The sequence below is a fragment of the Lactuca sativa genome, chromosome 3 (genome assembly GCF_002870075.4).
Source record: "Lactuca sativa cultivar Salinas chromosome 3, Lsat_Salinas_v11, whole genome shotgun sequence".
Taxonomy (NCBI): domain Eukaryota; kingdom Viridiplantae; phylum Streptophyta; class Magnoliopsida; order Asterales; family Asteraceae; genus Lactuca; species Lactuca sativa.
The window spans coordinates 97002786-97074874 of record NC_056625.2 but is presented as its reverse complement, the minus strand read 5'-3'; the positions used below and the strand labels follow the sequence as shown (position 1 = coordinate 97074874).

At 37.8% G+C, this 72089-nt stretch overlaps 2 protein-coding genes across 2 annotated transcripts; one reads left to right on the top strand and one right to left on the bottom strand.

Annotated features, from left to right (window-relative positions):
- The first annotated feature begins 43666 nt into the window (after window positions 1-43666).
- On the top strand, window positions 43667-51105 carry LOC111895842 (probable metal-nicotianamine transporter YSL7). The gene is made up of 4 exons (XM_023891903.3): window positions 43667-44221; window positions 49053-49216; window positions 49321-49418; window positions 49515-51105. Exons 1-4 carry the CDS (start codon window positions 43807-43809, stop codon window positions 50947-50949), a joined length of 2112 nt encoding a protein of 703 aa, XP_023747671.1. The 5' UTR covers window positions 43667-43806; the 3' UTR covers window positions 50950-51105.
- Window positions 51106-62941: 11836 nt separating this feature from the next.
- Window positions 62942-66516, bottom strand: LOC111895825 (probable leucine-rich repeat receptor-like protein kinase At1g35710). Its single transcript, XM_023891885.3, has 2 exons — window positions 63561-66516; window positions 62942-63409 (listed from the first exon to the last, which is right to left on the bottom strand). Exons 1-2 carry the CDS (start codon window positions 66073-66075, stop codon window positions 63111-63113), a joined length of 2814 nt encoding a protein of 937 aa, XP_023747653.1. The 5' UTR covers window positions 66076-66516; the 3' UTR covers window positions 62942-63110.
- Window positions 66517-72089: the final 5573 nt, after the last annotated feature.

Below are 72089 nucleotides of genomic sequence, written 5' to 3'. Positions count from 1 at the left end.
GTTAGTTGTCTTAGGGACATAAAGTGAGAATAACGGGAATGGGTAATTGGGTTATTGTTGGTTGGTGGAAATTAAATATGATTATTTATTGTGGGTTGAAAACCCTATATGCTCACCAGGCTCCCAAGCCTGACCCACTCAGATTTATTTGTATTACAGGAAGTGGCACAAGGGCATAAGATGGATGGACCATCAAGTTGTTTTGTTTACAAGTCTGTATATGTATATATTTGTTGAATGACTTGTAATGTTATCGTTTATGCTTATTGGTCTGTATCGGAACATGACACCCCGAGTTTTGATTATATAATGAAAATACATTTCTTTTGTGAAATGCTTTGGTAAACATTGTTTTATCATGTTTTGTTTTTTTGGGAACAAATTCCGCAACTCTTTCAAATCAAAAGGATTTACTCTAAAAATGTTCAAAAAGTATAAATGAAAATCGGACTTTTCTGGCCGAGATTTTGGGGATGTCACAATAAACATGAGGAGCGGTACGATCACGCCTTTGCCTTGCCACGGTCTCCTGAAGAACCTGAAAAACATAAAACCACAACTGTAGGGTTTTAGAACTATGAGAGTACGCTGGGCGTACTCAACCTTGCACCCGCGTCCACTTATGCCTTATGCTGGGTGTAATCCCAGCTTACGCTGGGCGTACTCGACGAGTCCCCAAATTTCATACTTGGCCCTCATTATTCCAATTTTCCCACAAGATGATCAAAATACCACTTCTCTTAAATCCCGGGTACTCACAATTAGGTACTCTTAGGAACGGGGCGTTACAATTCTCCCCCACTTAAATTAGGCTTCGCCCTCAAAGCCTTCGGCATCTCTACTCCAGAACTTCTCCCGCCACGCACCACCTGGCATTAACCCAACCAGGTTCCTCAAGACACAACCATCAAAACCCGAAACTCACTTTCTCCTTTCTAGCGGTGTCCTGACTACCGCCTCAAGCCGGCCACCGGCTTCACCCTTTGATAACCACACTTATCAAATTCTACACTTATCAACCGAGTACCACTCCATGACACTTTTCTCGATCCTGATCACAACAATCACTTGGCTCTTACGAGCTAGATATAACCCTGAACCACTGGGTTCCCTTTCCGAGTCCAACTCTATCCATCCCATGCTGACAGAATGACACATTCTTCAGCCTCACAGCAACTCCCATGAGTTATCCTCTTGCAATCGCATGCACATACTGAACTAGCTCTAGCACCCTCGGTTGGGGAAACCCGTCACACTGACGACACCCCCAAACATCCCCCAGGATGAATCACCACTACATACACAATTCCTTGATCAGAATCAAACTGGGAATCTAAGACCCCATCCCTGCACCCCTTCCGAGCCTCTCGGCTCTACTCCCACGGAACCCCTTCCGCGACCTCAGCAGACATCCATTCCGGATGTGATCCCATACCACTGCCGCAATCATGCCGCTCAATGACCACAATTGGACCACTCTAAACATAACTCTGCGCTGTTGCTTTCACTTCCATGAACTTACACTCCCTCTCGGAACTACATTCCTCTCTCTTTCCTTACCAATGAGATCCACTTGGCCGCCTTGTCACTACGACAAGTGCCACGGTGCTCGCCCAACGCTACACCACTCCCTTATAGCATAACCGCTATCCATGCAACATACATGCTCTGAATCTGCTCGCAAGGACTCTCGAGTCCATGTACCATCTCCACTAATCAAGATCAATACCCGGGGCCAGACCCTCTAATGCTAACACACCGCAACATACTCAATCCATTTCCTCAAACCGATCTAACAATACCTGCAGAGTCTTCAGCATGATTGGACCGCCTTACCAGGCCTTCAGCCAATCTGGACCACTCTCAGAACCTTCAGCCAATCTGGACCGCCCTCTAGGGCCTTCAGCCTGGCTGGACCGTTCTCCGAGCCTTCGTCCTGACTGGTACGCCTACCGACCTTCAGTCTATCCGGACCGCTCAACTAGCATTCATCATTCCGAGTTATCTCTCTGGGAGATTCCTCCCATGCATACTGTTCTAGCCCTCTAGGGGTTCCGAACTCTATCTCCATCATACAAACTCAATCCCGGCCTGATCCCAGGCCCTCCACAATCAAGTACCCTTGGTCTGTATCCCGCCCCGCATGCCTGCCACTTACTCATACCAGCCTACGCTCTTGGTTGACGGAATATTGCTGAATCCCAAACAGCTAAACAACCTCACATGCTCATCGATCTTCCGGAGAATCTTCCAATTCTCCCCCACTTATAGCACTGACTATCAATCACCGGTCGCCATCATCGACCTCCCTCAACAACCTTACACAACACAATCACTTACACGCGAACTGTGTCCCGTAAGCGCAAACAACCTTCACAAAAACACATATCAACGCTGATCGACCCGAGCTCGAAAGAAACTCAATCTGCAGCTAACCACTCCTCAGAATGCAGATGCTACCCATCCCCCAAATCAGACGCCAGATTTCCACTAATAACCCCCATGAATGATAACCAACGAAATTCCCAACACTAACCCATAACCAAACCATAACCCTCAAAGAACAACGAATACCACACCGAAAACCACACAATGAGACTAGCAGATAAACAATACTCCACAATAACCACAAGATAAACAAGACATCAAGAAAGAAACATACCCGCAGCTGCATCCGACACTGCTCTGACCTCCTCTGTTGTAAGCTGAAAAGAACGACCCTGAGCCCTTGGGGGCTCTGCTACACCCTGACCTCCACCCGTGATCCTCAAAGTGGCCGGTGTTGGAGCCTGCACCAGTCCTGCAGCGAGTTGTGGACAGTTGACCCTCAAATGTCCAACCTGATGACAATGATAACAAATCCTCAAATCCCGAACTGGTGCTGACTGCCGACAATCCCTCGCATAGTGCCCCTCCTTTCTGCAGTTGCGGCATGCACCACCGGACCTACAAACTCCGGTGTGACCCCTCCCACACATCCCACAAGCGTGGCTGCTCTGATCTCCCACCCTAGAATCAACGGTCTTGGACCGTTTCGGCGCCGGCTGCGACTGCACCGGAGCCTGCCTCAGCTCACGTAACTGCATCTCAATCTCTAACTCATGCCACCTGGTGGCCTCCTGCAACTCCAACAAAGTCTCGCACCTCTGCGTAGACACAAACTGTCTGATATCCGTCTTGAACATGCTCAGATATCGAGACATCTGAGCCTGCTCTGAAGCGAACTCAGGGCAAAACATCGCCCTCTCAGTGAACATCCTGGTGATCTCAGTCACCGACTCCGAACCCTGCTTCAGCTCAAGGAACTCCTGAGCCAATCTCTCTCTCTCTCTCTCTCTCTCTCTCAACCCGCGGAACATAACGAGTGTTGAACATCTCTCTGAACTGATCCCATGAAATCGCAGCCCTCTGCGCATCCGAATATGACCCCGTGGTCAATCTCCACCAATCCTTCGCCCCGAGCCTCAACAGGTTCAGAGCACACCTCACCCTCTGATCAGCAGGGCATGAACACGTGAAGAAACACCCCTCCATGTCCGATAACCATCTCATAGCAACAATCGGGTCCTGAAGTCCATCAAAGGTGGGAGGCTTCGTATTATCGAAGTCCCGATACTGAAAACCCCGACCGGCTCCTCCCCCTGCCGCTGCTACAGCCGCTGTAGTCGCCGCGGCAGCCGTCTCTGTGAGAGCTGCATAACGCTCATCAAAATACTCAACCATGGCGGTCTTGATTGACCCAAACAGTTCCGGCAACTCAGCCCGGAACAACGCAGCAACCTCATCATGCAGGATCTCACGAATCCTCGCATCCAACTCGTACGTGCTCACCTGACCAAGTACCTCGGGCGGTACTGACCCGTCCGGAACTCCCTCTCCTGCTCCCGATCCTGACCCGGATCCACTCCCAGCATGCCTCGGAATCTCCATACTGAAAAACACCACAAAATCTCAAACACTTCCCACTAACCCGGGAACCAACTCTTAACCCAACCATAGAGGTCATGGTTTCCCTGATACGCGTATGGGTCCTGTGCTTTCAGTAGTACGGGCCCATACTACCTTCCACACCTACCCATATTTGTATGAAGTACTACCACAACACCCTAGTGAAAACATACAAATCAAGCGCTCAACCCTCACTACTAGAGGAACACTGGAAATCTCCCACAAGGAAACCCTAGGCTAACAGGCATCATAAATCAGGCAACATTATCATGAAATCCTGAAGATCCGTAGCCTAGCACTAGCATGCTGTTCTATCAATGCTCAAAACAAATATCATGTATGGTATTTTGGGGTTACTTACTGGCTCCGGCTGATCGTACCTCCGCGTCCTCCTTTACTCATTTTGAAAACCATTTTAAATTCTCTTTTGAAAACCCTCCTCGATTTGAGACTGGAGTCACACGAGTGTTCCTCCAATTCACTCAAACCAAGGCTCTGATACCAACTTGTAACGACCGAAAAATTCCAACCAATTTAAATTTTTCAAAAACAGCCCGATTTCATTAAATTATTACAAAAAGGTTTTCAATACAATTTATGTAGAGTATTCCCAGAATCACATCACAACATAAACATGAGGAGCGGTACGATCACGCCATCGCCTTGCCACGGTCTCCTGAAGAACCTGAAAAACATAAAACCACAACTGTAAGCCCGAAAGCTTAGTGAGATATCCCCAAAATACCAACCACATATACCATACACGCATAACATGCCATATCATATCCGATCACAGAACAGCCATGCACTTCGGGTCTACTGTGTGACTGGTCCGCCGCACCGGCCAACAGTCCACCTGGTCCACCCTCCGAGTCTAGCCATATACATCGAGTCTACAGTGTGATTGGTCCGCCTGCACCGGGCCTTCAATCCACCTGGTCCACTCTCTGAGTCTACAGTATGACTGGTCCGCCCGCACCGGGCCTTCAGTCGGCCTGGTCCACTCTCCGAGCCTGAGCACGTTTGGTCCGCCCTCTTGGGGCCTACAGCCTATCCGGACTGCTCGCTGGGCCTTCGGGACAACTGGTCCGCTGTGGGTATCTTGGCCTACAGCACAAAGCAGGACCCGCCTCAACCCAACTCCAGTCCAATCAACCATGTGCACATAAACATACAATCATATATCAATTCACAGTCAACAAGCCGATCAAACATATCACATAGCATATCATCATCCTAACCAGGATACCGACCTAACCGGTCACTAGCATAGCATCACCCTACATATCAGGATACCGACCTCAACCAGGTCTCTAACATACACCATCCTAACTACCAGGATGCAAACATATCAAAGCAATAACATAACAACAATACCCGGATCTCAATCCGATAAAGGGCCGGCCTTGGTGCCTTAGACCCTGTTGATATAGTGAGGATAACTCACATCGCACTGCCGAAACTCTGAACTGAAGAAGCAGATTCTCGAATCATCGACTCACCGAAAATCCCGAACTAGCCAACATAGCACAAATAAACATTAGGCCAAGCACAATACTCTTCCAAGGGTAAATTGACCATTTTACCCCTAACTCAATCCGACCCCAACACTAGGTAAGCTCCCAAGCCCACCAATGGCCCAAAGTCCAAAAGTCCGAAGCAAAGCCCACTATTGGCCCCATTTACTAAATTGGGCCCACCTCACCAAATGGGCCTAAACTCATGATCCATAACAACCAATGGGCCCACAATACTCTAACCATAATGTCCAGTCACGGCCCAAAATCCAGTAGCCCAAACCCTAAGGCCCAAAATGAAAACCCAATAGAGGGAGTACGCTGGGCGTACCCTCCTTGGTACGCTGGGCGTACACGCCATTTCGCAACAGGGGGTCGGGGCACTGACTCGCTATGCGGGGCATACTCACATGTTACGCGGAGCGTAATTTCGCTACTCATTAAGTCCCCATAACTTCTTAATGGCTTAAGCTCTTAAGCCCAAACTTCAAATCCCTAGGCCAAACATGCCTAAGATTCATAAAGTCTCAAACTTTATCACTTGGGACGTCCATAAAGCTCTTAATCCAAGGTCTTAATCCATTAAGACCCACATATCTCACACATGGAACAACCAAAGCCCTTGGGACCTTATTTTTCTCACTCAAGACCTCTCCAAAGGTATGAAAGGACAGATAATCTCGACCAACTCAAAACATGCATCAAAATGAGGACTTTTGGGACAAGAATGGTGTCAAAGCTTCACAACACATAGATCTACACAATATGAATGTCAAGCAAGAAGCTTTATACCTCAAATAGGCTCCAAAGGATTATGTCTTCCCAGATCTATAAGCTCCAGCCATTTCTCTCCTTCTTTGACAACTTCTCCTTTCTTCCTTTATGCTCTCCTTTGCAAATCCAAGCTTTCCAAGACCAAACACACCCAATCAAGGAGGTGGGACAGCTATCTTAGGGTTTTTGAGGTTAAGGGAGAGCTTATGGAGGCTAGGGTATGCACCAACATGTTCCTTATATAGTGGCTGACCCTAATTTTAGGGTTTTAGAACTCTGAGAGTACGTTGGGCGTACCTCTAGTATGCTGGGCATACTCAACCTTGCACCCACGTCCATTTACGCCTTACGCTGGGCGTACTCGGCGAGTCCCCAAATTTCATACTTGGCCCTCATTATTCCACTTTTCCCACAAGATGATCAAAATACCACTTCTCTTAAATCCCAGGGACTCACAATTAGGTACTCTTAGGAACGGGGCGTTAAAACTCTCTGACAAAACATTTTTTTTGTTTTACGCCTATGCCGCGTTTCTTTAAACGTAAAATGTTAGTTCATTTAAGTACAAATACATGCATACAACAACTTATTTTCATGATTATAGCTTTAAAACAAGTATTTAGACAAGTTGGACACTACGATTAAGACTCGATGTATGTAATCAGATATGGGACAAATATAGCGTGATCAACTATATTTTCCCGAGATCGGACCAATGTATATCGAGGAATGCTCGTAGTGAGCAACAAGTCAAAACTTACCAAAAACATCACAAGGATCAAACACAAGAATTTAAATGCTATAGGAGTATTTGGTACATAAAATAGCTTAACTTACATGTTTAGTCTTACATGTTCCAGATTTATTCAATTCCTATAACCCTATTCTCGTACAGTCAAATGGCTGGATTTCATCACCCCGGCGACCCCTACTATCCCAACCAAGGCAACGGGGGATGGATCGAAGAGGATCCCGAGGAGGACGAAGAACCCATAGAATTGGATGAAGAGGATGACTCCGGTACCGAATTAGAGCCAGAAGTGATCAACCCACCACCCGCACAACCTCCCGTCTTCGTAAGGAACTTTCAAGGACCGACTCCCATTTGGGGAAGTCACCTCCACCATTGGAGCCAACAAGAAAATCTACGCCCTCCCTACGGCATGTGCCGAGACTTCTACGATGTCCGCGGCGGAGGTTCAGCCGATCGAGCACTCCCAGTCATGGTGGGCAAGCTAGCCAACCAATCCTACCAATCCAGAGTTCAAGCTAGCCGCATTCAAAAAGTCAACGTGGAAGTACAGGTTCACACTTTTGACATCCGTAGGCTGGACAGAGCTCAGGACAATGCCCAACTCCAAACCGAGGCATTCCAAGCGCAAATGATTGCAGCCCTCACCGAATTGAGGGAACAACAAGCCGCCTTCGATAGGCGTCTAATGGAATCGAAGCAATCGGATGCGGAGTCAAGCTCCAAGCGCAACCTACATCGCAAGTAGTGCTTGCAAAAATCTCAAATTTTGTTATAAGTTAGGACCTCGGCTAAAAGTTTTTATTTTACCTTAAACTTTGTAACCGGAGACCCTTATAGGGGTCAAATTTTCGTGATCATTGTATCAACTATTATATTAATATAAGTGGCACTATTATTACTACGTTGAGTATTTCGTTCAATCCTTAAAATGTTATGGAGAAACCATATGCTTGTTTCGTATTTCAGTCTTATAAATAACTTTCATTCTTCTATCTTTGAGACTCATACTATCATCTATTGTTGAACTATAACAATTTAGTTCATGAGACACATTCATTTTTATGCTATGGGATTCTTATCTTTATCTTTTCAACCTATAGTTGAAGGATGCCTCCGCGTAGAAACCCGAGACGAAACAACGGTGGGGAAGCACCTATACCACCACCACCTCCACCTCCTCAATTTGATGCTGCCATGTTCCAAGCAGCAGTCACAGCAGCTGTGGCGGCTGCCATGTCACAACTCAATACCCCTGTTACTACTGGCTCGGGAATTGGCACTCTTCCTTCCAACCATGGCGAGAGTCATGGACAACCCCGAGAGTGCACCTATAAAAACTTTACGAATGCCAAACCCCGGATGTTTAATGGGACAGGTGGTGTGATGATTTTGAGGCAGTGGATAGAAAGAACAGAGTCAGTCTTTGAAATCTGCTCCTGTCCCGAGCATAGCAAAGTTAAGTTTGCCACCTTCACGCTTACTGATAGAGCCTTAACTTGGTGGAATGGTCACGTTAAGGTACTTACTCTGATGGTGGCAAATTCCATAAGCTGGGAGAGCTTAAAAATCATGCTGATGAGAGAATACTGTCCACGAGGAGAGATTCAAAAACTTGAACACGAACTCTGGACTCTTGGAATGATTGGTACCGACATAGCAACTTATACCAACATATTTTGCGATCTGGCAATCCTTTGCCCATATATGATTGCTCTTGAGAGCAAGAAAATAGAGAGATACATTTGGGGACTGTCGCCCCAAATTCAGTCAAGCGTGTTAGCTTCAAAACCTGACACTTTTGAAAGTGCCAAGGAACTGGCACAATCTCTTGTTGATTACGGAAGTCATCAGAACTCAACAATTTCTGCACCAGAACCACAAAAGGGAAACAACAACAACAATAACAGGAAGAGAGGATGGAATAAAGGGAAGGGTGGGTCTTCCCAAGAATCCGCGAAGAAACAACAACTGGTTTCAGTAAATGCTACTATTGTACCTACTACCATTCCTACAAATCCCTACCCAACAAAGCCTTATGGGGGTAACCTTCCAAAGTGCACCAAATGCACTTACCACCATCATGGACCTTGTCGGGAAATGCAGTGCTCCAACTGCAACAGAAAGGGACACACTGTCCGTTTCTGCAAGGCTCCCGCAAAGCCGATCACACAAGTTCCCAACGATGGTATAGGCCAAGCTTGCTACAGTTGTGGTGAGGTGGTCCACTACAAGAGAAACTGCCCAAAGGCAGCAAATACCAGCGGGGTGGGACGAGTTTTGGCTGTAGGCCACGATGAAGCCGCAGCTGATCCGACAGTAGTTGCTGGTAAGTTCCTTCTCGATAATTCATATGCATGCATACTATTTGATAGTGGAGTAGAGAGAAGCTTCGTGAGTCAAAACTTTATTCACTTACTTAAACATAAACCTAGCAAGTTAGAAAAATCATTTACTATAGAAATGGCAAACGGATTAACGGAAAACACTAACTGCATATACATGGGCTGTACATTAACTTTAGACGGTCATTCTTTCCCAATCAACCTCATGTCAGTCCAAATTAAAAGTTTCGACGTCATAGTCGGCATGGATTGGTTAAGTCTTCTTTACATCGACATCATGTGCTTTGAGAAAGCAGTTCGTCTTAATCTCCCTAACGACGAAACATTAGTGATTTACGGCGACAAATCAAGTACAAACCTTCGCATCATTTCGTGCATCCAAGCTCGAAAGTGTTTGCAGAAGGATTGTCAAGCATTTCTTGCACACATCGTCGATACGAATCAGGAATTAAAGGACATCAAGAACATTCCAGAAGTACGCGACTTTTCCGATATCTTTCCAGAAGAACTACCGGGATTACCACCACAACGTCAGGTCGAGTTCAGAATCGACTTAGTTCCAGGAGCTACCCCAGTAGCGAAATCGCCTTATCGCCTGGCACCAACAGAGATGCAAGAACTTTCTATTCAGCTTAACGAACTCCATCAAAAAGGATTCATTAGACCAAGTTTCTCACATTGGGGAGCACCGATCTTGTTTGTAAAGAAGAAAGACGAATCGTTCCGTATGTGCATTGACTACAGAGAACTGAACAAACTTACTGTCAAAAATCGTTATCCTCTGCCCCGCATTGACGACCTATTTGATCAACTTCAAGGAGCAAACTACTTCTTGAAGATAGATCTACGATCCGGATATCACCAATTACGAGTACTAGAGGAGGATATTCCCAAGACAGCCTTCCGAACCCGTTATGGACACTATGAATTTGTAGTGATGCCGTTCGGATTAACCAACACACTAGCAGTATTCATGGACCTAATGAATAGGGTGTGTCGTCCTTACTTGGATTAGTTCGTCATCGTCTTCATCGATGATATACTTATCTACTCCCGAAGTAAGGAAGAGCATAGTCAGCACCTACGAAAAGTCTTAGAAACACTACGATCGGAAAAGCTCTATGCGAAGTTCTCTAAATGCGAATTTTGGATTCAAAGAGTCGAATGTTTGGGCCACATTGTTAGCGAAAAGGGGATACACGTGGACCCCTAAAAAATTAAGGCCATTGAGAACTGGTCGGCACCAAAGACACCTATAGAGATTCGTCAATTCCTAGGTCTCGCTGGCTACTATCGCAGATTCATAAAGAACTTATCTAGCATTGAGAAACCTCTTACTACATTAACCCAGAAAGGCGTGGCCTTTGACTGGGAAGCAAAACTAGAGAAGTCGTTCCAACCACTGAAACAGGCTTTGTGCACCGCGCCGATACTATCCCTCCCCGAAGGGATAGAAGATTTTGTAGTGTATTGCGATGCATCAAACCAAGGAGTTGGTTGTGTTCTTATGCAAAGAGGGAAGGTTATTGCTTATGCCTCCCGTAAGCTGAAGACACATGAAGTAAACTATACAACACACGATCTTGAGTTAGGAGTAGTAGTATTTGCTCTAAAGATCTGGAGACTCTACTTGTACGGAACAAAGAGTACTATTTTCACTGATCACAAGAGCCTTCAACACATTTTCGATCAGAAGGAGCTCAACATGCGACAACGACGATGGGTCGAGTTACTCAATAACTACGAATGTGAAATTCGTTGTCATCCTGGCAAGGCCAATGTCGTAGCTGACGCCCTCAGTCGAAAAGAATACACTGGTCTGAGAGTCAAATCTCTGACTATGACTATCCATTCCCAGTTATCCACCCAAATTAAGGAGGCTCAACTGGAAGCTTTGCAACCTGAAAATGTGGCGAGTGAATCCCTGAGAGGAATGGAAAAGAATCTAGAAATCAAGGGTGGCGGAGCATATTATCTCATGGACCGTATCTGGACACCGAAACATGGTGGTTTCAGAGACGTAGTCATGGCCGAAGCACACAACACGAGATATTCCGTTCACCCAGGTTCAGATAAGATGTATCTGGATCTTAAGAAACTGTACTGGTGGCCTAACATGAAAGCAGAAATTGCTACCTTCATAAGTAAATGCCTTACTTGCGCTAAGGTTAAGGTCGAGTATCAGAAACCGTCAGGATTACTACAACAGCCGGAGATACCGGAATGGAAATGTGAACGGATTACTATGGACTTCATAACCAAGTTGCCCAAGACGACCGGTGGACTCGATACCATATGGGTCAACGTCGACAGATTGACCAAATCTGCGCATTTCCTACCAATCAAGGAGAAGGACAAGATGGAAAGGCTTACAAGAACTTACATAAGGGAAATAGTGCGACTGCATGGTGTTCCGATATCCATTATCTCTGATAGAGATAGTAGATTCACTTCAAGGTTCTGGAAGTCACTACAAAGTTCCCTGGGGACTAGGCTAGACATGAGTACAGCCTACCATCCACAAACAGATGGAAAAAGCGAGAGAACGATACAAACTTTGGAAGATATGCTGAGAGCCTGTGTGATTGACTTTGGAAAGGCATGGGATATCCATTTACCCCTTGTCGAATTTTCATACAACAATAGTTATCATACGAGCATAAAGGCTGCTCCATTTGAAGCCCTCTATGGCCGTAAGTGCAGGTCCCCTCTGTGTTGGGCTGAAGTTGGCGACACCCAGTTAGCTAAAGGACGAGTTTCTGAAAGCACTCTCACCGGTCTGGAAAAATACGGGAAACGACAGAGAAGATCGTTCAGATTCGTGAACGGTTGAAAGCCTCTAGAGACCGACAGAAAAGCTACGCTGACCAAAGGAGGAAACCTTTGGAATTCCAGGTAGGAGACCGCATTCTATTGAAGGTCTCACCGTGGAAGGGCTTAATACGCTTTGGAAAGCGTGGAAACCTAAATCCAAGATACGTAGGGCCTTTCGAGATTCTCGCCAGAATCGGCCCTTTAGCTTACAAGCTTAATCTACCAAGTGAACTTAGTAACATACATCCAACCTTCCATGTCTCGAACTTGAAAAAGTGTCTGTCCGATGAGACTCTTGTTATTCCACTCGATGAGATCGAGATCAACGAGAGCCTCAACTTTGTGGAAGAACCGGTAGAAATCATGGACCGAGAGGTCAAACAAACGCAACAAAGTCGCATACCCATCGTGAAGGTTCACTGGAACGCCAAGCGAGGACCTGAATTCACATGGGAACACGAAGATCAGATGAAACAAAAGTACCCTCATCTTTTTCTCTGATTCACAAGTATCTTTCTTACTTTAAATTTTGGGACGAAATTCCATCTAACGGGGGGATGATGTGACAACCCGATATTTCAACTCTATGTAATGACCTAAAAAGTCAAGTATTGTAACCACTTTTGATATAATGAAATTAACTTCGAAAATAAAATGTCCAAAAAGTCTCTAAATAATTACCTACTATGTTTGACTTCATTAAACCGTGATCGTACGTAAAAAGAACGCCCAAATCCGACTTCGTATAGTGAAGTTATGATTTTTCCAAGTACGGCTTAGCGACAGACAGCTAAAAACTCGAAACATAAATCGAGCGACTTTTGGCCGGAATGACCTAAATGAGAATCGAAGGCCTCGACAATGGTATTACAACGGTAAAAAGTCTGGCAAAAACAGACGTCAGCTAAAGAAGTTATGAATTTCTAAAGAAATTTTCTTACCGCGACCTTCTAAAAATAAATAATAAAAATAATTTCATAATTTGCCGACGGAATCTAAACGAAAGTTGTAGAGCGTAGTCTCACCTACACGTGGATATAAAGAACATCGAAAACGGAGTTCGTATGAAGAAGATATGAATTTTTGAAGTTTATTAAATATTAAAAATATAAATTTTAATAGAAATTCCGGTATTATCCGAAGGCTGAGTCGCACACGAGTACGCCCAGTGTACTCAAGGCCTAGGCCTCGAATCGTCCACATCGCGCCCTATGCGAGCCTATGTCTAGTCCCATCCAGAGTCCGAAGCAGTCGAGGATGCGCTCATGCGTGACGCACGAGTACGCCCAGCGTACTCGAGTACGCCCCGTGTACGGAGGCGGTTCCCAGCCCCTATAAAAGGGATGCGAGGGTTCCGAAGAAAGGACTCAGTTCTCTCTCAACTTTCTTGCGTTTTGCCTCTTTTTCCGTGCAAGTGATATCCCGAAGTCCCGATTACCTTTCTCAAGTCCCGAAGGTCGTTTGTGCTCCCGAGAATCCCGAGAAAATCCGCTTTCTCGCGTCGAAATTCTGCTCGGTTTTCATCTCGCCTTTTCCGATCTTTCAAGTGAGTTCATACCCTTATAATCCACACTTTTTAATGTTTTATGAATACTTTTATATGCTTTTAAGGGGGGAAATACAAGTAAAACACACGATTATTATCGTGTGTTATATAAAGTTTCATTATACACTTTTTATTAACGGAATCATATGTGATTTATAACTATTATAGGGAAACATTCGCATGCAAAATATATCATGATAACATGATATCTTTTGTAATGAAAAATGTTGATATATATATATATATATATATATATATATATATATATATATATATATATATATATATATATATATATATATGTATGTATGTATAAATCAAACACTTTGCTTATACTATATGTATATGTGTCCATCTTAGACACTATAAAAATTATACTTTTCATAACAAGTGAGCATTTTACTAGGGATTACTATACAAACGAGACACATTTTTAGAAAACTATAATAGGTATTGTTTTACGAGAACATTACGAACTTTTACATACTATAAACACTATTTCAAGAAGTTTACTTTCATATACAAGAACAAACGAACATTTTCACACGTAAATCTGTTTTATACTAAGTTTTGTGAGACATCAACTTCACGTACGTTCGAGTACACATTTCAAGTCCTGTATTATATACCAAAATCCCTTGGAGGGGGAGCATGGTGTTTGTGTATAGATCTATACGGGCTTGACAACCCGCGCCCTGACTGTTAGCTACAGTCCACCATTTAGGGTGACAAATGTCAGAACATTCCAACGCCTGAAGAACGTTGTGTATAGGCATTTCTAGTCAATAGCATGGTTATAAACTCACATGGAGTATTAAAAACACATTGATTTACGGGGTTTTTCAGACGTATTGGAAATTTTATACGTACATACATTTTCTAGAAACGAACATTGGTTTTAATAGAAGGCTACATTTATGCTAGTAGAAAATATGGGATTTTCTAGGAATAAGCAAACAAAACAAACAAAACATTTCATTTCATACAAACATTGTCATTTAATACTTATGAAACTCACCAGCTTAAATGTTGATCTACTCTTTCAAAACTACTTGTATGTCCCAGGGATTCAGTAATTACAGGTAACAAACAGCTTTTGAAGAAGGAACGCTGCGACGCCAGTTTAAATTCATATTTTGGCATCATATTGTAATTGGTTTTTGAACATGTACCTTTTATCAACGTAAACTTTCAATTATATATATGATGATTGTATTGCTTTCTTTACTATGTATTCATTTGTCACATTACCACATGAAGTCATCCGCCCCCGAACGTTTCCGCCGTTCCGGTTTGGGGGTGTGACATGAGCGCTCTTCGTCAACCTGTCCACAATCACCCAAATTGCATCGACACCTCTAGCAGTCCTTGGCAATTTGGTGATAAAATCCATGGTAACCTGCTCCCACTTCCACTCGGGAATCTCCAATGGCTGCAACTTACCATGTGGATGCTGGTGTTCGGCCTTAACCCTGCGACATGTCAAACACCTCTCCACAAACCATGCGACATCTCACTTCATACAGGGCCACCAATAATTCCTTTTTAGGTCCAAAAACATCTTAGTGGCCCCGGGATGGATCGAGAACCTCGACTTATGGGCCTCCTCCATCAAGATGGTACGCGCTCCGCCCACAAACGGTACCCAAATCCGGCCCTGAAAAGTCATAAGTCCCCGACTATCAGTAACGAATTCTGATACCTTACCAATAACCCGCTCTCTCTTACGGTTCTCCGGTCTAATGGCCTCATCCTGGGCCCCTCGAATGGTGTCCAACACCGGAGTCATCACTGTCAACCTCATACAAACGTCTCGTATCGGGGCGCTCTCCGTCCTACGGCTCAAAGCGTCGGCTACCACATTAGCCTTGCCCGAGTGGTACAGGATATCACAATCATAATCCTTTACCACATCCAACCATCTCCTCTGGCGCATATTCAGGTTGGGATGATCCATCAAGTACTTCAGACTCTTGTGGTTCGTGTATATGGTACACCGAACCCCATACAGATAGTGATGCCAGATCTTGAGGGTGAACACCACAGCCCCCAGCTCCAGGTCGTGGGTGGGATACCTCGACTCATGAGGCTTCAGCTGTCTCGACACATATGCTATCACATGCCCCCTCTGCATAAGCACTGCTCCCAACCCGGATATCAATGCATCACAGTACACCACAAAATCCTCCATCCCTTCCGGGAGTGCGAGCACCGGGGATTCGCACAACTGCTGGAAAAGTGTTCTCAAATGAGGTCTGCTGCTCTGGACCCCAAGAAAAAGCGACACCCTTTCGGGTCATCTTGGTAAATGGCACGGTGATCTTGGAGAAATCCTTAATAAATATCCGATAATAGCCGGCCAATCGTAGAAAGCTCCTGATCTCAGTGGGCGATCTCGGCACCTCCCACCTCATGACTGCCTCAATCTTGGTCGGGTCGACCAATATCCCATTCTGGTTGACCAGATGTCCCAAGAACTGAACCTCTCATAACCAGAAATCACACTTGGAGAATTTGGCATAAAGCCTCTCCGACCTCAATACCCCGAAAATCTCTTTCAGATGCTCCTCGTGCTGCTCTCTAGATTTCGAATACACTAAAATATCATTAATGAATACGATCACCGACCGATCCAACATCGGCCTGCACACCCTGTTCATGAGATCCATGAACACAGCTGGTGCATTGGTGAGCCCAAAAGGCATCACCACGAACTTGTAATGCCCATAACGAGTTCTGAACGCTGTCTTCTGGATATCTTCATCCCGAACCCTCATCTGATGATAACCCAACCTCAAGTCTATCTTGGAGAACCAAGACGCCCCCTGCAACTGCTGGAACAGATCATCGATCCTCGGTAACGGATTACGGTTCTTGACCGTCAATTTGTTCAAATCCTGTAATCAATGCACATCCGGTGTGAACCATCCTTTTTCTTGACAAAAAGGATCGGTGCTCCCCAAGGCGAGCTACTCGGTCGAATAAACCCCTTTCCTAGCAGCTCCTGAAGCTGCGAGGATAACTCCTGATCTCTGGCGGCACGAGGCGATAAGGCGTCTTGGCGATAGGTGCTGCTCCTGGAACCAAATCGATACGGAACTCCACCTACCTCTTGGCAGGCACACCCGACAATTCCTCGGGAAAAACCTTCGGAAACTCGCACACTATCAGAACCTCATCAATTGAAACTGGCCTCCCAGCGGCCATTCGCGTGTCCAACACATAGGCTACGAATCCACTGCAGCCCTGCTGCAAACTCTGTCTCGCCCTGGCAGCCGAGCAAAACGCTGACCCACATCGGGTTTCCTCGCCATACACCGTAAGCACTCCCGCACTGGGATTTTGTATCGTCACCAACTGACGCCCGCAGTCTATAACAGCTCCAAATTGGCTCATCCAATCCATGCCCACTATAACACACACGTCCCCCATCGCAATCGGGACCAGATCTATCGGGAACTCCACACCAAAGATCTCAAGGATACATCCTCAAATCACATCCGTAGCATACACTGCTCGCTCATCAGCTATGGAAACTCGCAGAGGTCGACTCAACGCCTCTCGACGGATACTAATGTGCTGACTAAATTCCAAGGAAACAAATGACCGACTCGCACCCGAGTCAAATAACACCAAAGCAGGTAAAGAACTCACAAGAAAAGTACATACACATATCATCATATAAGCACAATATCTCAAAAGAAAAGGTAAATATAGAATACATACTAGCCACGACATCGGGCGCTGCGCGGACCTCCTCCGCAGTCAACTGGAAAGCTCTCCCACGAACCTTCGGAGCCTCGGCCTTCACCGGTCGAACCTCGGTAACCCTAGCACCTGATGCAGATCCTTGATGCAACTGTGGACACTTGGCCTTCCGATGGCCCGTCTGGTTGCAATGAAAGCAAACCATAAATCCCTTGGGGCAATCCTTGGCGATATGCCCCTCCTTGCTACATTTGTAGCAAGCACCCGATCGACAGGCCCCCTCATGACCCTTGCCGCACTTCCCGCAAGTGCGGCCCTTCTGGCCTCCAGTCCTCGAATCAGCGGACTTGATCCGCTTGGCTACCGGCTGAGACTGAGCTGGCCGCCGATCCAACCTCTGAGACTCGGCCTCCTCCCTGGCCTGAGTCTCCAACTCAATCTCCCTCTTCCGTGCATTTGCCTAGAGCTCAAAAAATGTCTGGTACGTCGAGTTCGACACGAACTCCCGAATGCCTCTCCTCAGAATGCCCAAATGCCGACTCATCCGTGCCTGCTCAGTAGACACCTGCTCAGGGCAGAACATCGCCCTCTCATGAAACTTACGGGTAACCACATTAACTGAATCATTACCCTGTTTAAGGGTCAAAAACTCATGAACCAACCATTCCCTCTCCACTGGGGGAACATACTCGTCTCTGAACGTGGCGGTGAACCTCTCCCAGGTCACCGCTGAAATCTTTGCAAGAGTGAAGCTTGCCGTCATGAGCTTCCACCAATCCTTCGCCCCCAAGCGAAGCTGGTTCAAAGCGAATCATACCCTCAGATGCTCCGGACATGAACACGTATAGAAGCATCCCTCAATATCAGCAATCCATCTCATCGCAGCGATCGGATCCTGTGTCCCATCAAACTCAGGTGGCTTCGTGTTTCTGAACTCCCGGAACAACAGCGAGTCACCTCCTTGAGGCCTGCCAGCATCCACAGCTGCTGTAGCTTCAGCGGCTGCAGCCTCAGTCACTGCAGCGTACCGTTCATCGAAAGTCTCAATCAGTGTGGTCTTGATAGACCCAAACATCTCCGGAATCTCGACCCTGATCGCCGCAGCCACCTCATCGCGGATCATCTGACGAAGCTCCTCATCACTCACACCGCTCGCCTCAAGTCTGTGGCGTGTCCCAACCATGATGTCTCTGAAATATAACACAACAATATCAAAGACTCATTCGAGCATGATCGCGCTCGATAACTCATCCCTACTTGTCCCTTAGTATCCAAAGGATTCTTACTTAGAGTGTGCACTGCTCCGGTGTCTTCGGTAGTATGGGGCCTTCTACTACCGCCTACACCGCGTCAGTATTCACCCTAAGTCCTCCTCCTTGGATCCCAGATCACAAGTACTCTATATCTCACTGGCATAGGCTACCCTCCGGTAGACCTCTTATCAGCCCCTCACTGCTACCTACTTGCTCTCAAGCATCACATAGCAGCACAATCCTTCCTAGGCTAAGGCATCACAAAATCACTCCATTCTAGTCCTAATATGAATACCTAGCCAGCTCTAGCATGCATAATATAACATATCGCATCTCATAACACATAACATAAGGGCATTTTGGGGGTTCACCGTTCAGGCGCTGGCTGACCGTACACACTGCTCCGCTCTGGTTGTCTCAAAATCTCTTGCTTTTTAGAAAAATTAGTTTTTATCGTTTGAAAATTTTCTCAAATCCTCAGTTTGAGTTCAGTTACGCCCGAAGGTGCATCCGAATCCCTCAAACCAAGGCTCTGATACCAACTTGTAACAACGTAAATTTTCAAAATAATTTTTCAATTCTTTAAAATATAATTCCATTCAATACAAACCAAAAAAATCCAATGTAACATGGTCATAATACAAAACATATGAATCCCAAGATCAATCATATCCAAATCCGCCTGTGTGTGTATGTACGAGTCATGTCGGCGCCTTCCCACGGTCCTCACTATTACCTGAAACACATTACACATAAACACTATAAGCAAGAAGCTTAGCGAGTTCCCCAATATACCACTTACATACATACGCCTTTCCAGGCCATACTCCACACGACCTTCCGGTCCATGTGTCTCAGGGGACTTCCGTCCCAACCCGGTAAACCTTCTGGTCCTACCCGTGTCGACCTTCTGGTCCATTACTCCCTGACCTTCCGGTCCACATCATATTGCCTTCCGGCACATATCATAATGCCTTCCGGCCCATAACAAGCATATCATACATAACACACACATAGCGCATACGAAACAGGCAATTCATAGCATACAATGCATAAATCTCATAGCATACCATACCTTCCGGTCACACATAGGTACCCTTCCAGGTACAGTATAGTGAGAAGACTCACCTCTGGTATCTCGGATGATCTCGCACGCGAATCTACAGGTCTATCCCCCGCCTAAACACATGCAAAATATCCTCAATAAGAAATGGCTCTCAAAGGCTAGATTAAACCCCTTTTCTATGATCCTTCAAAAGGGTAAAAAACCATTTTACCCCTCATTGACTCAAAAGTCCAACTGTTGACCAAAATCCAAAAGGTCAACGAAAGTCAACGATCATAGCTGACCCTACTCGTCGAGTGCACTAAGGTGACTCGGCGAGTACACGCTTGTCCTCTTCGCCCCTGGTTCTCCCTTGACTCATTGAGTCAACCCTAACTTCCACGAGTCGACACAGATCGCGAGTCGCGGGGAAACCCGACTCAACTCGTCGAGTCCTCCCATGGACTCGGCGAGTACATACCATGCACTCACTCAAATGACCTTCCGAGGTCAGATCTGTTCCTCTAATCCATAGATCTGGCCTTTCCAAGCACTATAATCACGTAAAGTCTCAATCTTGATGCACATGCAACAACCATATGATCAAATATGATGATTTAGCCCCAAATACCTTAACCCAAGGTCATGACCTCCATTTTTCTTCATAAAGCTTGAAGAATAAGGCTCTCTAGACCTCTATGGGTCCAGATCCAAAGTCTCATCACCAGAATGGACTATTTGGACCTCCAATCGACTTAGACAAGGGCACAAGAAACCCTAAAACCATCTATCTTTCCCAAAATAGAAGAAGGGTCGAAATAATACCTCAAATGAAATGGTCTTAGATTCAAATCCTCATAATAGCAACCTCCTTTGCTTTCCCTTGGCTAGAACCTCCTTCTTCTTGCTAAACAACACCACAAAGGTCAAGGATGGCTTCTTCTCTCTCTCAAAACGCTCCAGCACTCTAGGGTTTATCTCATGGACCGGTGGCCACAAATGACGGCCATAAGGGCCTTTAAATAGGGCGTAAACTCGAGAAATTAGGGTTTCATTAAACAGTGTGGACTCGCCGAGTCCCTCATTAATCAGACCACTCCAATCGCGATCCAACTCGACGATTCGGGGCTCCTACTCGCCGAGTTTCTCTCCAAAAATTCAATATAAAAGAATAAAATAATATACCTGGGAATTCGGATGTTACATGATACCTCTGGAAGATGCACCAACAAGAGAAGAACATAGATCCAAAAGCTAGGTGCTCAAGCCATTCTCTTTCAAAGCTCCTTCTTCTTCAAAAGCCAAACACAACAAGTGATCACCCCACTAGATCCACATGAGAAAGCCACCAAGATTCAAACTTTATGCTTTCTGGAGCTAGATCAACATGATTAGGGCTTGGATCCACAAGCTCTAAGCCAAGCAATGCTTCCTCAAGGAACTCCTTCTTCCACAATATACACCAAATCACCAAAATGCTCAAGAATCACTCAAATGGAGGCTTAGGGTCTATTTCTAGGGTTTAGAGGGATGGTGGCTGAAGATATTAGGGTTAGGTTATGAGATAAGGAGCTTAAATAGGGTCCAAGACCCTAAAATAGCGTTCAGGTCTGTTTGGCATACGCCCAACGTTCATATGGTATGCCCAGTGTACTCTGAAGAACATTTGCGACCATCCCTGGTCAGTACGCCCAACATACTCCAAATTACGCCCAACGTACTCTAAATTACGCCCAGCACACTCAGCTAAGCCTGAAACCACAAAACTTCTGAAGGCCATAACTTCTTCGTTATAAGTCCGTTTCCGACGATTCTTATATCCACATAAAACTAACGAGAAGTCCTACACTTCTATCAACTTTATTCCTCCTGAATCCCACTCGAACTCAGATTCAAAATTCATGAAAAGCCCGAACCAGCGCCTTTAACAATACATTTGGGCTCTAAAGCACAAACCAGACTCTTTTATCACACAACCTATCTCTCCCACATCCCAAAAGGGCCTAATCTTTCTCTTTCAACGCCACAAAACCTTCTCATACTCGGATTAAGGCCTACGAGCCTTAAGTCACAAAATAATCCAGAATAGGATGTTACAACATCCATGCAAATGATTATTATCCAACAAATATCCAAGACTACTCTCCTCCCTCCTCTCCATTTAATCGGCCTACCTTCCTTTCCCCTCTCCACCATTCATTTTCAAATTTTACTCTCATTTCACTCTTCTCTCAAGATTATCTCATGCATTTTCGAGTTCTTCATCATTAAATGGTGATTCTTAAGCTCCTTGGTAAGACCATGATGAACTCCATGGTTTTATTTCAAGTTTTTACAAAGATCTTTTCCCGTACAACTCCATTTTTCGTGATTATGCTCTTAGAACACCAAAACAACACAAATCTCATCAACAACTCAAGTTAGGTTCAAAGATTCTTCTTCTTCTTCTTCTACATCTCAAAAAACCCCCAAGGTGAGTTCATACCCCCTGTTTTCGGTTTTATAACGTTTTTGGGTGAGAATACAAGTGCTTTTGTGTTAGATCTATGTATATGTGCATGTTTATGTGTTTAACTTTTAGATCTTTACTTGAAAATGAAGTTTATCACTTGGATCTTCATATAAACCTTGAGAAAAGTATGTGTCCTCACATATAATACTTGTAAACTTGTAGATCTGGGATTTATCCACTTAAAATAGCAAAAACAAGTGTTGTGAACAAACTTAGATAACTTAAACTAAAAAATCAGCCCTTGACAGAAACATTTTTGTCCAATCTCGAACTGTTTTGACCTCCTTAATGGTAATATTTTTCAAAAATGTTTTACATACAAAAATTTCAGGTTATTACCTTTAAAATGACTACTCTCACGTTTTCATACGATTTTTCTATTATTTTTGGCGAATTTTAAAAAACTACCTATCAGATTTGAAATAATTTCGGACCAACCTGGGAAGGTGAGAAATTTCACACTTTTTAGAGGCCAATAACAATTATCATAAAAATTTTAAACAAAGTAGATAAAATTTCCAAACTTCCAGAATTTATGGATCCAAATTTCGACTTACGATGATTTTTCTACAAATTTTCCAACAACTAGGTCAGAAAAGCCAAAAACCAGAAAAATTTGTATTTTACAAAAAAAATCAAGCCAAAAATGATATTTTTGACAAAAATGGGGTTAAAATGTTATTTTTACCACAAACTAGTCAAAAACAGAAGTTTTGAACAAAATGGGGGCTAAAGTGTTATTTTTACTATAATTGGGCCTTAATTGAAAATTTTGTGGCTTATTGGGTCAAGAACGTCATTTTTACAAAAAGTGGGCTTTTTATATCAATTTTGTAAATAATCGAGCTAAAATAAACAAAACAATAACAAACGGGTTAAAAACGATATTTTTGTCCTTATTGGGCCTGGAAATAATATACATGTTTAGTGGGCCTTAGTGTCCTTTTACATGTATATTGGGCTCAGGGTAGACATTTATATTCCTTTTGTGCCTGGAAATAATATATACGTATAGTGGGCCTTAGTGGTCCACTTACATGTTTATTGGGTCTGGGAATGAGTTTTATATGTGTTCTTCTTTCTTTTCCATGTAAATTTTCGATTAAGGATCTAACGAGACTTGTCGGTTGGCACCTTTGAGTGTACAATCGTAGCATGTAGTTATAACCATAGTTTCCTGGAGGAAAAGCGAGAGTTTGTGTATAGATCTATACGAGGGTGACAACTCACACCTGAACTATTCGCTACAGTTAGACTAGGCTAGTCTAGGGTGACAAAAACCTTAACCTATTCCGTCAGCGTCCCAAAGACGCAAAGACAGGCGAAATTGTCATTATTTAGTATGGTTATAATGACTCACTTAGAGGAATTAACGTTATAAGATTTACGGGAAACCATTCTATTTTCTTTTTGGGATAAAACAAGAAACCATTCTATTTTCTTTTTGGGATAAAAAAGGAAACCATTCTATTTTCTTTTTGGTATAAAACAAGAAACCTTCTTTTTGATAAAACGACAATCTATAAGCACCGGTACTCAACCACCGGGGTTGAGATTTCAGCATTAAATATTACAGACAACATCGGGTTGTCTGGAAATCATTCTCTTTGTAGCACCTGGTTCCTGGTACGTAAAATTTATCTAAGTATTTTATATTTTTAGCCTTGGACTTGGCGAGTTGTAGGCCCGACTCGCCGAGTGGAGACGGGTTTGGGAGCACGTTTAAGTTGGCGACTCGGCGAGTCCACATTCTGGACTCGGCGAGTCCCAGCTGTCTGATGAAACCCTAAATTCCAAGGGTTTGCACCCTATTTAAACCCTCTTATCCGCCCCCAAGCTCGCCCCATCACCCTCAGAGCTCTCCACTTCGTTCAAGCCTTGTTCCTTGTGAGATTGAAGCATTTTGGTGTGTTTTCTTGAAGATTTGGAGAGGGAAGGAGAGTAGATCAAGAAGAGAAGAAGGAGGCCATACATCCTTGTGTTATCTCAGTGATTTCCTTGAGGTATAACTCAGTTTCCCTCTGTTTTCATGCTTATTGTCCCTTGTAGCTCCATGAAAGTCCTTCTTGAGCCTTTCCCCAAGCTTGTTTGTGTATTAGGGTTTGTAATAAGTTGTTTAGCCTCTAGATCTAGGCATGATTGAGCTCCAGGAGCTTGGATCTACTGCCTTTATGGAGCCATATTGCATGAAAGCCCTAGATCTACTCTTTTAGTGCATTTTTTAGCCCTAAAACCTTCATTTGTGTTTATTTACACGTAAAGTTGGAAACTTTACGTGTTAACCAGGCCCTAGAAACCCAGATCTATGTATGGTATGGGCTCGATTAAAGCACAATCGCGTATATAGTATTTGCATGTGGCAGACTCGGCGAATCGAGTCGTGAGTCCCCGAGTTTTCCCCTTTTCGTGTTTGCGGAGTGCAGTAGTGAGTCGTGGGGTGTGACTCAGTGAGTCGGAAGCCAAACTCACCCATGAAGAAACTCGGCGAGTCAATGCCCTGACTCGGCGAGTCCAAGGCATTCTTCTTGCCTCAAGAACAGACTCGGCGAGTTGCTCATACAACTCGGCGAGTCCCAGCATAGAGTGTTCTTCGGGTGAAGACGAACTCGACAAGTTGTTCATACAACTCGACGAGTAGGATGAAGGATGTTTGGACACTAGTTTAGAAGGAAAACTCGTCGAGTCGATGCCAAACTCGACGAGTAGAGATGGGACAATGGTCAGGCAAAGGGATAGGGACTCGGCGAGTTGGCAGGCCAACTCGGCGAGTCAGGTCAATTGGAAGTTGACTTTGACTTTGACTCTTGGCTTACTTAGGGGTAAATGGTCATTTTACCCTGAGGTCGATTAGCAGCATTTGAATGAGTGTTTTGTGGGGATTATAGCCGGAGGATTTCCGGGGCAGCAGCAGCAGGAGACAGTCAGTTCCCACGTATGATAGATGTTTGTCTATGTGATATTCATCTAGGTTGCTACTACCTGTGATATGTTATTGTGTTAGTATGATATGATGCTATGTGCTAGTGACAACAGGGGGGAGATAGTCCCCCAGAACACCGGTCAATAGGGCCGAAGGGGCGGTTATGCCCAACCATGCTAGATAGTTTGAGATATATGTGTTATGTGGTATTGGTAGGGGGTGAAATAGTCCCCAGTATCCGGTCGAGAGGACCGAAGGGGAGGCAAGCTCCCAGATATACTGGTCAGTATCCGGTCGAGAGGGCCGAAGGGGAGACCAGCACCCAGATATGCTAGTCAATGTCCGGTCGAGAGGACCGAAGGGGAGGCAAGCTCCCAGATATACTGGTCAGTATCCGGTCGAGAGGACCGAAGGGGTAGGTCGGGCACCCAGATATGACTGACAATATTTGTATGTTATGTGATTGTATGGTATGTGGTATGTTGGGGGAACTCACTAAGCTTCGTGCTTACAATTTTCAGTTTTGATTTCAGGTACATCTTCTTCGAAGGGGAAGGAGCTGGCGCGGTAGCGGCCCATCACACACACGCCTTGTATTCCGCACTATAAGACCCTCCTGGGAATTTGTACTCTGACTTTATTATGTTTTTATGAAATGTTTTTCAAGACATGCGATAACTTTTATGAAATGATATGATCAGTGAACATTTTATTTTTAAGGTTCGCTAAGAATATGTTTTAAAAATGAAATTTTTGGCTCGTATTTTTGGGATGTTACACTCTTTCTATTTTCACAAACATTAACACACATGCATTAATATAAGATTAAACACAAATATTTCAAACCATTTCTTTTTAGAAAATATTGGATTTTTGAAAGCACTATGAAAACGATTCTAAACAAGTACAAAAAACCATTTTTATTCAAAATTGCTCATGAACTCACCAACTTGCTAGTTGACGCTTTTCAAAACGACTTGTATTTTCAGGAATTCTAGTAGTAGGTAATAAGCTCGACTATGAGGTCAAGTGGTGCAACTTCATGAAATTTTACTTTCTTACTTTTGTGTAACCGATGAACAAATTTAATGTGTAAACTATGTAAGCGTGTATCTTCAATGTATGATGTTTGGTTGCTATGTTTCATTCATATTCAATTGTTATGATACTATACACGAAGTCGTCCGCCCCCGGACGTTTCCGCCGTCCAGGTTCGGGGGTGTAACAAAAGTAGAAAAAGCGATAGGAATCTCGGGAATTGAAGAAAGAAGAAAGAAAGAAAAAAAACCCTGAAGAACTCGGCAAGTTGGGTGCCTACTCACCGAGTAGGTTCGAAGATTCGAGAACAAATAAGATTCCTTACCGCATACGGATTTCAAGTGGGGGACTCGTCGAGTCGGTCTATGGACTCGACGAGTAGCCACTGTTTTCAGAAACTATATAAAGGGTTTTAATTCACAAATTTGAAACTTCTCGGGGGGGGGGGGGGGGTGGGGGGAACCCTTGAAGGTTAATTTGCGATTCAAGTTGCTGCTGGAGCTCTGGAACTTGAAGATCACGTCTAAGCATTCGATTTTGGGGAGATCAAGGCAATTCAAGTGTACTCTTTACTTAATCTTTTGTTTAAACTATGTTTGCATCAATTGATTTCGTTTTTGAGTTTTTTTCTTTTATAATTATGAGCTAAAAACTCATAACTTCTGTTTAGGATAGATGACTTTATGAATATGGTTTGATTTTATGATTGGTTTAATTTAAATTGGTAATTTTGTTTTTTTAGCTTGTTAAAGAACCTTATGTGTTAATTACAACTATTTTCTGTTAACTAACCAGCATATTAAGTTGCATGAACATCTCTTAATTGCTAACCTCATATGATTTGTGTGAAAACATTGTTATATGCCTAGGAATAGCGAACGTGAAACTAAGGTTAATTAGAAAACAGGTAAATTAATGTGTGAGCTTGTGTGACGAACCATCAACAAGAGGTTAATTAAATTAGCAATTTGATTAGCTATTACAAATCTTACTTAACCCGAATCAATAAACTAGAAAATCTATTAGTTTAATCACTTGATCACTGCTTAAATTGATTTGTTTTCTAAGGATTAGTAATAGCGAACGTGAACCTAATCACACTAATCGGTAGCCAATGCTGATTAATCCATTGCACTTGTCATAAAATCAACCATATGAATAAATGATTCAAAACCTAAACAAAAGTCTTTTCCATTATTGAATTTAGCTGATTTTCATTTGCTTAGCTGTTAGTTGCTTAGTTGAGTATTAGTTAAGTACTTAAGTTTCTAGTCTTGCAAAACTAGAGAAAACCCTTTCTTTTATTGCTTGTTTTTAGATAATATTAGTAATTAGCTTAATTGTCGTTCCTTGTGTTCGATACCCTGCTTGCTAAACTATACCACCAAGCGAAAGGTACACTGACTTTTGTGTGTCTAATTTATATTAAAAAGTAGGATTAAAACTAGTGCATTCCACACACATCAAAATCCCATACGTCATTGCTTGCCTCTGGTTCCGTTGGTTCTATGGCTACAACAATTGTCGCGCTTCTTATCATGTCGGGGATTTCTACCAGAAAGTCCACCAAGGCCTGGGCCTAGTTCCATGGCCCATTTCGCTAGTCTTCCTGACTTTTTTGGTCTTAGCAAGATCTGTTTCATTGGAAAACTGGTCAGGACCTCGATTTTGTGGGATTGGAAGTAGCCTAAGGAGTCTAGCTATGTAGATCAACGCGAGGACCAATTTCTCTAAAATCGGGTAGTTGATCTCGGGGCTTTGCAACGCTCTACTTACGAAATGGATTAGGAGTTTTTTTTATGTCTTTCAACCGTTAGTATTGACGATATCGGTTTGTCGGATGTTGCGAGGCACACTTGGAGTGTTTCTACAGGTAGTGGGCTTGCCATGACTGGTAGTCGATGGAGGGATTCCTTCAGAATTTGTAGGGATTTGTCGGCCTCTGTCATCCATTTGAACTAGTTTTTATCGACACACCCTTTTAAGGTGTGGAAAAGCGGAAGGGCTTTTTCTGTCGACTCGTCGATGAATCTACTTAGCGTTGTTAGTCTTCTATTTATTTCTTGGACCCCCTTTATGTTGTGGGGAGTCTTGGAGTCGAGGAATCCCTGAAACTTGGCTTGGTTCGGGGCGATCCCCTCTTTGGTTATCTGGCATCCCAGGAACTGGCCCTCTTCCACCCCAAAGGTGCACTTTCCTGGGTTGAGTTAACCTGTGCATAGGCTAAGGTGCGAAAGGTTTCTTCGATATCACGAAGCAGCGCTGCTTCGTCGCGACTCTTGATGACCGTGTCGTCGACATAGACCTCGATGTTCCTTCCGATCTGATGTATGAAAATTTTACCCATCAGGCGTTGGTACGTCGCTTCTGAATTCTTGAGACCAAACGACATTTTCTGGTAAAATAATGTGTCGCGATCGGTGTGGAAGGTTGTTTTCTCTTCATCTTCCTTGCACATCTGAACTTGATGGTATCCTTTATAGGCATCGAGGAAACATTTGAGTCAAAAGCCTTCTAAGGATTCAACCTTTCCGTTTATTTCTGGTAAGGCATAATGATCTTTTGGGCACGTGTTGTTTAGATCAGAGTAGTCGATACACATCCGCCATGATCCATCGCTGGGTTTGCAATCCATGTTGGGAAAATTGACTCTCTAAGGATTCCTGCTCTTACTAGCTTTTCTACTTCCTCGTTGATTGATTTTCTCCTATCGCCCGCTTTCCCCCTCTTTTTTATGTTTTATCGGGGCACTACGTGGCATGATGTTCAAACTATGCTCAATTATCATGCGGTCTACCCAGTCATATTTGACAGCTGCCAGGAAAATGTGTTGGAGACTTGCTTTAAGAGCACAATTAATTTGACTTTGGTTTCTTCCAATAGATCGGCACCAATCCGTACTGCTTGCTCCGGGTGATCTGGGTGTATGGTGTGGTTTTTCGTTGGGTGGTCCTCTTTGTTTTTTGGTAGTGCAAACCAACTATGGGTATGTGAGGATTCGGTGGCAGATTTACCGACATGTTGTGCTAGTGACGATTGTGGCTGAGCCCGTGCACGTGCTAAATTTGACTATTCTATGGATGGTTGGCGGTATGTCTTGTAGTTGGAACAGCGCTGGCCGTCCCAGCAAGATGTTTTGTTCTGCCAGGTAGCGTATTACATAGAAATCTGATGTCGCCTTGGTTCCAACCACTTGCTGAAGGGTTGCTCACGATCGTCGGAGGGCTCTACAGAGTCACAACAAGAAGAAAGCCATCATCCGTTTCCCGGGAGGAGGTACCGGGAAAACGCTCCGACGGTCAAGTTAGGGGATGATATTTGGCTGAGAGTGATGAGTATTGGTAGAGATTGCTTACCTATCGAATTAGGGCAAGAGCCCTTTTATACTAAGGATCCTTGTTGTTCCGTAAGAGGAATAGGGACTGTAGTTCTAACAAGATCCGCTCCTCTGGTTGGTTAATCGTGTCTCCTGCTATGTTAGGACCAACAATTGGCTCGGGCGTTAGTGTTTTGGATGTACTCTTTGTCGTATGGCGTCGTTGCGCTTTTCTTGTAGCAGGAGTGCTCTTTGGCGTGGTCGATATTTCCGCATGGGCGCCCTGCCCTAAGGGAGTGCTTACGCGCTAGAGCCCTTGCTGGAGCATCCAGGCTGGGCCTAGCTGAGGGTCCTTCGTCCTGGGGAATCCTACTCCTGGCCCGCGCTTGAGGGTGCATCATCAAGTCCCCTAGTCCAGTAGTCATAGTGTTTGTTGTCTAGCTATGACATTCTAGACTTATTGGCCTTCTAGGCGTCGGGGCCTTTGTCGAGGTATCCATGTCGGGCCTAGTTAAGCTAGTTGGGGGATCCTGCTCTTGGGCCGTGCTGGAGGGCACGTCATCAAACTCGATTGTGTCACACCCCCAAACCGAAACATCAGAAATGTTCGGGGGTGGAGGACGTCATGTGTAGTATCACAACAATTGCATCATAATAATCAAAGTAAACACAACAAGTACATTAAGATATGAATATTTACATCTGTTAGTTTCATTGTTTATGTACATCAAAAGTAGCAAAATATAAAGACGTGACTCTATATGCTCCATCTTCACAAAATGCCGCGGAAGTACCTGTCTACTGGTTTCTTGAGAATACAAGCGATTTTGAAAGAATATCAACATAAAGATGGTGAGTTCATAAGAATGTTTTTGTTATGAAACCAGTCATTGAATCTGAAAAATTGTATGCATGTTTCCCAAGAAAATCCAATATTTTCTAACATGTAAGTTCTGTTTGAAAACCCTGGCTACCACCAGTATGTATAGTATGTTCTGTTTGAAAACCCTGGCTACCACCAGTATGTAGTGTATGTTCTGTTTGAAAACTTTGGCTACCACCAGTATCTATAGTAGTTTTATTAATTACAATAAAACCGAGTAATGTATCCCTGGAATCCTCCAATGTAATGTATGGTAGTTCTATTAATTAAAATAAAACTAATGAAGAATAAAATCCCGTAAACAAATGTTAGTTCATACTGTTGTGAGTTCGTATAATCATGCTTGATATGACTAGTGACCTCAACGACGTTTCTTCAGGCGTCGTACAGTATGATATTTGTCACCCCAGGCATGCCTGCCTAACTGTAGCTAGCAGTTTAGGTGTGGGATTGTCAGTTCCGAATAGATCTACTCACAAATCTCACGCTCTCCCTGCAGGAGACTCTGGTTATACTAAGTGTCGAGGATTTTACCGGTACCCAGAAGGGTACAAATGAAGAGATGTCTCACAATCCTATATTAACTAGTTTACGTGTAGTTCTGTGTCGTTTTCTCGTAATTGAAACCATTGTATACTTGGTAGAGTATTAATAATTATACTTAAATAATTATTTAGTGTTATACTCTTGTTATCCGAATGTAGTAATGAATGTCAAAAAAGTTTATATGATTGACCATGTATGAAATCTGGATTGGTAAAAATTGTATGATAAACTTCCCAAACTATACCTATTATACTTTACCTGAAATTTTACGTACTTGGTCTGTGTATTGTTTTGAAAACTATGCAATTATGTTTTCTAGTTGAAAGTGCCCCTTATGCTCCGCATAATACAAAAGGGATAAAATATCTATATATTTCAGAGAAATCGTTGGACCGAATCAATTGCATAAGTTTTAAACTTGTTGAAATCCTTTTGTTTTAGTTCACAAAAATCGTTTGTGTTTGGCTTATATTCCCCCTGAAAACGTTAAAAATCATAAAAGTGTAGGGGTATGAACTCACTGTTAGTTGTGTGCAAGCGTCGAATCAACGAACTGGAAATAAAGACCCTCGAGTTGTTGTATGTTGCACTTAACGGAATCCTAATAACAATTAAATACATATATGTATCTAAATTAGAGGTTTCGTTAGATAAAGTGTTAGAAAAACACTTGCTTTCGGTTAAGGAATGTTAACGGGACTTGATTGAATCGACGAAAGCAAGTTTTCAGTCTAATGCAATACTTAGGGAGTGTTTACGGCCGTGAATGGGGTTTACGGCCGTAAAGGGAGTTTACGGTCGTGTACTGCCTCTTGAAGGGTTTACGACCTTTGAAGGTTTGAAGTGTGTACGGCCGTGAACTGGTTTATGGTCAATGAAGATTTGCAGATTTAAAGGGTGTACGGCCGTACACTCAAGAACAAGGATGCTGGATTCGATGAAAAACGTGTTCTAGATGCTCCAAATCAACTACCAATGATGATTCTCGATGATTTTCGGAAGAATAAGGGTGGTTTTGGTGTTTACGATCAAGAGTTTAGAGAGAGAAGGAGAGAGTTTTCGGCTAGAAAAATGTAAATAAGGGGTAGGGGCTCGTATTTATAGGAGGTTTGCATGGTCGGTAGTGGGGGCCACCTGGCACTGGCCCTGAACAAGTGTATGGCCATAAACAGGTGTACGTCCATAAACGAGTTTACGGTCGTGAACCTCACTTATGCCGAAAACTATTGATTTTTCAACGGAGGCTCAAGTTTTCCGCGCGATTTTGGTTCCGACTCATATACAAATAAGTTTTAAAATAGTTTTATTATTACCAAAATTTTCAAAACTTCAAAATTTTAAATTTTTAAATATTCAAAATTTCAAATATTATACCAAATATTTCAAAAATTCAAAATTTAAAAATTTTAAATTTTCAAATACTATATTTTCTTAGGATATATTAAGTTTTAAAATAGTTTTATTAGTAATTTATGGTCCCCGATTAATCCTCCGATTAATCCCCGCCAAACCGATTAATCGCTTGACCCCAGTCGACCGCGGAGCTACCGCCGAGCGATTTTTACAACCTTGACAAATATAAATATATATATATATATATATATATATATATATATATATATATATATATAATTTAAATTTCATTAACGAAAATTGGCTAGCGATAACGGAAAAAGGTTCGGGTTTTCACAGATTGCCCGTGTTAAACTTTCTCTCCCATCATGGCTAACTAGCCTGAGGGGGAGTTGTATGGTGCCTAGTGGCCATAGGTTGTGCCCTGTAAACCCACCAATGGGCTCATTGTTGGTGGTTTTAGGTCTTCTGTCCAGGAGGTTGGTAGTTGCATGAAGCAGTGTTCGTACAAGATGTCGATGTTGCTGCTATTGTCTATGTAGACGTGGTGGATCTGCTTTTGGCGTATACATGCTGTAATGAGGAGTGGGCTCGTGGGGTCCTAATTGCGGGGATGCAGGTCTGCGGATTAGAAGTTCATGTTTCTGACGCTCTGTCATAATTCGTCTACGTCGTTCTTGTTATGGCGCGTGTGCTCGTTTCGTGACCTTTTGATTGTTAAGGGTTCCCGTTTTTGTCGGTCTTTGCCTGGATTTTTCCGTGGTTTGACGTTCTTCGTACTGGTCTTGGGTTTGGTCGATGAGACGACGTTGTTGACTGTTATGGTTGAGGAGATCGTTATAGCGGATGACTAAGGTCATGGGTTGGATGTATGGCCCGACGCGAGACTGTGGGCCGATGCCACTTGTGCTAAGAGACAATTTTGTTTGGGCGTATGCTAACCTAGAGCCGTCATTGGGTTGTTTCGACTTGGTTTGCCGTCAATCTGGTAGCGTGACGCCTTTATCCTCCATTGCCAAACTCTAGTGTCGTTTCACAAGTTTTATAACTTTGAGTACACGTCCAGATGGTGCCAGATGTTGCAATATGTGCCCCAGACTTAACATCGCCGCTTGTTGTCCCAATGGAGTTAAGCCTAAGAATCACAACCCATAGAAAAAGGTCGTCCCCTTCTCCTGAAGGAGAAGGGTTATATTTATACCTATCATGGCAGGGACAAGGTCCTGACAACACCTTTTGGTCTCTGCTGGGACGACAAGACATGCATGCATCTCATTGGTGGATCGTGCTCCACTAATGGTTAGCTGCCGTTGGTGCAGAACTCCCAGTAGACGTGGCCCTGAGTAATACACTTGTCGCTCTGGGAGACAACTGGTACTGTTTTGTCTCTAAGTGGGCTTTAGTGCTTGGGCGCCAAGGAATAATCATGGGACCGCGAGGGCGAGGGCGCGGTCTCGGTGCTAGGCGTACGCCGATCCTTGACTACCACGCTTATCATACGTGGGTTCCGTTATGTTTGATGTATTCTTAGTGGGATACGTTAACACCGAGCTTTCCAACCTGATCCACTTAGTTTCTGTGTATCACATGTATCAATACAAAGATATATGATGTTTGGATTGATGAAAGATTAAATGAAATGTAGGCCATTAGATGTTGTAAGGCCAGTTATGATTATTTTTATGTTTATGTTTCAGTTATTACATCCTAAGTTTTAATAATCAATGAAAAACATTTTTCGGAAATACTGTTTACGGGACAAATTCCGCTATACAAAGAATACTTTGTTTTTAAAATAAGCATATACAAAAAGGTCTTTTATGACTATGAAAACTGAGGATATCACAATATAATAATATCAGTCATTTTTTTTCCTTTTTGCCTTTATTCGATAATGTTGCCTCTACGTGCAATAATTTCTTTGCACTTCGATGTCTCTCGGTCAGCATCTTCACATCTCAGCATAAAAGCCAACATATAATCATACTTTTTTGGTGGAAATGATCCACCGCGATAAAAGACATTATAACTTGGGTCGACATTTGGGAAATGGTTGAGGGTCAAGCAATTGCTCGACATTCTTCATCTTCAAAATGATAATCACATTTGTTGGAATTGAAGAAGATTTCATCTCCTTTATTTTTGGTAGTATTCTTGGATGAACTAGCACACAATTTTCAAAAACATAAATATTTGGAATAAAACTTCCTAAGTAATTGACATCAAACCCATGAGAAGTTTTTTAAGTCAAAAAATCGATTTATAGATCTTTGGTTCGTGAAATAATTTACTTGTGCAAAAATTTACAAGAATACAATTATGGTTGTTGAGAAGATTTGACATAAATTAACTACGAATATAAAGAATCTTGCGAGTAAGACATAATTTTTTTTGTCAAAAAATATGTTTCTTCCCTAGTTCACAAATCCATTTTCTTGAATTAAACGTATATTTCCCGATAAATGATAAAGACATGGTTATGTAATGATATAATGCTCGCCATTTTTGTAAACAACTCTTCCAAATTTTTTTGATGTAACACGTTAATAAGGTGAAAGTGGACCGGAAAAAACGAGGTAAGTATACTCATGTACTACACATGGAAGAAAAAGCTATGACATTGGTTATCAGTTATACTGTTCATTTTTATAGGCATTGCATATTGTGTTGATTCATACAACATATAGTGCTGATGATAATTGATAATGAACATAGAGAGCAAAAGTTTAGTTATTATTTTAATTTTATTTATTATTATTATTATTTTTTTTTAAGTTGTCAGTGTATCAAACATTCAAACTATCGATTGTTTCAAATGACATGGACATAAAATGAAGAAAAAAAATGACGTTTGACGTATTTTACATAAGGACACCCAGAATACATTGAACTCCATAGTGTTCAATGAATTGTCATATCATATTTTTATATTCCATATAACTCTCTCAATTTTTTTTCTATAATGCATTGAACTCTACAAAATTCAATAGAAAATTAAAAAGAACTAATTTATAGTATATATTTAAAAATTAAAAACTTTTATTTTTTCCATTGAAGAGTTCAATGATTATTGAACTCCAAATCCATTGAATGTCAATATGACATCTCCGTATCATAGAGTTTAATCCAAATGACAAATAGACTTGTCATCTTATTAAATTCTCTCATTAAACTCATCATTGTGTCTCTCAAAATTAATATTATATGATTCAAGTATACAAACACTATTCATTTTTATACTTATGAATTATGATTCAAGTATACAAACACAATTCATTTTTGTTATCCAAATGGCAAGGGTAGACCATCTATTATACATAACTCACTATTATTAATTAAAATATTTTAAATATAATTCATTTTTATTTTTTAATGTATACTAATAGGTATTCAAAATATGAAATTATTTTCTTCTTACCCTAAGATAAATATTTTTTTTGCATTCTTTAAGATTAATATAGTATTTTCATTTTAGCCAACTCTTGTATTTCTATTAAGGGATATTCATAAAATTGACCAAATGTTTTTGTAGAATATATGAAATGACTTAATTTTTGAGCATTTGTCAAAAATAATCATGTTCAAAATAACAAGTTTCATATTAAAGAAAATACACACCGGAGTGTCAAGTTCCTGATAAGATGGACATAAAGTGTCCTAGATTCTCACATGGTTCATTTTGTACACGTATTTTAGATTGAGATTTTGGAGTACATGATTTTTTTTCTAGCTTAATTGAGTCAAGGCTTTGAAAAAGTGATCTCGAACATAATGATGTTGTTTTATGTGTAGCAAAATTTCGATGGCTTTAGAAACAAGTTCACCCATACCAAATACATGCATAAAGTTTTTTCAAAATTCATGTCTATTGAAACAATCTAGAAAAAACGAACCCCAAAACAGTTACCATATCAAGAAAGATTTCTCTGATCGGTTTGAGTTCTTATTTGTTGTCCTTGTTTGTATGGTTTAGATTCATTTTAAATACAAGACTACTTTATAGTTTCAGATTGATTAATTATTGATTAATGGTCTCATAATTTGTAGATTCAGATGTTTCTAAATTGCTTTTCAACCATCGATATTAAAAAAAAAAGGTGCCACTTAAAGGAACTACTTATGTAATGTTCTTAGTGGTTGCCATGAACAAAAACCACTAAATATTTCCCCTAGCCTACACCTTCAAAGGAACTACTTATGAACAATGTTCTTAGTGGTTGACACGGACAAAAATACTAAATGTTTCTCCTAGCCTATAAAGTGGAAAACCAAAGAGTTGGGAATCATGGTTTTTACTCAATGTCTTTTGCTTGTCAGATTCTATTTACTTGAAGAGTTTTTCTTTTAATTATACAATGATTATTGTATACTTGTAGTATAATTAAATAAAAAGACTTTTGTATTGCTATATTATTGGTGATAGTGGATTTAAAGCGACTATAATAGTCCAACTGTTTTTATTCTCATTTTGAGTGTTTTTAATGTTAACATTTTTGGTGTCTCTTCATACTTGCTTAATTACACTTTGGGTTGATTATAATAAGGGATAATGACTTCAAGAGGTAATATATTTTTTGGTTTGTACATATTTGATCACTGGATTTTTTTCATCCATATTTACCTCTTCAACTTGTTAAACTATACATATTCAATCCTTATGACCGACTACTGTAGGTTAGCCGAGAAAAATGACTTAATATGGTAATATATTTCTTACTTTGTACACACTTAGTCCTTAATATTTTTTTGCAAAATAATCCTTTTTTGTTTTTATATACATTAGTACTTATGATTGATTTCTTTAGGTTTTTCTCATACTATCTGTGACATCCCCATTTTCACGGTCAGAAAAGACCGATTTTGTTTATGCTTTGTTTGAAAATCAGAGTAACATTTTAAATAAAGGTGTTGCGGAATTTGTCCCAAAACAAAATATGATAAAGATTTATCAAAAGCATTTCCATAGAAATGTATTTCATTAAAAGACTTGGGATGTCATGTTCGTACAGATCAAAAGCATAAACAATACAATATAAGCCTTACTACATTATTTCATATCTACAGGCCTATATCTGTAATCCCTCGTCCAAACATCATATCTATGCTCAAGCGCCACTACCTGTAATACATAAAACTGAGTGGGTCAGGCTTGTGAGCCTGGTGAGCACATAGGGTTTTCAACCCACAATAAATAAGTTTATTAATTTCATCAACAACAATAACCCGATTACCCGTTCCCGTTATCCTCACTTTACGTCCCTAAACACCTATCATAAGGGACCTAGTCTAAGGATCATCATCGGGATGGACACTATTGCTAAGGGGATTCCTTAACAATGAATGTCCTAAAGGCAACCATGTGGGGGGATGAAGTACACCGGTGAACACATCGTTCACAAACACCTACAGGTTGCGAGCCTGCTAATGTTCCATTGGACTGTCTAGAAGAGTCCGTGGTCGTCATCCATACTCCGCTAGATGACAGAATCAACAACATCAACATCGAGGCCTCTCACCATTTTATCACACATCACCTATTACATCTACCCATGTTTTACCCCAACATTTTTGTAGATATAAAATACATATACAGTTTAAATCATTGAAAACATGTATAACAATGTTCATCCAACATAGATAGCAAGTGTTCAGATAATATGCACACATAGCACGTAATTTATATAAAATACTTCATATCTATGTGTAAGCTGAAAGTAACTATGCACTCACCTGGTAAGGTGGTGACTCGGCACTCGGACAACTCTTCGTTACTTCTTAAAACAATTTTTCCTTGACCAAAACCTAGTATTAATACCACTAGAGTTTAGTTTTAACGTTAATCGCGGCTAATTAATAGTCTAGCTATTATTACTATTATATAAGCGTTAAATAACACTCAATATAACTCATAATAATAGCCCAAATAATTATTTTAAGGTCCTAATAATGTTACTATAATTAAATAAAAGCTATATTAAATATAGTATAGGCGTAACTCACATACAACAGGTTTTTATTAAAAACCGGGGCTTCGTTGGAGCAGCGTTTCCGAGCCGAAAGCTTTTCTTCTCGGAGCCGTCGGGTGCTCCGGGGCTTTCTTCTCGTGATAGGGAGGTTCCTTAGACTTGGGAGGGGTTTAGGGAGGTTAGAGAGAAGTTAGAGAGAGAAAGAAAGGTTTGAGGGTGTGAGGAAATAATGAAGAGTTCATCTCTTATTTATAGGAAGTGTATAGTAAAGTAGTCTTCAAGCTTCGTCCGTAACTTTTGCATACGAGCTCCGTTTTTGTCTGTCTTTTTACCGTTGAGTTCCTATTAATGAGATCTTCAACTTTCATTTAGACCTCGTTAGCTAATTCTCATTCTATCTCGGATTTACAAAACTGTATCGAATTCGTCGCGCTCGAAAAGTAGAGACTAAGCTTCGTCCATAACTTTCGCATACGAGCTCCGTTTTTGTCTGTCTTTTTACCGTTGAGTTCCTATTAATGAGATCTTAAACTCTCATTTAGACCTCGTTGGCTAATTCTCATTCTATCTCGGATTTACAAAACTGTATCGAATTCGCCGCGCTCGAAAAGTAGGGACTAAGCTTCGTCCATATCTTTTGCATACGAGCTCTATTATCGACGTTCTTTATATCCACGCGTTGGTATTTACGAGTACTACAACTTTCATTTAGATCCCGTCGGCTAAAAATCGACCGATCTAAAATTCAGATTTCGGGTTGTGCATTGTTATGCTAAATCTTAGAAAAATCATAACTTCCTCATACGAAGTCAGATTTGGGCGTTCTTTTTATCGATGTTCTTAGTTTAACATATTCTACGACTTTCGTTTAGAGTGCTAAGGCTAAATCTCGCTCTATCGTAAATTCACTATTTACGCTTCCCGGTATCGTGTCGGTTCTCTCGCGAAACTTCGACGGGTCATAACTTCTTCGTTATAACTCGGATTTCGGCGTTCCTTATATCCCCATAAATCTTTGTTTTGACCACTACAACTTTATGTAGAGATATCGGGTTTATCTCATACTTTAATTTTAACGCTTATTTTTATTCTTTATTAATTATACATTTATAATTAAATAATAAGCACAATAACACACATAATTCACATAATACTTAAATATTTCATCTTTATTACTTCAAAAAAAGTTACAATAGTTGACCTAGACTATTACATTGACAAATATGCTTAGTCCTGAAACCCGGGCGTTACACTATCTTACATGAGACAATCATTAATGAAAAGTTTAGGATTGTTGATACTTATGTCCATCGCAGCCTCGAATGTTTGGTTGTTTAGATCTTGTGGTTTGACTTAAGTTTTGTGTTCTGAACGTCGTAATTTCTTCATATAATCTCGGATTTTAACGATCTTTATATCCATGCGTTCACATTTTAGTCTACTACAACTTTTGTTTAGATTATTCCCATTAAAAAGTAATATATTTTTACTTACGATATTTATATTCATATGTTTTTTATGAATGCATGTATGAATGTTTTTTTTATAAAATCATAAATAAAAGTATATTACATTTTATGGGAGTAACCTTAATGAAAATTGTAGTAGACTAAAAAACAAACATGTGGATGTAAAGATTGTTAGAATTTGATATCGTATGAAGAAGTTATAATGTTCAGAACACAAGACTTAAGCCAAACCACAAGATTTAAGCAACCAAGTAGCCAAGATCGCAATCGACATAAGCATCAACAACCCAAACACCTCATTAATGATTGTCCCACTTAACATGTCATGAGAAAAACCTAAAGAAATCAGTCATAAGTACTGAACGAGTACAAAAAAAAAAAAAAAAAAAAAACCTTAATTTGCATATATATATATATATATATATATATATATATATATATATATATATATATATATATATATTAAGGACTAAATGTATACAATGTGAGAAATATATTATCCTATTAAGTTATTTTTCCCAACTAACCTAAAGTAGCTGGTCATAAGGACTGAATGTATACAATTTAACAAGTTGAAAAGGGTAAATGTGAACGAAAAAGGCTTGCAATGTTGGTAGATATTAGAGGAGAGGTGGATGGTAGTCGATGATTAAGTCAATAGTAGTCAATGATCCACTTAATTGAGAAATAAATAGTTGATAGTGCCTGATGAAAAAGTAAAAAGGAGGTGAGGTGGGTACTAGGCATTTTAAATTAGTATATAAATAACTTAATTGTTGTTTACTATTTGTGGTTGTATTTTTTCTTCAAAAAGGGACTTGCAGTGCAAGTGTTGGTAGATAACAGAGGGAGATGGTGGTCGGTGATCAAGTCATATATCGGAGGAGGGAGTCATTTCCTCCCAATCCACTGAACCCACTGCCACATTAGTTTTTTTTTCTTTCATTTTTCTTTATCTTTCCTAACCCACAACACACGGAAACCTTATTTTTTTCAACTCACTCAACTCATTCAATTAAAAAAAATACAAAACAATCAAGGTAAATTCTTAATTAGCAATAGAGTTATCGTCAGTACCACTCTCTCTTTCTAGTTGTTTAATGAGTTTTACTAACACACTTCATCCTATCTATACTTTCTCTCTCTTATTTTCTCTTGTACCATTTGTTTTAAAACTTGTACCTTAGTTGTTTTGTATTTTTTTATAATTGAGTGAGTTGAGAAAAATAAGATTTCCGTGTATTGTAGGTTGGGAAAGATAAAGAAAAAGATATGGATGGGCACTTAGCATTTTAAATTGGTATATAATCTGACAATAAAAAGATAGATATAATTGAAAACAACTTTCTTTGAACTTAATGAAAAAACTTAATGTTAGTTTGAAGGACCAATCATGATGGATTGTGAGACCATATAAGATTTTGGTTTTTAAAATCTAGATCTAAATAGTATAAATTAATTAAAATCAAATTTGAATCAACCAACTATAATTCGGTTGTACTGGGTTCTCATATTTGGTTTTCAAAATTTAAAAAAGAACATATAATATTAACATTAAGAAGCTAGTATTTAACGTTTAAATCCAAAAATGATTCATATGATGTCATCTTAACAAGCAGGAGTAAAAGAAATAAACGGAAAATGGTTAATTTGTGAACGAAAAAATTATATTAGTTAAAGATTTTAATTTGAGACATAACTTCTAATTTACCTTTTAAAAAATAATGATAAAATCTCATTTTAGTGACCAAAATCAACTGGGAATAGTTTTTTGTCATAACTAATCTATAAATCCAAATATTCGGACCATCTAGTCCAATCAAAATTGTACGATTAAAAAAATCAAGTTTTAGCTAAACAAAGAACAACCCTACCTATAACATGGACACAAATTATAATTTAGGGTGTTTGAGGTTGTTTATTTAACTTTAAAAAGACTTTTGTCAAAATTATATATTGACTTATGATTTTTTACAAAATGAGTTTTTAAAATATGTTTGGTTGGTTTTTTTACAAGTAAAAATTAATAAATTAAAAAGTATTTGGTTAGATTATATATCTATATATATATATATATATATAATAACCTAAAAATAACTTATTGGCTTATGATTTTTTTTCAAAAAACAAACTATTTGTAACTTAACTTTGTGACTTTTTGAAACTTGCATTTTCAAAAGTGTAACTTATTGCCTTTTTATATTTTTCCATTGAAGTTTTATATTGTTATACAAATCATTAAATAACATGACTTCCTGGTTTGTCTTCCTTTATTTGTAATGCACTTGGTGTTTTGAACGATTTCAGTTCAGAATCGAAAATAGGTGATTGATCTTGAACGAATTCGAGTTGAGACAAAAAATCAAACGGATTAAAGTGTCGGAAACGGGTTGTGATTGCGTTTGGGGTTGTGTGTGTGTTGTTGCAGGTATTGTTGTGAGAATTGTTGTGGTAAATGGTGTGGGTAATACGATATCATACCGACATAGTGATCAATCGGGGACGAATAAATCAGTTGATCATAAGAAGGTCTTGTGATATTTCTAATAAGTGTCTTTTTGTATGTTTGGGTTGTTGGAACAGACATCTTGAGAGTTTTTGAAAAAAATGTATTGAAAGATAGAAGAATTGGATTGAAGTATGGTAAGTTAAGGGTTGTAAGGTTTTATTTATAGGTAAAAAAACCAAATTTAAATAAATTACCGTTCAAATGTTGGGAAAGGATAAAAGAAGAGAAAAAATTTGCCGCGGAATGTAGCCACATGTGGCCAAACCTTAGTAGAGACCGTATGGTGGGTGCGGTGTTCCCAACTGTCACTGTGACAAAATGACAGTAATCGTAGCCACTCCTTAAACGCCTAATAAGTTGTTTCAAAAACCAATACCAAATACTAGGGGTGAGCAAAAACCGAACCGCAAACTAAAAAAACCGCATAAACCGAAACCGAAAAACTGAAACCGGAATGACAACCGATGGTGCGGTTTTTAGTCTTGCAAAAACCGAAAATACTCGGTGCGGTGCGGTTTCTAGTCTTGCAAAAACCGCAAAAAAACCGAACCGCACCGCATATATATATATATATATATATATATATATATATATATATATATATATATATATATATATATTAAATGTTGATATTCGTAAGAACCAATAACTTATGACAATTAAAATATCTATAAATATAAATATCTATCTTATCTATCAGAGGATGATTGTATATTTTTAAGCATACATTTAGTGGTATTTACAATAACAAATAATGTTTATGACATTTTTTAACATTTAAATATGAAGAATACTAGTGATATAGTATCATTTTTATGAATACATTAATTGATATTATTGTATGTACTTGTGAAACAAATAATATATTAAATTCGTATTATATTCAAGCATTAGAAACATGTTGGATGAGTGGTTATGTAATTTGATATCAAACCAAGAGATGGTGTATCAGTTTATCTCCAATAAATGATTCACTCCTCATCTGAGTCAAAGTAATTTGCTGAGTTATTTGAGTTTTAGTAAAAAAACAAAACAAAATAAAAAAAAACTAACAAAAAACCGCAAAAAAACCGAACCGCAAAAAACCGCAATAAAAAACCGCAAAAACCGAACCACATAAAACCGAACGGTGCGGTTTTTAAATTTCAAAAAAACGTAGTTGCGGTTTTCGATTCGATTTTAGTCAAAAACCGCATCAAACTGCACCATGCTCACCCTACCGAATACCCTTACTCTCTTTTTTCTATTATATGATAATATTTGTTTTTTTCTTATTAAAACACATTTTATACGAATTAAATACTATATATTTTTATATGGCGTAATACGATTTCATGAATAAAAAAGTACAAGTAATCATGCATTAGATACTATTAACAATGCAAAGATCCCTTTACTCCGTGTATAAATGATTCTGTTTAAGACAGACCCCAAAAACCTTCCAACACTCGCATATTCTCTCTCACAGTCTCCCTCCCTCTCTCTCTCTCTCTCTGTATGTGTACCTCTACATTCATACTCTTCTGTAATCATTCACAAAATTGAAAATTCAGATTCACTCTTACATTTATCACCAATTTCCGGATCATAACGATGATGGAACGTTCGTCTTCGAGAAGAGACGTGGCGAGCAGTTACGACGATGATCTGCCGCACAGCGAGATCAGCGACGGTAAAAGGAGCAAGGACGCCGGCAACGAGATGGATTCGATCGAGCGGATATTCGAGAGCAAGGAGGTGCCGCCGTGGCAGCGCCAGCTGACAGTGCGAGCATTCGTCGTGAGCTTTATTTTGGGGATTATGTTTACTTTCATTGTTATGAAACTTAACCTCACTACCGGAATTATTCCCTCGCTTAACGTCTCCGCCGGACTGTTAGGGTTCTTCTTCGTGAAAACCTGGACAAAATTTCTCAATAAATCCGGCATGCTCAGGCAGCCGTTTACTCGGCAGGAGAATACTGTTATTCAGACTTGCGTCGTCGCCACCTCCGGCATCGCCTTCTCCGGTATGTTCACTTCTCTCTCTCCGTAATTCTCTCTCACACACTTCACACACTTCCGTTTTCATGGTTATTATTCCGTGTTTTTGTGAGGTAGTGAGCTGTAATGCTTAGTTCTCGCAAAGTAAATCACGAAAAAATTGAAATGAATTTTGATGTAACAAACGGAATGCGGATATTTAGCTCATCATTTATTACACATTTAATTAACTTTCTAATATAAGTAATTTTTAGAAAGAATAAGATCTCAGACTCTGAGTTTTACTTTTAATGCATATATATTATTACACTATTAAGAATGTATACAATTCTGGCTGCATGCTTGATCATAAATAACAGTATCATGCTGCAAGTGAGTTTTTGTCATGTAAAAATCATTTTTGTTATAATGCTGCGTCTGAAATTAGTTAAACTTAAGATTATAGCTAAAATTAGGAACGGATCTAACTTTAGAAATGTAGAGAAAAATCTATGAGACTATGAGAGTATTTATAATTAAATGAAAACTTTAAAAATTATTTTTTATTTTAAATAAATATCTATTTTACAACATTGGCCAAATGTGGGCCCATCCTAGGTTTCGTTTGGTCTATTTATTATGCTATTTTTAACAACTCAATGGGGGACATTTTAGTTTCTAGAAGTTATAGAAATCGCTACGATAATAAAAATATTAAATTTACTTTATATATAATAAGATCATTACTTTATATATAATAAAATCGTTACTTTATATATTATATATTATCATATGATTAATCCAAAGATTGGTCAAAGATTCATCCGTATCAAATTCAAAATAACCATAGTTTATTTTTGAAGTAATTTATGCAATAATTATATCTACCACTGATTTATGTTATGTAAATTGTATTTGTTAGAAAATATAGTTTGATAATTGGCTGAAAATCAAACCATATATATGTTCAGCTACTTATAATAAAATGCTATAATGGTAAAAACATTACCAGCCTTGAATCTTTTCAAGGGTTAGCTTGTCCTAAGTAACTTAAATACTTAACTAGGAGAAAATTGTCTTACTTAAAATTCACTTCTTTGTTTTGAACTTTTTTATTGAAATTTAAACAGTTTTTTTTATCTCGAAAACAATGTAAGGGAGAAGAAGAAGACAGGTAATCGGTGTAGAACACTTTAATTTCTAATTTTGTCGAGCTGCCAAACCCACGGTTCCTCGTCGCTTTCCAAGTTGTGGCACGTGCACAATTGTCGTGTTTGGCCGTCTTTATGCCTTATCATTTGACTTTGATTTTGTACTGAAATGGAAAGATGGGAAAATCAAGAGACCTTATTATGGAATATTCTTAGAGAAAATTATAAAATATGATGTTTGTTGACTTTATTTTAACGAAATAGATCTCACAGTATACGCCTCTTTACTCTTTATCAATACTTTTATACAAATATCAATATTTTTTTCATCCATTGTAACTGAAAAAAATAATAATCATTCTCTTATCCATGAATTTATACTTGAAAATATCTTATGCATAGCTTGCCAATCATATTTAGGGATTATTTGTCAAATGACCAAAATATATAATGAGTTTGAAAATAATGAACAAGAAAAACTGGTTTTCAAAAAATTACCAAGGTTTCCATAGAAATAGCCTTTTCTTCTGTTGAACTGAACACATGTTCAAAAAGACAAAATTCTAACGTTTGACGGTATGGATCCGCAGAGTAGGTCTCTACTGAATGTGTACGACCTCTGCGGAAATGTCTTTCACTCTGTGGAATTGAACACGTGTGTAAAAACACATTTTCTGGATTTAAAAAAAAAAACACATTTCTATAGAGGTCATGTGGATCTGCAAAGCAGTCCTCTACGGATTTGTTCTTTAGGTAGCAGCCCTCTGCGGAATAGATCTTCACAAAACCAGAGATTCCGATGATTTTGTTAAATGTATTGTTGTTTATTTAACGAGGTTTCACTTATTTAGCGCATATCATTTATTCAATATACAAATTTTAAATATAGTTGTATGCTAAAATATCATCATTAAGCCGCTGCTGCTGTCCAATCTCCTCACCATCTCTGATCGATTTCGAGTTTGGTTTTTTGATCATTGACTTCCACGAAATTCCTAGTTTCCACAGCTCTCTCGTCTTCCACAGAGAGCACTTCCCTTAATTCCGCAAATCCCTACCCCATTTCTATTTTACCCTATATAGTTTTACTATTATGCTTCTGAAACGTCACTTCCTCAGAGCAATTTGGCTTCCATAGAGCATTAACGAATTCCACAGAGGCCTCCTCTGAGGAAACCTTGGTCATTATTTTCAAAACCATTACATATTTTGGTCATTTGACAAATAATCCCTTATGCATTAAAGACACTTTATTTTATTTTTATTTTTTTTAATTAAATGTCGATTTAGAAGGTCAAACATAATGTTATGATTTTTTTTTCTCTAAAGTTACTCAACTTATTTATTTATTTATTTTTTTAATCTGACCACAATTATAATTTTATTGTTTTTTTTTCATTTTTCGTTTAACGTGGTAGTTTCTGTAAGAAAAAATTGTTAAAGAATATTTGTATATTTTTTTCGTTTTTATTCATTTTTTTTCAAATGTTTATCTGTATTCTTGTCACATTTTTTTACATTGGATTATTTTTCAAATATTCCTAATTAAGTTCTGAATTCTCCCTAGAGTTAGACCATCGTTCATATAAAGTAAACTTACTCATCAAACAAATTACTTCCAAAACATGTAAATTTACATTTTTATTCTTAGTTTTTATTTTCGTTTTGAAAGATTTACTAATTACGATCTTTTCGTTTTTTGTTTTTAATAAAAGTTAATTTTCTTTTAAAAAATAGAACAAAGATTGCATTCAAACCCTCTTCTACGAGTTCACTTTGTTAAATTCACACATTGCAATCTTGATTCCACTTGCTATGTTCCTTGAGTTGTAAATTATACCATTATGGTTATGTTTGCATTCAAATTAGTATGGATTTTTTTAGGTGTACTTTATATCGGAATTAGGATGTTGCAGATTTTTTGTTTACCGCCTTAGCCTTTAAGTATGGTTGTTATTGTGCTCAACATAGCTTTATATCTAATTGTCTAATTGTGTATTTAAAGGAAAAATGCATATGATAGTTACAATTTGTTTGAATTTGTTTGTTTATAAAGTTATGAAGTTTCAAAAGTAACTGCAGCACGCAGTTCATCTTCAACGATGATGGAAAAGAGGAATAGTCAAATGAATAACGGTAATTTCTAAAAAAAAACACAGATATTTGAGTTAATGTGAAAGGTAATTGAAAATATAAATGTTTTTTTTTTTCTATACAAACAAAATCTAATAGTTTTTCTGAATGTTAGTAGATAAATGATTGTGCTTTTTTGTATTTTACCCTTTTAAAATATGATGACTTTAATATAAAAATAAAATAAAATATGCTGATTAAATCGAAAGACAATAATATATAAACAAAATAACGGATTATGATGACCAGTTTGGATCAAGGTACGACTTCTGCGGTTGTCCTAGACGAATGCATAAGGTGTATGAAAGAATTAAGTTATATCAATCGGTTTCGAATGGTTAGACTTAGCATAAAGGGCTAAGGTTCGTTATAGTTGAAGGTGACGAAACTTCAAAAAAAAAATTGTGCAGTTAAAAAAAAAAAGACAACTTGCCATTTGTTGGTCATAGTTGTCGGTGAGTGGATTTCAGATCTAATGTGTGTAAAATCAGAACCTTTTTAGCTCTTGCGTTTTAAAATTCAACTCTTTTAATAGGGCTAGAGCTGATAAAATCGATCCAATCCATCAACCCAACTTGAATCCAATCCAAAATTGGTTGGGTTAAGATTTTCAACCTATTTAAGTTAAATGGGTTAATCCGTCTAACCCATTTAATTACATCGATTGGGTTAGTTAAAAATTATCAACTTGTCTTCAATCCACCAACCCATTTAACTATATATATATATATATATATATATATATATATATATATATATATATATATATATATATATATATATATATATATAATTTGATAATTATTTAAATATTATAATGTATTAATCTAAGTGTTAATTTAATAAATTAGATGTATTATTATTTATGTTTTAAATAATTGTCATCCTAATTCCTATCTCTCCAAAATCACTTTGAAATTAAATATTTTTAATGTTATTTGAACATCTATTTGTATATGTGAATTGTGATCATGTTGTTGTCATATTTTAAAATTTTACTTAAGTTTGAAATTAATTTAAATGGTGCAATCTTTAATTAATTAATTAATTTTTTTAAATTTTAAATGGTTTAACTCAAGTTTAATCAATTTATTTAATAGATTAGGTTGAGAAATATTTAAACATATCAACTCGATGACAACCAAAGAATGGGTTGGATTGAAAATATTAATCCATTTAAATAAACAGGTTGGGTTGCGTTGAAATTTTCAACCCATTTAACAAATGAGTTGAACCCGAACTCAACCTATATTAACCCATTGCCAACTCTAATTCCCAGTCATTCCAAAAAAAAAAAAAACCCTGCCTATTCTTTAGTTTGCATAGGTGTTACTCATTTTTATCTCATTAACTATGTAGTTATAGATTTACTTATTGATAGAAACATTTACAAATAAATGCTTAAATATTTTCTTTTAAAGAATTACACATTAATCCAACCATTTTGTTTTTATGGACTCCAACATATTTGTTTCATACACATAGTTTTATTTCTGTTATATCAATTAGATGCTTATAAATTTTATTAAAGAAGGAATTTTTTTGAAGTTATTTATTTATAATCTAGTCACAAGTGCATGTATTGCATATACAGGAGGGTTTGGTAGTTACCTGTTTGGCATGAGTGAAGTGGTAGCAAAGCAGTCAAGCGAAAATAACTATGAGGAGAACACAAAGAACCCTTCTCTCACTTGGTTGATTGGTTTCCTTTTTGTTGTTAGCTTCCTTGGACTCTTTTCTGTAGTACCACTTCGCAAGGTACTATATATTTATTTATTTATATATTGATTTATTTTACAGATATAGTATAAATAATGATACATGATTTTGTTTTTGTCTAAATTATACATTTGATTCTCCAGATAATGATAGTTGATTTCAAACTGATTTACCCCAGTGGCACTGCAACTGCTCACCTTATCAACAGTTTCCATACTCCCCAAGGAGCCAAGTTAGCCAAGTAAGTAGAAAATAGGGACAATTTCGTATATTCCTTACTTTTTCTATATAATATATTAAACAAAAATACTTTTTTTTTTTTTGGTAAAATTGATAGGAGACAAGTACGAACTCTAGGCAAATTCTTCACCTTCAGCTTTCTGTGGGGCTTGTTTCAATGGTTCTTCACCGCCGGAGACGGCTGCGGTTTCTCAAGCTTCCCTTCCCTCGGCCTCGAGGCATACGAACACAAATTCTACTTCGACTTCTCAGCCACCTACGTCGGCGTCGGAATGATCTGCCCTTACCTCATCAACGTCTCTCTCCTCGTCGGCGCAGTCATCTCCTGGGGTCTAATGTGGCCCCTCATAAACCTCCGCGAAGGCGATTGGTACCCTAAAGGTCTCGGATCCAGCAGCCTCCACGGAATCCAAGGCTACAGAGTCTTCATCGGAATCGCCATGATTCTCGGCGACGGCCTCTACAACTTCTTCAAAGTCCTCGGCCACACCTGCTTCGGTTTATACCGCCAAGTCCGCCACCGGAAATCCCAATCCCAACTCCCGGTCAGCCGCAACTCCTCCCCGGAAATCCCCCAAATCTCCTACGACGACCAACGCCGGACCCACCTCTTCCTCAAAGACCAAATCCCAATGTGGATCGCCATCATCGGCTACCTCGTAATCGCCGCCGTCTCCATCGTCGTCCTCCCACACATCTTCCACCAACTCAAATGGTACCACATCACCGTCATCTACGCTTTAGCCCCAACTCTCGCGTTCTGTAACGCCTACGGATGCGGCCTCACCGACTGGTCCTTAGCTTCCACCTACGGAAAGCTCGCGATATTCATCGTCGGAGCATGGGCCGGTGGAGAAAACGGCGGCGTCCTCGCCGGATTAGCCGCGTGCGGCGTCATGATGAACATCGTCTCCACCGCTTCTGACCTAATGCAAGATTTCAAAACCGGATACATGACATTAGCATCACCCCGATCGATGTTCGTAAGCCAAGTAATCGGAACAGCAATGGGATGCGTTATCTCTCCATGTGTGTTCTGGTTATTCTATCAAGCTTTCAACGACCTCGGACAACCCGGTTCAGAATATCCGGCTCCCTACGCTTTAATCTACAGAAACATGGCGGTTTTAGGGGTCGAAGGGTTTGCAGCTTTACCTAGACATTGTTTGGCTTTATGCTACGGATTCTTTGGATTAGCGATTGTGATCAATGGAATGAGGGATGCCGTCGGGAAAGAGAAAGCGAAGTTTATTCCGATTCCAATGGCGATGGCGATTCCGTTTTACATTGGGGGGTATTTCGCGATTGATATGTGTGTTGGGAGTTTGATTTTGTTTGTTTGGTCAAAGGTGAATAAAGCTAAGGCGGCGGCGTTTGGACCGGCGGTGGCTTCCGGTTTGATTTGTGGGGATGGGATTTGGACTTTGCCAAGTTCGATACTTGCTTTGGCCGGTGTTAAGCCGCCGATTTGCATGAAGTTTCTTTCCAGGGGGGATAACGTGAGAGTTGACCAAATTTTAAAGTCGTCTTAAGTTTGGATTTTGGTTTGGGGAGTTTAAGGTTTAATGGTTTGGTTTTGGAGGTAGCGAATATGTAAAGAGTTGGTTGATGCAAAATTAGTTTGTGTCGGCTACAAATAAGTATTCTATTTGCTACACAATTAATTTGCATGCGTAGTTTATTGACTATTGAGTTGAATTGTAGTTATTTATGTTTATTTTCTATATATATGGGCAAAAGAGTCTCTTGAGAAGGGATTTCATGAGAATACAAAATATTATTAGGAAGTAATTCATCTAATGAACGGATGTTGGTGTATAAATGTAGATGAATGAAGTGGACCTTGTCTATAGTAAAAGAAGAAAATGGAAAAGTGTTATTACGAAAATGACATAACTTTCGATTTAATTTGATTTGCACACGGTTTTTATAATGTTCAATTCAAAGTGATGTGCGCCTAATTTTCAAAAATAGGCATGAACTTTGTTTTTTGTTGAAAAACAAAGAACTGAATGGTGTTTGATTTTGATTTTGTTAATTAATATCATCCTTCCAAGTTGCATGTTTTTTGGAAAACTAAATCCTTTACTTATGGATGACCTTTAAACGAACATTCATAGAGAAATTACAAAAGTAAACATTCAATAATGGTTTGATTGGACCAAAAAAATCTTGAATGGCTTTTTCAAGAAAAGAGTCTCATCAAGAAGTCTACAATGGCTTTTTTATGCCGTTTGCCCTAAACTTAAACTTAATACCCTTTGCTTATTGAGTGTCAACATTGTCATCGGTCCACCCTTCATTAACCACCACTTCAAACTCCTCAACACTTAACAAAGAACTATAGAATGTAAAAGAGAAATTAAATGTGCTCCTACTTTTATTCCTATAAATCTTTCTACCTAACTAAATGGTACTTCTTCCTAATCTTGGTACACATTCCTTAAAAATATTGGTCTATGATCTGAGGGATAATGTCATAAAAAACCTTACGTTTGACAGAAAATGTCGGTTTTATCCTTCAACAGATTTCCAGGTTACCATAAATTATTTTTTGCGAAAAAACCCTTAAGTTTACAAATATTTTCCAAAAAAACCCTTAAGATTATAAAGGTATAAAATATAATTATATATTCAAAATTTGATAAAACTAAATGATTTTTAAAAATTTAATTGTCAAAAGTTTATATCAAACTAATATAAGTTTTATTGTACTTATATTATGAAATCAAAACTGAAAATATTTTTAGCTTTAGGTACATTAAATTTTATATTGGTTAGATATAAACATTTTATATTTAAATTTTAGAAAAGTTACCTAGTTTTATCAAAATTTGAATATATTCCTTAATTAATACTTAAACTTTTCAAAGCAAAATTAAAAAACGTTTGTCAGCTAATAATTAACTATGCTAAAATAGTTAAACATATGAATAATCTGACATTAATTAAATTCAATTAATTTTTTTAAAAGGAAAATAAAAATATTTTATATGTTTAAAAGGTTTGTATTTCAGAAATAATAATGTATCATATTTTTCATAAAAAAATATATCTATATAATAAATTGGATAGATATATTTATATTTTATATGTTTAAAATGTTTATGTTTGTGTTTTAGAAATAATAACGTATACAACTATACTTATTTTTATAAAAAAATAATATGTTAATATTTTTATTTATGAAATACAAAACTTTTAAACATATAAAATATTTTCATTATCCTTTAAAAAAATTGTGTGGAAATAATGCCACCATATAGTGACTATGATCACCTCCAAAATTGCTTTACGAGTCATCAATACATACAACGAAACCAAAAAATATGATACATTATTATTTCTGCAATACAAACATTTTAGATATAGAAATATTTTTATTTTCCTTTAAAAAAATTAATTGAATTTAATTATCATATTATTCATATGTTTAACTATTTTATCATAGTTAATTATTAGCTAACAGACGTTTTTTAATTTTACTTTGAAAAGTTTAAGTTTTAAATTAAGGAATATATTCAAATTTTGATAAAACTAGGTTACTTTTTTAAAATTTAAATATAAAATGTTTATATCGAACCAATATAAAATTTAATGTACGTAAAACTAAAAATATTTTCAGTTTTAGTTTCATAATATAAGTACAATAAAACTTATATTAGTTTGATATAAACTTTTGACAGTTAAATTTTTAAAAACCATTTAGTTTTATCAAATTTTGAATATATTTATATTTTATACTTTTATAATCTTGAGGGTTTTTTTTGCAAAATATTTGTAAACTTAAAGGTTTTTTCGCAATAGATATATTATGGTAACCTGAAAACCTACTATTACAGCTAAAAAGGGTAAAACCGACAAAAAATGACAAATTTGCGGCATAAACGAACCAAAAATTTGTCAAAGGTTAAAACCGATATTTTCTGCCAAACTTAAGGTTTTTTATGACATTATCCCATGATATGACTAAACTCTCTTGCAAATCACAAAGACCTACCTTGTCAATTAAATAAGGTGTTGGATATAATGATTGACTAAAAATACACCTTATTTTACCATTTAGACATCTTAATTAATTTTTGAAATATTTTTATTTGTTGAAATTGCATTGTTTTGTTATCTAAGTTGACGAAACCCACGTTCCAAATCTTTAGGATTGATTTCAAGCATCATTAAAATCTCTAAAAATAATATACCCCCTTTACTTTGATGCATATACAATAAAAGTTCCACAATGCTTTTTTACCGCTTGAGGCGCATAAAATATTAACCATGAAGTAGTTAAATTTTGATATCACCCGTTCTCCTTCCACAATCACTAAATTATGCATACAAAATATATTCTTTTTAACAAAACACTCTAGGATCCCTTCGATCTCCCCTAACCGAAGAACATGCAAGATCAAACAGATAGTTAATCCATATATTTCTAAATTTAAAGTGATCAAACCGAGACATTAAGGATTCTTGTAGGCCCAGGAAGTTTACCTCATTCTTCACATAAAAACTTCTAATCCAAGCTTTTTTTTCTTACGACTCCTGATACCACAAGCATTTAGAGATAGTACATTCATTGATTCATATCTATTCCTTTACCCTCATGTTGACCATGTTGAGTCTTTTTTGGTACCCTGGTGTTCATATCACGGAACTCGACACTTACCCAAGGAGTACCCTTTTTACCAAAAGTACGTAATCCTTCACTAGCATCCTCTACCACCTTTCCCTCCATCTAAAGATCCATTCTTAGATTAAACACAAAGTTGATTCAAGTGGATTTGAGGCCCACGACAAAATAAAAATGAGGCCCTTCAAAATTCAAATATATATATATATATATATATATATATATATATATATATATATATATATATATATATATATATATATATATATATATATATATATATATATATATATATATATATATATATTCAAATGATTAAATTTAACGTATGTAATTTTAAGTGGTAGTAAAACATAGGACGTGTTCGGCACAAAACATTTGTGAGCATTTGAGAGCTTTTATCTTCTAGCGTTTGACAAAATGCTTTATTTTGAACAGAAAGTCTTGTTTTACACTACAAGCTTCTACCATTTAGTTTAAACAAAACACTCTAAATCTAAATGCCACTTAATGTAGCATTTAACAAAACGCTACAAGCTACCTGCTACCCGCTAAACTAATTTTGCCGAATACGCCCATAGTGAAAAAAATAATGTATCTCCAAAATTAAACATAGCTAAAAATTAACAAGGTACTTATAATCCTTTTTCACCCATAATAAATGAAATATAGCAATGAACTTATAAAGTTTACCCAAAATAATTTTTTACTTCATTTTATGATGAATATTAGAGTTATCAAATTTACATCTTTAACAAATTCATAAATGATGTTCACAGCAAGGACAATCTATCACCCTAAACTCAAACTTATAGGTCGTGTCTGGGATGCAAAAATATGGTTGCAAAAAGGTTATGAAATGTAAAAATTACATACCACTTACCAATAGTGAATATTGCAATTTTTTTACTTCCAATTACCAATTTCAGTGATCATTACAAAAGTGAAAAACGCCATACATATATTGAAAAATCAAAATAGCCAAAAACCCATTTCAAAACCTCTAAACCCATATCAAATATACATGATTTTGGAAATGTATATTCCGTTGAAACAAAGAACGATTGGAGAGTTTGGAAGAAAGAAGAAACTAATTGAAACAAAACAAGCACAGATAATTACATTTTCTTGACGACTTCAACAACATTAAGAAATCGACAATAGATTCCTTATAATAATCTTCAAACATTATTGATAATACTGATTTTATGGAGCAAACATCTTAGTTACAAAATCAATCAATTAACAAGCAAATAAAAGTAAAACAAGATCACATAATCTTATTGATTTGGGGTTGTAGTCGTTTATGGCTGATTTGAAAACCAAAAATAAATTATGTGTGAAGCTGAAGGCATAACTTACGAGGACATTGGAGACCTTTGATTGTTAATTCTTCTTGAAAAACAAAGCGTCAGCCAATCGAACTTCAGCAAGGCACATTTTGATTTATGAATTGCATGCAAGAAAGAGAGACATTTCACATTTGGGCATGAAATAACCTTGGGGCTATTGGTCATCGCCCAAACTACCCCTATTGGTACGACACTAGGGATGGGCGTGGGACGGAACCCACACTGACCGGTACCATTCCTGATTTCCTGAATAATGAATTTGATCGAAAGTCAATCCCGAGTAATGTACGAAATTAACGTTATCGGTAACGGTACCGGGAATGGTACTGATTTTCGGTACTAATACCGATACCGATGGTACCGAATCCCGAATTTCTTGATTTGGTACAAACTGCTCATCACTATCCCGAATTTCCTTAGGGTCTGTTTGGAAGGATTTGAATTTTTAAGATCTGAATTTTTAAGAGATCTGAATTTCTAAAAGGGTCTAAATTTTTAAGATCTGAATGTTTAACATGCTGTTTGGTTGAAACCTTTGAATTGTTGTGCTGAATTATAAAATGACCATTTTACCCTTATGTATTATTTTTTGTTGAATTTAATGTTTTTGTTTATAAAATAGCCGAACCAATTTCTTAAATAGCTATAAAATAAATATAAACACCATACAAAAGAATATAAACAATGTACTCTTAAGATTATAATTGTAAAACTAGGAAAGATTTTTATCAATACAAAAATAATAAAATAATGTATACAAATATAATCATATATGTTCTTGAACATGGGAATGGAAAAATATTGCTATTCTAAAGACCATAACAACCGAAAGTTGATCAATTAAACAAATCCTAGAATGATCATCTAATGACCATAATTTATTACTTGCAAATCCACTGCTACATTCTTTTTGTGCTTCAAACTCTACATTTTTTGTACTTCAAAGTCTTAAATGATTCCCGATCTCATGCTCCCTCGGCCTCATGTATGCAAAAAAAAGCCCATAATGAAATTGCATATAATAACATAAAAGATCACCAATTTCATTTTCATCCCTGATCACCAATTTCATTTTCATCTCTAATCTCAATTTCAAAACCAACACTTATCACAAAGACACAAACACAAGAAAACAAACCAGTTGCACAAATGATAAGCAAAGTCTCTTCGCTTCCTCTTCCTAAAATGCATCATCAATCATATTGCTTTTTACATTACATTACAGTGAGCCTAAAATAGTAATTATTCCAAGAAATTAGGGACAAACAAATCAAGTATAAGTACATTGTTCTTTGTTCATGGCCATAAGGGTAGCTGTTTTGTAAGCCAAATGATTTCCAAAACTCGAATTTTCACATATACTAATTAATACAAATTAAAATGATTTCTACTTTTTAACTTTAATTAGCCACATACAATACCAGATCTATTTGAACATTATCACAAATTCAGCCCAATACATCTCTCCTAGGCATTTCATCGAACAGGTAGTAGACAACGCTGAACGGACACGCATTAGGTAGAAAAGGGGAAAACAACATCGACTCCAACAAATTCAAAGAACAAAATAATCGATTCTACTAACATAAGAAAACCATTTCATCTAATCTATTTTCATGTAGAACTTCTTTTTGGAATGCATATGATACATATTCTTACACCTTTTCTCCTCTTCCATATATTATTCTTGGATGGAATCATCACTCCTATCTCCTTGTTCCTCCGACGTCTCATCCCTAATATCAAATCAACTATTCAGTCCACCAACTTTATTATCTTCGTTTACAATCTCTAACACCTTCCCTAAAAATTCTCTTGCACGTACATCACACACCATACCTTCCAATGTGACTTCCACTGTATATGAAATTATGGAGGAAATCGTGGTTTTAATACACACCCTCCTACTAGTTATGTTTTCATATTGATCTTCATTTAGGAACAAGACCATTCACTAAAACACTAGAAACTTTTTTGAACATGCTAGGTATCCATGCACTCAAAGGTAGGCCATCTGTCTCCAACCACACCAAACGTTCATTTACTACAAAGTTTTTTGTTGGCACCCTTTTATCCCACTAGGTTGCTTGAACTTCACACGTGCACTCTGATACTTAAACTAAAGATAAACCCATTCAACTCCAATCTAGTTAATCTATAAATCCGTAAATATTTTTCATCCATGCATAAATTATAAAGACTTGCAATAGTTTTAACCTCTCTCACCTCACCTAGAGCAAAGCTTTCAAAACCATGTATTATTAATAAGGTGGTGTTTTTATTTTTTTATTTTTTTATTTTATAAACTCTTCTAAACTCTTACACCAGGAAGGAAGACGTTTTGGCTCGCAGACTGTTTATTATTTTCCAAACGTCAAAACGTTTGTAGATCCTCTTTTCCTTGAAGACATGGACCAAACATTTCTAAATTCTTATAACTGTTGAAGATGTAAAACATGCCTTTACCTAATAAAAATGTCGTTCTTTTTTCTTTTCGCTTCCCGTTGTCATGTTCACCCCTTTCTTCCCTCGAGTTTTTTTTCTTGCCTTTCATCCGTCTCCCTTACTCATGTTCTGCTACTTCACGTTTTGAAGACTACTGGCGCCAACACTCCAGACAATTGTTGCTGCTTCGTCGATGCTCAAAACAGAAGCGAAGGCATGTGTAGTGAAGGTGGGTCATAGGATCCATCTATTTTTTTAAATGTAATATATATTATATATCAAAAATATTTGAGACCTAACTTACAAATTACCAAGGACCTACCTAATAATGTTTAGCAAAAAAAGTGTCAAAATGTTTGAAGCCATATTTTATACCCCAATCCATTTAAAAGAGTTCAATGCCCCAATCAACTTAAAATTTAATTAATAGGCAATAGCCCGGTCCATTTAAAATTATACAAAGGAAAAAAATAACAAAAAAAATGTTTTTGTGAAACATTGCCTATCAACAACACCTTGGACTTCGAGACACACATGTAACATGATCACCTTTGATTTGGATAAAATAATGAAAATGACTATAACTGAGAACTTTGAAGTTACGTTTAAATATTTTAAGGCATACGACCCGACCCGCCTCTAGTTTTTTACTCTTTCATTTTTTCAGTTTCATTTAAATAAGGAACCATGTGATTTTTGGTTCTAGATTTGTCATTGTCTCCAAACAAGTTGTGTCATCGTTTTTTTCTTCCCTTTGCCGATGATACCTCGTGGAACCACCTCAACACCGGTGCCGACATACCACATGATATCCTTAAAAATGGTTATTTTTCGGTTTCTATAATCTAATTAAATATTAGGACTAGGGTTCCATTGGTTTATATTAAGTTTAGAGTGTTAGGGTTTAGGTATTCTTTGCATTGCTTTGGATTTTGGTAACTATTCTTCAAAACCTTGGTGAATTTGGCCTAAGTTTCAATTTGACCAAAACAATTTTACCGTGAGATTGGTCCTAAGTGTCATGTGATAGTTTCATTTTATTTACTTCTTTTTATAGTTTATTTTAGTATATATTTCATTCATAATTCATCTAATTTCCATGCATATTTTCCTTTATGTTATTTTATGACTATTTCGGGTATTTTTTAGTTTTGTGAGCGTAATTATAGATTTTAAAAAGACTAGCAGATCAGGATCTTTAGGAGGCGATTAGAATTGGAGGACAAATAGATTATGGGATTAATAACTAGTGAAGATGATGCATATAATGGGCTATTGATGGATGGAGCATTGAAGATGATGGTCTATTACTTAAACGAAACAAAAGAATATTCAAGCGTGCAAAGATTATTGATCGGGCGATTACGTTAGCCATGGATCATTTGGAGAAGCCAAATTGGGCTTAAAATGAAGAAAACTTGAAGGAAGATGGGTTAGGAGCTAATTGGACTCAAACTGGGCCAACAAACTAAGCTGTGGAGGCCCAAAACTCAAACAAGCCCAATTCAGACACCACTTGCGCAACCCACTCGCATAGAGCTGCGCGGCCGCGCACAGGCATGCATGGGCATTTTCAGAATTCTTTATTAAATGATATTTGAGGAAGGTTAGTGTGCATCTTTTGCACACCTCTACACATCCGAATTTTGAAGGTTTCTCTGGAGATTTTGGAGCATTTTGAAGGCCAAGAACACATCAAAAACATCATCTTTTTGCTCTTGATTCTTGCTAGATGTTTGGTATAATCTATTCTCACTTTTTTTTGAGTTTAGCCATGTTAGACTAAAATAATCTTGGTTGACTTTGGCGAAATCATTTGAATGTTGGTTGAATGTTGAAGAACTCCATGAACTTGTTCTTGAATCTTTATGAGAATGTTTTATGTTTTAACATATTCTTGCTACTTGTATGTTTTTATTCATGATTTTAAATGTATTTGTAGTGATTAGTTGGATAATTTCTCGATTAATTAAAGGATACTCAAATTAGCAAGCAACAAGTGGTTCTTGTGTTAGTTTTCACTTCACACAATCACAAAAACATTTTCTCCAACATGGAAGTGAAAACATTTGACTCCTCTTGGATTTGGTGACTTTTTGGTTCTTAATGCTAGTTAATTTTCACTAATTACATGCTTAATGGAAATTATGACTTTAACTAAGGAAATATGTTATAAGCTTCTCTAGCTATTTTAATAACTAAGAAAAGTTTGGGTAATCTCAAGCTTCTTGGATTACTATAACGAAATTAGAGGTTTAAAACAAGAGTTACACCTTGGCTTCTATTCATATGTTCATCAAATGTTCAAGTGAGGAAATCTTAAGTTAACCATCTTTCTTTTATTGATTTTACATCAAATTCTTGCTTTTGTTTAATTGTGTTCTTTAAATCTAAGTTTAGTTCTAGTTTTCTTTCAAATATTTTAAAAGACTAAAACCCCCATTTTACTTTTATTGTCATTTTACAAGTATTTTTACAAAGAGGTTTGCATTGAGTAACAAACTGAACCAATCTCCTTGGATTCGACACCTTTACCACTATACACTATTTTAGTGTACAATATTTAGGGTTATTTATTTTGTTGGCCTTGACAACCACCATCATGTTACCGACAAGAATGTAAAATATGGTACATTGGGATATGTAGGTCAATATAATATGGTTAATATCAAGGATGTTAAATCTAAACCTAAAGATGCTCATATAAATTTAGTTGTACTTTGAGAGAGTTTGGGCTAATTTGGTTTGATAGAAACAGATGGGATTGTTCATGATGACTAAAACTAGGATGGTATTATATAGAACTGTAAAAACATGCTAACATTGATCAATTTTCAGGTCTCGTTGATTTATGATGTCATGGGTATATGCAAATGGGTTGCGATGGTAATCTATTTCCCATATAGTGAATGTAATAACTACCAACCAAATTTTACGATGTTGATACACGAACTAAGGCGCCAACATTTCTAAAAAGTCAAGTAAAGATGGAACAGATTCTATAAGAAAAGAACTATCAAGAGAGCCGTTTGTACCCTTTAAAGAATTGAAGAGCTTGGCCTTATGTAAGGCATTGTACTTTGAAAGAACCGCATCCTTTGTTTTTTTAATTAATTACTAGGGAATAGGGTTCTTAATAGGGAAGCATATCATATTTCATGTTGCATAACTTTATAATTGTTGTGATTAATTTAGTTTCTTAACAATAATGAAAATGATCGTGCTTATCTTTTTTTATTTTTTCCATGAGAATGAATTATGAACGATTGAACCTTTTGATTTCATTATCATTGTTTATGTTTTTTTTATATTTAAACTTTTTATTATTATTGTGGTTATATGAATCAGTGTTGTAAAAAAATCAGTTTATTTAAATTTCAATTTATTTTAACAGTTTTTATACTTTAAAAAACAAACAATCTTCTTCTTGAAGATTGCGTCATCTCTTTTTCTCCGGATATGGTTCTCCATCTCTTACATACCTTTTTATGGCCGCCCTTTTCAAGAACCCCAACTTTTCCGCTAAACATTTGCATACGATTGAGCTAAACCTTCTTCATTTCGGGCTCCAACTTTCACATTATTATTTCTTTAACACTATTGTTCTTTCTCTCTTCCAGTGGCGGAGCTAGAAATTTTGATATGGGGATACAAACATTGTCAAAATATATTCTATGTAGTTATCATATTTTGGGCATTAGAAAACATGGTACAATCTTTTTGGTTGGGGGTACAATAACATAGAACATGTTTACAAATAATTATATATATATATATATATATATATATATATATATATATATATAAAACAATTTTTTGGAGATGCTGTAGTACCTCAACGTCCTATGTAGCTCCGCCACTGCTCCCTTCTATATAAAGCTAAGCCATAGAAGAATGCATGATGTTTGTTATCCACAAAGTACAAAGGTTCTTAACTAGTTCCCCTTCATCAACAATACTAAGTAAGCGGACAAAAGCAAACTGTTTCCCTAATATTAATAATTTCGAGCAATATAAACATCTAATACCTTTCCAAACTACCCATACAACTTCCACGCATCACATGATTCCACAGTCATTGGAAAAATTGTAACATAAAATGTAACCGATACTCTATTAAGATTCTTAAAATTAGGGTTCATACATCATATTAGGCACCGTAAAAAGAGATGTTAGAGGTGGGAGGAGCTATCGTCTTCTAGGGCAAGAAGAAGAAGGAGCGTGTATTTAAAAGAAGGGAAAATGAGAGTTTTTATTTATTTATTTATTTTTCTTTAGTCAGCGTAGTTTTGGGAGGATTGAATTAGAGGTTTATGGATCAAGTAAGATTTACATTCAACTTTTTCTTCCCTTCATGTTCTGTATCTTCAAATACAAGATGGATGTCACATTTTTGAGGTACTTAATTAAGTGGTCAATGCTTGACTTATTTTGTGATACATAAAATCATTTAACATTACATCCATGTCATGTTGAAATGAAATTAAGGGGGGATAAGACCTAAACCAATAAACTGAATTTAATGTTACATCCATGTTATACAAAACTCATCCACATGAAATATTCTTGTCATATTTTAAATCAAAGTGAAGTGAAATAACCAGTGAAGTGAAATGACCAATCACTGAAATCATGTATGTTTTAGTGTTGTTAGTTATCTTGTGTAAATGTTTTAGGTTGTCAAATTTGGAATTCAATAGCTCAAAAGCATGCTCAGAATGGAGTGCGAGTCAAAAATGTTCTAGACTCTTTAAATTGCTTTGATATTTGAATTTTTTTTTCTTAATGTTTAAAATTTTCCATGTTTATAAAGACACATCTCATCTATAATACCACGCGTTTGATAAAATTCTCCAATGACATATATGACCATTAGCTTTTATGGCTCATCATATAATCTAAAATAGAAATATATTTTATATAGTTGAATGACTTAGGTAAAGTACGTGTTATATAACATGATGTACGACCCAAGTTATGGCCCATATATCATATTAACCAGGCACGTAACCACTTGTTGCGCGAGAATAAAATTCTATAGTAATACTAACCGAGCGGGATGTGTGTATTGCATTGTCCTTGGTTTCAAGTAATGTGTTTTTAGAAGTATAGTAATCTTCATTGACTTATTTATTTACTACTACAAACATATGTGAAGTTTCTTAACAAAAAGCCATTCAAATGAGTACATAATGAAATGATACATATAGGAAACTTGAGAAAAGTAATTAACACTGAAAGTAAACTATAAGCAAGAGATGATAATTCACAGGAGATCCTTCATTAACAGATTTGAAACTTGTTTCATTGTTGGTCTTTCATGTGGATTGGAGTTCAAACATGCTCTTGAGAGACTTAAAACCAACTTAACATGTTTCTCAACTTGGGATGTGGGAGGAGGTATCCGACTATCTCCCACATTTTCTGGTACCAGATAATCTGCAGACAATGTTGGTAAAGATGTTATCAGTTCTCCAGGATGCTTTCCCATGATCACTTCTAGTGCAACAACTCCAAAGCTATACACATCACATTTCTCGGTTGCCACCATCGTATAAGCAAGCTCTATATCCAAAGAAACATGCGACAAAAAAAGTTATATCAATCCCATCAATCCCACAAGATTCTAATATAGACAAATATATGTTCATATACATCTTTATATATATCATGAAATTTAAGAAGATGTAGAACTACAATCACAAGATTGTGTTACCTGGCGCGATATAACCGTAAGTGCCTGTAAGTGCAGTCCAGTTGGATGAGTCTAGCTTTAAAAGCTTGGATGTGCCAAAATCAGAAATATGTGCCTCACAATCAGAATCAAGAAGGATGTTGGCTATGGATATGTCTCTATGAATTATAGGTGGTGAGCAGTCGTGATGCATATAAGCCAAACCATTAGCCACACCCTTTACAATATTGACCCTTTTCAACCAATCCAATTCTTTTACAAAGACATCGCTTCTTAAGATTGATCCAAGACTTCCGTTTTCAAGGTATTCATAAATCAATAATGAGTGGCGGACATGGGAGCAATATCCATAGAGTTTCACTATGTTGCGATGCCTTATGTTCGTTAATGCTTGTACCTCATTAATGAATCCATTATGATCAACATTCTCAGATGATGAGTGAAGTTTCTTGACAGCTACCACATTGTTAGGTTGTAGCTCGACTTTGTACACAGTCCCATATCCTCCGGTCCCAATGCAATATGCTTCATCAAAGTCATTTGTTGCCTTCAAGATATCAACATACACCACTTTTCCATCAAAAGTTATAGTAGAGAAATAATCACCACTTTCTTCATCCAATGGTTTTTGTGGAGACTTTTTCTTTTGTTGTTGATAAGAAATGAGGCCATACGTGAATACACCAAGTAAAATAGCCCCAATAAGTGGGATCATAATTACAAGGATAAGCTTATGATGAAAGGGATCATTTTTCTTCTTCATAATCTGACTTGGACAAAGATTCACTCCCGTAATATTCCCACACAAATCTGGATTTCTTTCTATGGACGCATTCACAAAGCTGGCATAAGGGGGGACTGGACCTGAGAGATTATTGAAAGAAAGGTTGATATCAATCCCGCTAGGCAAACTTTTAAAAGCATCTGGAATAGAACCGGATAGTCTATTATGAGAAAGATCCAATTTTTGCAAACTCTGCAAGCTTCGAACTCCAGATGGTATCTCTTTCGTGAGAAAGTTATGAGATAAATCAAGTTCCGTAAGATGAACTAATCTACCAATCTCGGATGGAATTTTCTCATTGAGCTTGTTATTACTAAGATTCAAGAAGTGGATTTGTGCCCATTGTCCGATACTTGTTGGAATCGACCCATTCAATCTATTTTTAGATAGATCGAGTAGTTCAAGGAGCTCACAAAATCCAAGCTCTAGAGGTATAACACCGGAAAGATGGTTGCCTACCAAGTACAATTCCAACATATTTTTCATCTTCCCAAACTCCTTTGGGATCTCACCAACCAAACGATTCGAAGACAAATCAAGCCTTTGTAGTTGAGTTAAATTTCCAAACTCTGGAGGAATATAACCACTAATTTGATTGTTGTTCACCTGAAAATCAGTAAGATACTTCAACTTGGCAAGTTCACTAGGAATGGGACCAGTAAGCTCATTGTGATGCATATAAAGGTGATATAAAGATGTCAAATCACCAAATGAGGAAGGAATAAAACCAGTAAGCTGATTTCCTCTCACTGAAAGATGAGTGAGAGACTTCAACTTCCCAAGTTCACTAGGAATGGGACCAGATAATTTATTACCACCGAGGATCAGCCATTGTACGCTGCTCAAATTTGCTAGTGATGAAGGAATCGAACCACTAAGCTGATTGTTGCTCATCTGAAGACTAGTGAGCGAGTTCAAATTCCCAAGTTCAATGGGAATGGGACCAGAGAGTTGATTTTGGTACAAACGAAGGACATTCAAAGACGTCAAATCACCGAATGATGAAGGAATAGAACCACTAAGTTGATTGTTGTACACCGAAAAATGAGTGAGAGACTTCAACTTCCCAAGTTCAATAGGAATGGGACCAGAGAGCTGATTTTGGTTCAAATAAAGGACATTCAAAGATGTCAAATTACCCAATGATGAAGGAATAGAACCACTAAGTTGATTGGCGCTCACCTCAAGATCAGTGACCGCGTTCAAATTCCCAAGTTCAATAGGAATGGGACCAGAGAGTTGATTTTGGTTCAAATAAAGGACATTCAAAGATGTCAAATCGCCCAATGATGAAGGAATAGAACCACTAAGTTGATTGTTGTGCACCAAAAAGTGAGTGAGAGACTTCAACTTCCCAAGTTCAGTAGGAATGGGACCAGAGAGTTGATTTCGGAACAAATTAAGGACATTCAAAGATGTCAAATCACCCAATGATGAAGGAATAGAACCACTAAGTTGATCGTTGTCCACTGCAAGATCAGTGAGAGACTTTAAATTTCCAAGCTCAACAGGAATGGGACCAGAGAGTTGATTTTGGAACAAATAAAGGACATTCAAAGATGTCAAATCACCCAATGATGACGGAATATAACCACTAAGTTGATTTTTGTAAACCGCAAGATGAGTGAGAGACTTCAAATTCCCAAGTTCAATAGGAATGGCACCATAGATATTGTTTGAGTATAAGTACAAAATGGTTAGTCGGTGCATGTTTCCTATTTCAGGTGGGATTACTCCAGAAAGCTTATTCATTGAAAAATCAAGATATACAAGTTTGATAAGGAGTCTGATTTCTGGTGGGATGGGGCCAAAGAAGTTGTTTGTATGGAGATCAAAATGTGTAAGATTGTGTAGCAAAGAGAATGGAAATTGGTGGAGTGTACCTTTTAAGCCGGATGAACTGAGGTTCAACCTCTGAATGCTCCCATCAGCATTTCAAACTACTCCAAACCAAGAAGTGCATGGAGCCGATGCACTCGAGTTCAAAGGGAGGGGAATCCATGAAGAGAGCATGGAGTTTTTTGGGATTTCAAGGCTTGCTTTCCATTTAAGAAAAGCATTGGCTTCCTCCAAAGAAGCAGAACCAAAATTTGGTATGTGGAAGAGTGTGATTAGCAGAGTTAGAGAAAAAAATAACAAGTTTGAAGAAGACATTATTTGCTTTGCCATGTTGTTTTGAATAAAAAAATGAATGGTTTCCATTTCCTAATTTATACTTGAGCTACATTTTTTTCTTGTTTTCTTTTTTTCACATACTAGAAAAGGAAATTTGGGAAATGTCATATTAATTTTTCCACAAGGCGTGTCTTTTAACGTGTCAAAATTTTCCACAAAGGTGTGTATTACACTTTGAATTGTATCTATCTGTCATGACATGAATCCTTTTTTAGAAGAATATAATTTGTTGTTACCTGAAATTTAAAAAGGCGCTAGGATTACCAAAAAGAATCCATGTGGTATTATATGTTATTATCTGTTGGATTTAACAATGTAATAATATAACTTAACTTGATTATTTAAACATATTTATTTTTGTTTTCTAATAAATGCTAATAGAAATTTCACTACAAGTGTCTTTTACTTGAGAATTAGTTCTGTAACTGAGGCTATTATACCGATGATCCACGTGAAAAGTGTGTGAATGGGTCAATGGAGATTGGAGATAGGGACATAACATAAGGGTCCTTTAAAAGAATCTAAACAACAAATAGACATGGTGTGTCCACATAACGTGTGAATGAGGGAAAACCGTAAACTAAAGAATATAAATATGAAGATAATTTAATAAAAACTAATGGTTCTTATTGTTCCCTGCAATCTGTTAATTCCTTTTCACATACACTTAAAAATGAAGATAATTAAATAAAAAGTGAAATACGACTTTATTATTGTTTTTTTCTCATATTTCCACAACTGATTAGTTCACACAAATCTTTAGAATTAATCTGCACATCATATTTCTTGAATCAATTCTCTCTCCTAGGGTCCTTATCTTCACATATTAGTGAAGATAAAGAGAAAGCGAAACCAACACTAGGGGCAAAATGGTCAAAACTTGAACCAAATAGGAGAAAGCCATCTCACAGCATGTAAGAATGCAGTAAGGAAGAAACAGGATCGATCAATGCACCAGTTTTATCTTGATGATTAAAAACTCTGGAATTGCGTGTTTTCCAAAGAGACCATATAACTGTATAGCACAAGGCACCCAACAATTCTACTTACAGACCGAGTTTGAATATTAAGCTAGACGTATTTAGTAATTTAATGGTTAAAAGTTGATATTGTCTTATTATACAAAAAGGTCTTGTGCTTTCTTTCTTCATTTAACATTTGCAGAGAATACTTCCTGCGCTTCTTTCATCTTTGATTTGATATGAAGTTGGCGTCTTCACTTTCATCATTTTTCTTTTTCTTGCAATAATACTTCATGCTGTGTCCATATTTGTGGCAGTAAAGCATTGAGTTTCTGATAAAAGCTTGTTCTATTGAAGACCTGTCATCAAATTGTCTCAAACCTAATTCAAGGGACTCTAGAAATCTTCAACGGTTTCTGTTTCCTTCATCTTTAAACCATTAAACTCACAACGCAAAGTTTGCAAACGAATTGCTTTTACCTTATCTTCTACACGGTATGTCTTGTAGAGGGCACCCCATGCTTCTTTTGATGTGTTTGATGATAAAATCCTTTCAAAGATATTCTCATCAACAGTCTGATAGATTAGGAACAGGGCCTTTGGATCCCTGGAACCAGTTCCTTGTATCCATCTTCAACCAAACTCCATAGATCATGTGACTCAAACAACACCTTCATTTGTGTACTCCAATGGTGGTAGTTTTTCCCTGTAAGTTTCAGAAGTGGGGACTGGAAAACACCATTGTTTGAAGCCATCTTTTTTTCTGTGTTTTTGTTGTTTTCTGCACTTGTGTTTATCGGATTTACTTCTTGAATATTGGGCTTTGATACCAATTTGTTCGAATCAAATCAAAATTAAAGAAGTGCAGGAAGTATTCTCTGCAAATGTTAAATGAAGAAAGAAGTAGAAGACTTTTTTGTATAATAAGACAATATAAACTTTTTTATTCATCAGTCAAAATCCACACGGTATACATATATATACACAGTTTTGGTAACTGTCACGTGACAGTTACTTTCCAAACGACACAACTATTAGGGAAAATGACTCTTGAGGGTAATTAACTTTTACGTTTGTACTTATTTGGTCCTTTTTCTTTTTTTTGTATTCAATATACCATCGAACTTGTTGTCGGTGTTTACCATAGCCCTTTTGACCGGCTTTTGACCTGTGATAGCCGGTCAAAGGGTTATAGTGAACACAAACAACAAGTTCGATGGTATATTGAGTATAAAAAAAAGGAAAGGGACCAAATGAGAACAAACGCAACAGTTGGTTACCCTTCTGATTCATTTTCCCTTTACTAATTTACAACAAATCTCATATCATCTCCTACTGATATTAATGACTTTATGAGATTCATTCTTGCTTCTCTTCAAAATATAATCTACGAAAGGACATTATTAATACATGTACAACTTTGTAATGCACTTGAATATTTATTAGGGAAATCTTGACTAAGCAGACGCATTTCATGACTACATTTACATTTGCAATCAAATGATTTATCGTATCATGGATTCTAGACAAGTCTACAAACGAGTGGAATCACAAGTGCTGTGATTTTTAAGTTTACGTAGCTTTAAGATCGAACTCATGGGATAAGATACAACATCAATATGTACAATATCATGTTGTTTTTGTAGACACATCACCATCATATTGTACATATTGATGCTGTATCTTATCCCATGAGTTCGATCTTAAAGCTAAGTAAACTCAAAAATCATAGCACTTGTGATTCCACTCATTTGTAGACTTTGTCTAGAATCCATGATACGATAAATCATTTTATTGGAAATGTAAATGTAGTCATGAAATGTGTCTGCTTAGTCAAGATTCCCATAATAAATATTCAAGTGCATTACAAAGTTGTACATGTATGAATAATGTCCTTTCGTAGGTTATGTTTTGAAGAGAAGCAAGAATGAATCTCATAAAGTCATTAATATCAGTAGGAGATGATGTGAGATTTGTTGTAAATGAGTAAAGGGAAAATGAATCAGGAGGGTAACCAACTGTTGCGTTTGTTCTCATTTGATCCCTTTCCTTTTTTTTTTTACTCAATATACCATCGAACTTGTTGTTTGTGTTCACCATAACCCTTTGACCGGCTATCACAGGTCAAAAGCCGGTCAAAAGGGCTATGGTAAACACCAACAACAAGTTCGATGGTATATTGAATACAAAAAAAAGGGACCAAATGAGTACAAACGCAAAAGTTAATTACCCTCAAGAGTCATTTTCCCCAACTATTAAATATAATTTATATATATGGTAAAATTAATTGTCATGGTACAATGAATATTAACTGTTTGATGAAATGTCTAAATGTTTTTTTGTTTGTTTTTCGAGTTTAATGCCACATCAGCTGTATGGGTTGTTCATGCGGTGTTGTGATTGCATAGAGTACTTGAAAACAAAGAATATTTATAGAAAATAAATGGTTTCCAAACATTTGTTAGTTCTGCCCAAAGAAATTGTACAAACCCTAATAGGATATGGCCAAAAGTAACGTTCCTTGTATTACATTGGAATATATATATATATATATATATATATATATATATATATATATATATATATATATATATATATATATATATAGATACAATATTTACACATGGCTACCACATACTTTACATAATTGATTTGCGACAAAATTGCAAAAATGGTCCCTGTGGTTGGCAAAATTATGTAGTTTTGGTCCAAAATGAAATGTTGGTGTACCATTGGTCCAATTTTGGATACTTTTTGTGGTTTTGGTCCCTATAATTGTATTTTCTTGTGTTTTTGGTCCACGTCCCATCTAAAATGACTAATATGCCCCTTAAATAACTATATTTTATTTTCTTTTATTTATTTTCTTATTCTTATAATAAAATAAAAAACAAAAACAAAATAAACTCACCACACACATTCTCTCTCTCTCTCTCTCTAAATCTTTATCTGCCATGAACCATGGGTTGTGGTGGTGCGTCGATGAGCCACCAAGACAACAGCTTCATCTCTCGTACTTCTTTTCTCCTCCTGTCTAGTAAACTCCACCGAACCCCCACCTGCTTGCCTTGTTCCACCGGACCATTCTTATGTCCAACTTCCCTTCGAGTTTCATCGTTAGATGTCGCCTCCGTTCTTATTTCTTCGAGTGAACCAAGGTCGGTGATTTTGCTGCTTTGCGTCTTTCAGATCGCTGCCGAAGACAAGGAAGGAAAACCCACGAAGGGTCACCGGTCTCAAAGAAATGCTTCATCCCTCTCAACGGAAGGACTTCTGCCTTGTTTCCCTTCTTCCTCACAATGAACACGAGCCCTCATGTTCTTTTCAAATCGTCTCGTTCGACTGCTTTGTTCGTCCCCTCTTTATCCCGATTAAAACAAGAGACAGGGGATTATGAGCCCTAATTTCAATAAGCTCCAATCCAGCACCTGCACAACCTTATTCCATCAAAGGTTCAAACCTGCACTAGAAAAATCTCAATCCTCCGACCACAACTAGATCTGAAAACTCTAGATCCGTCGATAGGTTCGTCAATATCTGGGTTTCAGATCTAAGAAGCAGAGGCGTGGTTGCAAATGGATGGAGGCAAGCAGTGAACAAATGGTGTGGTGAATAATGGATGGGTGTGGTGGTGAACGATACCCCCAACGAGATTCGAGTTACAGTTATGGATTTCAGAGCTTTTCTTCGGAAGGAGGTGTAGGTGGTGTTCTGACAAGGTAGAAGTGGCCGAAGAAGATTGTGGTGCTTGTGGTTTTGATGAAGGACTTCTGGTGGGTCAAAGCTTTTTGCTGGAGAGAGAGAGAGAGAGAGAGAGAGAGAGAGAGAGAGAGAGAGAGAGAGAGAGAGAGAGAGAGAGAGAGAGAGAGAGACAGAGAGAGAGAGAGAGAGGTTTTTTGGCATTGAGAAGTATAGAGGTTGAATCCAGTAGTGGGAAGGCTACATGCGAAGGGAGATGGAAGTTGTAAAGAGACGATGAAAGAGAAAGTCGTGACAGTCGGTGTTAATGGTGGCGAACGGTGGCGGCAATCGGCGGTGATGGTGGCGACAATCGCTGGTGATGGTGGTGCCAATAGATGGAGATGGTTTTTGTGTTCTTGAGTTTCATCAAATACAAACACACACACACACACAGAGGTGGGTGGGCCTTTTTCTCATTTTAAATTAATTAAAAACATTTATATAAATACAAAAAAAAAATAGAAAACAAATATAAGGGGCATTAAGGCCATTTTAAGTGTATAGGGACCAAAAGCAATAAAAAGATCCAATTTTGGACCACCGGTGCATCAACATTTCATTTTGAACCAAATCCATATAATTTTGCCAATCATAGGGACCATTTTTGCAATTTTATCTTGATTTGCTAATCTAATATACCCCTCAGTCTAAGGAGGAGGAGTCTAAGGAGGAGGATCATAAATGCTTAGACCAAATCTAAAATCAGAAAATAGAGCTCGTGGAAAACCTTTTGGTGAAGATGTCGGCAATTTGGTAACGTGAGGCAACATGTAAGACCCAGATCTCCTCTTTAGATGCCCGCATCTGCAACTACCACTCCTTAATTTTGCTTTTAACAAATTTAAGTTTATTTTTCAGATGAACAAACCTACTCCAACTAAAATCTGA

What these genes read in the sequence shown, in the direction of transcription:
- LOC111895842 (XM_023891903.3), top strand. Translation starts at nt 43,807, where the DNA reads ATGATGGAACGTTCGTCTTCGAGAAGAGACGTGGCGAGCAGTTACGAC. An exon ending in CTCCGGCATCGCCTTCTCCG is followed by an intron (nt 44,222 to 49,052) that starts GTATGTTCACTT and finishes TTGCATATACAG; the next exon opens with GAGGGTTTGGTAGTTACCTG. An exon ending in CAAGGAGCCAAGTTAGCCAA is followed by an intron (nt 49,419 to 49,514) that starts GTAAGTAGAAAA and finishes TAAAATTGATAG; the next exon opens with GAGACAAGTACGAACTCTAG.
- LOC111895825 (XM_023891885.3), bottom strand. Translation starts at nt 66,075, where the DNA reads ATGAATAAGCTTTCTGGAGTAATCCCACCTGAAATAGGAAACATGCAC. An exon ending in TTACGGTTATATCGCGCCAG is followed by an intron (nt 63,410 to 63,560) that starts GTAACACAATCT and finishes CTTTGGATATAG; the next exon opens with AGCTTGCTTATACGATGGTG.